Source organism: Ranitomeya imitator, chromosome 4 (assembly GCF_032444005.1).
Source record: "Ranitomeya imitator isolate aRanImi1 chromosome 4, aRanImi1.pri, whole genome shotgun sequence".
In the NCBI taxonomy this organism is placed as follows: domain Eukaryota; kingdom Metazoa; phylum Chordata; class Amphibia; order Anura; family Dendrobatidae; genus Ranitomeya; species Ranitomeya imitator.
This window is the reverse complement of record NC_091285.1, coordinates 286,882,315-286,954,403: the sequence shown is the minus strand read 5'-3', so window position 1 is coordinate 286,954,403 and position 72,089 is coordinate 286,882,315.

Sequence of the window (72,089 nt, the reverse complement as noted above, 5' to 3'; positions counted from 1 at the left end):
CTGCAACCTTGTGTCCTCATTCTTTACTGCGCCTAACACCATCCACCATCTACATACTGGGAAGCCCTGGGGACATACTTCAACTGTGGGAAGGTATACCATCTAGCTGCCATAACATCACCCCAGTGGACCCCTTAAAGCAGCATCGGTCACCCTGACCAAATACCACAGGTGGCATCACGAACATATCCCTTTAAAGACCTTTCCCTTTTACACGGACGTCCCAGGGCCACGGACCGGGTCAGCCACCCGGTACCGAGTACCCCACTGCCCACGGGGGCGTTCCAGAAGCAAGTGAGCAAGGCTTGTTGCAAGCTTCCCCAATCCCCATATTAACCCATTATCTACCAATGTCCTTTTTTGGGATGCCTAATCTTTAGCTTCTAGCAACAAAGATTTTATAATTTTTAGAATTCGGTCCAATTTTTTGTGTTGTGTTTGTAAAATGAATGTTTTCAAAATAGGAAATCATGTCATTGACATTTTTAAATGAATATTGGGACGCCCTTTTCTGAAAAATCCGTACGTGTAAAAATTTTAATTTGGCAAGTAATGGGTTAAAAATATTTCTAGTGTGTGTGCGCATGTATGATGTGAATATCTGTGTATGTCAGTGTTCAAATATGTCTGTATGTCTGTATGTGCATGTATATGTGTGTATGTCTTTTTTGCTATGGGGCCCCATGATTTCTATGTACGCCCCTGGTCTTAAGGGCCCTATAGCAGCCACATCGCCTGCCGCCTTTGTCAATAGTGGATCCAGCAAGAAACCTAAGTCCTATCTTCCCATTTCCCATTTTCTTTAAATATATTCTGTTTTGTCTCTTAAAAGCTGCGTTGATACTGCACCAAAAACTTCATGAGTGACTTCAGTCTAAAACGAATGTTGTTCTAAAATAAAGCTACCTTAAATTAGTAAAGGATTCTGAAAATACCTAAATCCTATAATAAATCACATCTGTTGTTTTGTAATGGTAGCCCCCCTCCCTAATAAGAATTAGGGAATAAAGGGGGGGTCGCATAGCCACCCAGGCTATGAATAATACTATGGCTGAAGTTTCAGTAAAGGGTTAATATTAGGGCGAATTGCCGGTTGATTTTGTGCTATTTTTGGATATTCTGGCTCAGACCAGTTTGTTTGGCGCTCTTTTTAACGGCTGTTCATTGGTGGACAGTGCGTTGCTGGGCCGTTACTATAGTATTTAAGCCAGTTGCTGGCTAATTTCACTCATTCTGAGGTGAAGTACTGAAGAAAGAAGATACCTGCTTCATGGAGAATTTACTTCAGCAGATCCTAGCCAGAGGCGGGGAAGAGGATGGAGCGGAATAGCTGAGGAGCTGCTTCGCTGTAAAACCTATACCGACTGCTCCGGAAGCCTTCCCTCCTCCTGCTGACTGGTGCTCACCGCCGCTTCAGCCGACCCTTTCTTCAGTATCACTGCCGAGATCTCACAGAGGCAGTAGAAGGAGGAAGCCCAGGACCTCATACTCCCCTTCGTCGGTGACATTTCGCTCCAGCCTGCCGCAGCCGGAGCCAAACAGGAAGCCTCGCCCACCTTCAAATCGGAAGTCTCGCAGTCCGGCGCGAGACTTCCCACAGCGAATAGAGGAGGTGCCGGCTCCATCATCAGGAGCCGCCGCCAAGACAGGCATGCACCGCGGCTCTGAAAGCACCGCGGCTGCGGCGCCAGATTTGAATACCCGGGTGGCTCCTTCTTCGGCAGCAAGCGCCCACCACGCAGCGCCTTCAAGACCAGGACACGGACGGGTCAGCGACGAAGAAATCATGCCTTCAACCAGCACGCAGATGCGCTCGCTTAACATGGAGGGCTTGAGCGCAGGCTGCACTTCAGAGGTACCTCCTGAGGACAGCAGACCTGGAAGGGGTGAGAACTTTCCTGTACCGGTATCTTTTTGTGATTCTGATTTAAAACACATGCTAAAGAATGTCCTTTCTGAGGCTTTAGGGGAAGCTTTAAGTCTGCTTCCCATTTAAATCCTGCTATAGATTTAACTAATGATTCTCCATTGGTTTCTTTGCCTCCTAGAAATACTTTTAAGGAGGCCCTCATGTGTGAACTCTCTCCTCTTGGCTTCCATCTGAGTCCTTCTACGAAGGAGATCATATGGAACAATCATTATGTGGACTTATTCTCACTGCACCCTTGCAGAGAACAGCTGGGTAAAATGGATAAGAAGGATGATAAAACAGAGCCTGATGATACTAAGCGCGGTTCTGTCAAATCCTTCAATAATTGGATTCAGGCATTTGCTATATATTCTGCTGTTCTTGGCGAGAAATCTCCACATTTAATTTCTGTAGCAAATTATTTCAGCATGCTGACATTATTCTGGAGGCTTACCAGAATTTTGGCGGATTTGCTTGGCTGAATTATGATGAAGCTTTCCGTCAAAAGCTAGTGGTACATCCTGAGGTACATTGGGGTAGCAAGGATGAGGGATTATGGCTCAATTTGATGCTATCCCAAAGAAACTTTTCTAATAGATCATCATCCACATCTCTCCCTAAAAAAGGCTTCTGCTTTGCTTTCAATGAATCCGCTTGTAAGTGGGGCAGTAGTTGCAGGTTCCGTCATGAGTGTTCCTTTTGTGGAAACTCACACCCCACTTCCAAATGTTTTAAAAAGCAATCAGCCCAGTCCTTATCAAAAGATGCTAACGCAAAGGGCTCAGACCCCGGTGATGGTGGAAAGAATGGCTTCTTGGCTAAAACTTTATCCAGATCAAATGATTAGTGATCTGCTTTTTCATGGATTTTTAAAGGAGTTTTTCATTCCTCCATTCCGGGGGTCTGGCTGCAAGATCGTTAAAAATTTACATTCAGTTCTTATTCACCCTGAGGTAGTTAAGGAAAAAATCTATGGTGAATTGGTGTTAGGTAGGATAGCTGGGCCTTTTACTTCACCTCCCTTCCCTATTTTCAGAATTTCTCCATTGGGCGTAGTCCCTAAAAAAAGGCTGGTTCGTTTCGCCTTATTCACCACATGTCATATTCATTTGGTGCTTCATTGAATGATGTGGTAGATAAAGCCACTTGTTCGGTAACCTACTTGTCACGATCCATGTTTGGATCTGTGGCAGATCTGGTTTCCCTCTGATTTAAACCTTTATCTCTTCCTGGTCATTGGGGGTTAATGCAGTTTCCCCCCCTGGGCGCCGCTGGTGTTATTGCATTGCATTGCTGCTGGGTCAGCTGATGTTTGTGACCACTCCCACTATCCTTTATAAGGTCACCTGGTGCATCAGCTGACTGTTGGTTATACAGGTCCTTTTAGGAGACCAACCTCGCAGTAGCAGCTCCCTGGTGTCAGCCTAGTCTGGTGTTTGGAGCTCAGTCGCTGAACTATCTGTACTGTGGAGTCTGCAGCGGCGTGCACAAGCTAAGTTCTCAGTTTTGTTACTTTGTAGTTTGTGCATTCACTTTTTGGTATCATGTTCCCTTCACTCTCATATTGTTTATTCCTGTTTATTTTCTTTGTGGTGCTGTTTACACTGTTCACCTCCTGGGGTGGGGGTTGGGGGTTTAGTTCAGGGTTTAACAGGAAACAGGGACAGGTCGGTGACTTGGGCCTCCCTACCTTCAAGGGTACCCCCAAGTTAAGGAAAGACAGGGCTTCCCCTAGCCTGAGGGGCAGTTCAGGGGCCCAGATTCCTAATCTCCTGTCTTCCTATTTTTGTCTCGTGACACTACTCATCTTTTGATGTGGCAATTGACATACTAAGAAATTTCGGTCGCGGGGCTTTAATGTCAAAATCTGACATTAAATCCGCTTTTAGGCTTCTTCCAGTGCACCCTGACGGTTTTTCCTCTTTGGGCTTTCATTTTGAGAATAATTTTTTCTTTGATAAGTGTCTTCCCATGGGATTTTCTCTTTCCTGTTTTTATTTCGAAAGTTTCTCATCTTTTTTCCACTGGGTTCTGGACTCGCAATCTTCGGATGTTGGTATATTGCATTATCTCGATGACTTCCTTTTTATAGGTCCCCCTTCCTCTTCAAAGTGTCTGCATATGGTGAATATTTTTATTGGCATGTGCAGGTACTTTGGGTCCCAATCGCTGATGAAAAAACTGTTTTGCCGACTACAGTTATTGAATTTTTGGGGATCACTTTAGATTCCTCTACAATGGAGTGTAGGCTTCCTGAAGAAAAAATTATTAGATTGCGTGCTGCTTTACTTAATTTACTCACTAAAAAAAAAAATTACTCTAAAAGAGTTACAGTCTTTATTAGGTTTATTGAATTTTGCTTTAAAGATTATCCCAATTGGCCGCGCATTTTCCCGTCGCCTTTATGATGCTACAAGAGGTTTTTCTTCCCCAAACTCACACATTAGAATCGGTTTGGATTTAAAGGAGGATGCCAGAATTTGGCTTTCTCTCCTTTCCAATTTTAATGGCAAATCTTGTTGGCAGTCTCCTTTTGTTTTCTCTGATTCTTTTCCATTTGTTTTTTCAATGCAAAGTTTTTCCGGTTTCGGTAATCTTATTTCATCATATTGGATCTATCAACGATGGCCTAATTCTTAGGTTACCGGCGGGGTAACTAAGAATAAGATGGTTTTGGAACTTTTTTCTATTTTTATAACCGTGGCCTTATGGGGGGTCATCTATGCAAAACTTGAGAATAAATATTTTATCAACGGACCAAGGTGTTATTTTTTCAGTTAACACATTATCATCAAAAAACAAATGGGCTGCTAGCATTTTAAGACAACTGGTCTTGAAATGTCTTAATTTTAACATTTGGCTTTTTGGCAAAAGCAAATGGAGCCTTGCAACCGATGCCCTCTGTGAACGTCATTGGTCGATTTTTCGTTTGCAGGTACCCGATGCGGATCCAGAGGAGACGCTGTTCCCCCAGTCTATTTGGGAAGCTATTCTGATTTGATCCCTCATTTTATTCAAAACTCCGTATCCGTAAGATCATGGGTCGGTTATTCGGCTGCATAGAAGTTGTGGCTTAATTTTTGTAACTTAAATATTTTCAATCCCCAAGTAGCTAGCCCCATTTCTGGTTTGAAATTTGCGGAGTCTTTAATTGTTAAAGGCTTATCCTATTCTGCTGTTACCAAATACTTGGCATGCGTTTCGTTTTTTCTTAGGCTTTTCGGTGAAGCGTCTTTGGCTTCTCTTTTTCCGATTAGACAATTTTTGAAAGGCTTCAAGAAAGGTAGTTTTCATCCGGACAACAGACGCCCGATTTCTTTTTCACTTTTGAAAGACCTTTGCTTGGCTTTAAGCCAAGTTTGCTTAAATTTGGATGAGGTTGTATTATTTTATGCGACTTTTTGCTTGGCATTTTTTGGGGCCCTCCGCATAGGAGAATTGGTTTCTTGTAAGAAATCTCAGCCCTCCGGATTGATGATCTCAGATTTAAAGTTCTATGACGATTTTATCATTTTGTCAATTAAAAGATTTAAAACGGATCAATTGGCAAGGGGATCTAGTTTGAAGATTCTTTCTTTTTTCGACCCTATTATCTGTCCAGTTGCAAGCATCAAAAAGTGGTTGCTTGTTAGACCTAATTTGGATGGCCCTTTATTCCTGCATAAAGATGGTTCACCGGCTACAGTTTTTCAGTTTAAGTTTATTTTAAAGGGCTGTTTGAGAGTGTTAGGGAAACAGCATCTTAGAATCACTTCTCTCTCCTTTAGAATTGGAGCTGCTACTGAGGATTTTAGGGCCGGCCTTTGCGATTCTCAAATCAGACAATTAGGAAGATGGGAGTCGGGGAGGTTTAAGTTATATGTTCGGCATGATTTATACTATGATTAATCTCTATTTCATTTTTAGGTCCAGTCATAATTTGGGTCATCGGACACTCTTATTTATTGGGCCCAGAAGAGAGCTTTACAGCGATGCTATTCTGAGAATTTATCCTTCGATCTTGCCAAGGTGCAGATCTTCTGGCATGGAGTTCGTGGTTTAAGATGGTTTAATTTGGTTTCAGAATTTAAGAAATTGTTTTAAACAATTTCCATTCCCGGATCAGGTAGTGTTCCATGCAGGCGGGAATGATCTCGGAAAATTGAAAACCCTGGATCTGTTAGCCATTATGCGTTCTGATATTGTTAATCTTAGACAATCTTTTCCTTATCCGGGTTTTGTCTTTTCTGAGATTGTTTCTCGGCTTATGTGGAATACATCCCAATTCCGATTCCTGGACAAAATTCGTAAGAGGGCCAATAAAAGCATGGAGAAATTCTTACCATTGGTTTTTCTTTAGGCATGATGATCTTGAGGGCTTCTTACCTGGGCTTTATCGCCAGGATATGATTCAATTATCTAACATTGGATTAGATATTTTTAACTTGAATTTACAAACTATTGTGGAAAAATGGCTGTGTGTTTTATGGGGGGCCTCAACTCTTTGAGTGGAGGCTCGTGGGAAAATCACCCAGTTCCTGGGTGGATTGTTTATTGGAGTTATGGAGTGTTTGGACATTTATAATAATCGTTCAATTGGTTTTATGCTGTTTTTATTATAAAGTTACCCTATAATAAACATCATGGCCAATTTTATTCCACAATAATTTGTTGTGTCTTTATTTTGTATGAATGAGCCTTGTGATGCCATGTAGTTTCACTGCTTTTTAGGTTGATCTCTCAAAGATTTACCCAGACTTAAAATCAAAGTAACACTTGACTTATAATCAAAAGCTAGTGTTTTTCCATCAGTTCCTAAAATTGCATTGTTCTTCACTGTTCAAGCCCACATGATCCCCTTCTGCTGTGCATCGACTGTTCCCTTTTGTTTTTTTGCATTAAATTATCACAATCTGTAAAGGGCAAAGTAACGTTCCAGGCTATAAATACTTTATTTGGAACATCATATTTACAAGAGATTAACACGTTGCAGAACATACATACCTGAGACAATGCTCACTGTTTATTATAGCAGCTAAACAAATAGATCGAGGTGTCAGGACCCACACTGTAATCTGCTGATATGGATGGACTAGTTTCCCAATAGCTAGCCATGCACCACTCTCCATCTCATTTGTTACGGTAAGTGTCAGCATCTGTCAGTGAAGCAGCAATTAATCAGATTCTGCAGAGGGCACATAAGTGGACCCTTCCATGCATATGAGCCATAAGTAAGGCTTTGGGTATTGCTGACTGCTCAAGCACTCTGCCTGCCGATGTTTGTAAAATCACTCTTTACAAATAGATTTTTCACTGCATTTTCCAAAATGTGGGAAGCTTTGCTGAAGCTTGTTGCATAGTAACAGCCCAATATAAACATCAAGCTGATAACACTTATTGTTATATGATTATGAAACATCAAAGCAGGATTCTAATGTGCAAAAATGTAATGACAAGAAACAGTACAGAATAGTGTAGAGCTGTATAACTGAGTGCAGATGGCTCTATGCTAACTTGTAAAGAGGTGATGCCTCCAACAATAAAATTATAGCCATGTCTTGAGGCTCCGATGAAAAGCAAAAGTGAAATTAAATTTTCTTTGAACAAGAATTTTAAACAATATAGTGAACATGAATTCCCTTACAATTATTTTAATCATTACATTTCTAAAAAACACCTTCCCAGGGAAAATTTTGGCAAAAAAATTAGCTAAGAAAAAAGTTGACCAAAGGTCTAGCACATACCCTAATATAGACCTGCCTGTATCCTGCCTTGCCGTGGAGGTTGGCACCCTAGATATACGATTTAGGTGCCACCACTCAACGTGGGCTATCCCTCACTGCCCTCACTCACCCTATAATAAAAGTGGGAAAACAATAATGCAAAGAACAGAAATGAAGAAAGAAAAAAAAAATGGTCAAAAAAAAACAAAGCATTAAAGACTATCAAAAGCAAAACAATAAACAACTTCACATGAGCAGTAACCATTGGGTATCACCTTAAGTAGTTGTTTCAATTTTTTGCTGGCACAATATGCGATATATGCATAGCCTTTTTAATCATTTTATCATCCTTCACCTTAGTAATAGTGTGACGCCCAGGAGACCGGGGTACCCAGCACCGGACCAATGGGGTCTGTCTCTTAAGCGGGATGTCACGGGTGGCTTGACCCGGTGCTGTGGCCTCAGGCAATGCACAGTGTAAGGGGTATCGTGAGGGGACAGGCACTTACTTGATCAGCAGCAGGTTCTCTCAGCGGTGACGATCCCGATCCTGGATAGATGGCTATTGTCCAAATGAAAGACTGAGGCGTTGAAACGTTTAACCAGTTTACTTTAACATAAAGGGATTTACAACCAGTCCTGTCACCGGAGTCTGTATGGGAACTCTGAGTTACTTTGACCCTGCCGGGGTCTTCGCCTCTTATTGTACGCAATTTCTGTGTGGCCCTGCTGCTGTATGTGAACTGGCTGCCGGCCCAATCTGTCCCCTCCGGGTCCTGGTTCGACGGGCAACCCGAGTCCTTTTATCGACTTACCCCCTCCGGGAGTACCGCTGAACTCTGTGTCTGTTGCTGCGTCCGGCCCTAGTGAAGCTGATATCACCTCACGTTTTTCCGGTTGCTGTATTATATGTAATGAATACAGCCACGGATCCGGTATCCATCTTTGCGCCTGTTCTGGGTAGTGATTAATGCTACCCGGTTCTCACAATGTCCTTTTTCTCTGTCCCTTTTCTCCTCAGGCCGGTGATTTGGGCCTGAAAACCGTCATAGGGCTGTTAGAAATTCAGCTGTATGACCTCTCACTTTCAGCTCCTTAGCCCAACTGCCAGTTCTTCTCTCAGACCAGAATGGATCAAGGGAAGTCTCTGGAGCTCCCCCTTCTGGCCGGAGGTGGTAGTGCAGTTTTGCTACCTTAGTATTTGTATTTATTGTCAGTAACTATTTTTGTGGCAAATACCCCTAGGGGTGCCACATTCCCCCTTAGTTAAGAACAGTACTCCGGGACTGTGGGACGATAACATTTTGAAATAACAATTAATATGTACAGAGTCTTAAAAATGAAAAGTTACAAAAATCACTCAAGGAAACAAAAATAGAGTTCTGTAAAAAGTCACTTCGAATAGCGTCCATTAATACAGTCTTATCCTTAAAGGTACTAGGAAAGGCACTGCACTTTGTGTCCAGGAATTTAGTTCCATTTTTCCAACGAAGTTGTCAATATAAAGTCTAAAGAAAGTTCAAAAAGAGCAAAAAGCAAAGTTCAAAAAGCAGTCTTTCCGGAGCTTTGATTTAGTGCCTCCGGGCTGATAAAAAGTTCAAGAATATGCAATAAGTTCATACAGACAAGTCTCTGTAGGTACTGGGCTTAAACGTTGCAGAATGATAACAATGACTATAGTTTTATAGTTGGTAATCCGCATACCTGGCTGGTAATTGACCCTGGGTACTACGCTGTGATCTACGTAATAGCGGTGTCTCTTCATGTGGTGTACTACTGTCTACTGCGGATGTAGTATCTGCCCGCTCTGCTAAAGATAATTCCACGACTATGGAGTTGGCAAGTCCACCGTGAATGGGATTACTCTGATCAGGAATCTGTTCTTCCTGGCCTGGAACCTCCTGTAGTACGGGGTCAGCCTCTTCCTGTCTTGGGACTTCTGGTATTGGGTTCGGTTTTGGGTAAAAGGCCACCATGGGAACCACTACTGCACCATGGTATGTTAGTAGGGTTTTGGGAAAGTCTCCTATACAAGTGTGATACATTTCCTCTTCTTTTTCCTTTACTGGTTGAACCTGTATGGGTTGAATAACTTCTGGTTCTGACTGGACAACTTCTGGCTCTTTCAATGCTTCCGGACACAATTTAAGATTGTCTCTTGACACTAGTACAGATGTTAAGCCTCCGTTTTTGCTAATGAGACACATTTTAGGATTATCCATTCTTGTTGGTAAATTGTGTAGGGTACGGCTTCCCACTGATTGTCTAGTTTGTTGGTTCGACGGTTTCTCTTGAGCACTTGGTCACCCGGTCTTAATGGGGTCGCTAGAGCATTCTGGTTGAAAGTTCGCTCTTGTCTTTCTCTAGTTTGCTGAAGGCTTCTTTCCACACTCTCTTGCACTTGGCGATACTGCTTTTGCCGTGTGATATCCCAATTGGAGTCTTGAACTTCTGCGTCTGGTTTCAGAATTCCCATTTCTAGATCGATTGGTAATTGGCCGGGTCTTGCACGCATAAGGTAAGCTGGGGTGCAGTTGGTGGAGCTCACCGGGACATGATTATACAGATCCACCAAGTCAGGCAATTTCTCTGGCCATTGATTCCTTTCTGTTTCAGGTAAAGTCTTTAGTAGGTCTATTACAATATGGTTCATATTCTCGCATAAGCCGTTTGTTTGTGGATGATAGGCCGTCGTCCGGATCTTTTTGCAACCATACATATTACAGAATTCTCTGAAGATCTCTGATTCAAAGGCTGTACCTTGGTCGGTGAGAACCTGTTCCGGATATCCATGGGGTCTACAAAAGTACGTTTGGAACGCTTTGGCTGCTGTTTTTGCTGTCAGATCTTTTACGGGTACTACTACCAAGAAGCGTGAATAATGGTCCACGATGGTCAAGGCATAGACATAGCTGGACCGGCTTGGTATTAACTTCACGTGGTCTATGGCTACAAGTTCAAGTGGTTGTTTGGTGATTATGGGCTGCAGTGGTGCTCTTTGGTTCTTTTGATCGTTTCTTCTGAGGTTGCATGGGCCACAATTTCTGCACCACTGTTCGATTGATTTTCTCATCCCGACCCAATAAAATCTTTCTCTTAGAAGTACTTCTAACTTTTTCCAACCGAAGTGACCAGCACCATTATGGTAAGCTTCGAGGACCATCTTGACATCTTGTTTAGGCACGATAATCTGCCAAACCAATTCATGTGTTTTCGGATTGGTGTACCTTCTACAGAGCTTCCCTTGATACAGGAACATTTTGCCTCTCTCTTTCCAGAGTTGATGCGTCTCTTCTGGGGCATCCTCATCGGGATATGCACTTTGCTCAGTTAACAGTTCCTTCACCAACTTCACAGCCGGATTGCTATCTTGGGTGTCAGCCCATCTATGGTGTGCTAACGGATTAAAATTCACCTCTTGTTGTTTCTGATAGGTACTTGACTGATGATGTTTTGCCTTGGGATGATGGAAGGCTGGTAGTTCAATTTCTTCAAGCTCCCCCGTTTCTTCTTCTACATCTCTCAAGTGTGGCATCCGGGATAGGGCATCGGCATTTCCATTCTTGCGACCTGCTCGATACTTGATCTTGAAGTTGTAATTAGATAACCGGCCTATCCATCGCTGTTCTAACGCACCTAATTTGGCTGTGTCCAGGTGGGTCAACGGATTGTTGTCAGTATAGACAATAAATTCTGCAGCGGCCAGATAGTGTTTGAAACGTTCAGTCACAGCCCAAACTACTGCCAGTAGTTCCAATTTGAAGGAGCTATAATTTTCTGGATTTCTTTCAGTAGGCCGGAGCTTTCTACTTGCAAAGGCGATGACTTTCTCCCGACCTTCTTGCTTTTGTGACAGCACCGCTCCTATTCCCACATTACTGGCATCGGTGTAGAGGATGAAAGGTTGATGGTAATCTGGGTATGCCAGAACCTCTTCACCGGTTAGTGCCTTCTTTAGCTGTTCAAAGGAGTCTTCCCTTTCGTCGTTCCACTGGAAAGGAGGGTTTCGGCTTGAAGGTTTCTTCGTCTGCCCTACCAAGGCGTCTTGCAAGGGTGCTGCCAACTTGGTAAATCCTTTTATAAATCTGCGATAGTAACCCACCAATCCCAGGAATTGCCTCACTTCTTTTGCGTTGGTAGGTCTTGGCCAATCCCTTATGGCGCTTATTTTCTCGGGATCCGGTGCTACTCCTTCCGAACTCACGATGTGTCTCAGGTACTGTACCTTTGGCTTGAGAAGGTGACATTTGGATGGCTTGATTTTCATGCCATACCTGGATAAGGCTTCGAACACTTCTGCCAGGTCTTTTAAGTGTTGTTCGTAAGTCTTTGAGTAGACGATCACATCATCTAGGTACAGGAGGACGGTCTCGAAGTTCTAGTGTCCAAGGCAGCATTCCATCAGCCGCTGGAAGGTACCGGATGCATTGCAGAGTCCGAACGGCATGCGATTAAATTCACTTAGACCCATTGGTGTAGTGAATGCCGTCTTTTCCTTATCTCTCTCAGCCACAGGGACTTGCCAATACCCGCTTGTTAAGTCTAAGGTGGAAAAATAATTAGCAGATTTCAAAGCGGTCAAGGACTCTTCTATCCTAGGCAAGGGGTAGGCGTCTTTATGGGTGATGTTATTAATCTGCCGGTAGTCTACGCACATTCTCATGGTTCCATCTTTTTTTTTGACAATCACTAGAGGGGCCGCCCAGGGGCTACAGCTGTCTCTTATTACCCCGGCCTGTTTCATATCCCTCAGCATATCTTTTGCACATTGATAGTGAGCGGGCGGTATGGGTCTATATCTTTCTTTTATTGGGGGATGGTCACCGGTGGGGATTGTGTGTTCTACCCCTTCTATCCGTCCGAAGTCCAATGGGTGTTTACTGAAGACTTGTTCATATTCCGTCACTAGCCTATACACCCCTTGTTTTTGATGGGTAGGTGTTGAATTTATGCCCACGTGTAGCTGTTGGCACCAATCCTCCAATTCTCCATCTGAGCCGTTGACTTCCACCTGACAGGTTGGTTCTAAGGGCTCAATGGTTGTGATGGCATTGTTGTCAACAGTATATAGCTTTGCCACTGTAGCATACCTTGGCAAAGTGACCTCTTCCTCTCCACAGTTCAAAAGTCGTACCGGCACTCGTCCCCGGTGTACCTCGACTACCCCTCGTGCTGTGAGTATAGTGGGCCTGCTGTCGGTGTACACTGGTTCTATTAAGGCTTGATAATCTCGTCCCTTAGTACCAATGGCTGCTCTACACCATACCAGCATTTCTGTTTTTGGTGGGATTACAATAGACGTTGGATCACTTACCCTCACACTGCCGATTTCTCCACCTGCAACTTCTACCTGTTGCCTTAACATCAATACTTTTATTTCCCTCCGGAGAACTCTCTGTTGGCAGGATTGGGCAGTTTCAGCAATTTGCTGTAAGACAGAAATAACTTCGGAAAAGCAGTTCTCTAACACATTCATTCCTATCAATACAGTTGGTTCACAGTTCCGCCGGTCAACATCAACAACAATTATACCCTGTTTCTTCATTTCTACTTTACCAATCTTTATGGTCATCTCTCTGAATCCTAGTCTCGGTACCAACTTACCATTACTGGCCCATATATCTAGTTCAACATCAGAGGGCCCTTTATCAATATCTGCATCAGCCCAGTACCTCTTATAAAGGATATACGGTATAGATGAAATCTGGGAACCTGTGTCCAGCAAAGCGTTGAGGGGAATTCCGTCCAGCACGATAGGGATAATGGGTTGTCCTCCGATGTACCTGTCGTGCCAGGGTGTTGGGCCTTGAAAGTTCATTCCTGCGAAGCGGCCTGCATTCCCAGGGGATTCCCGTTTAAATCACAATCTCGTGCAAAATGGCCTGACTGCTGGCAACGGTGGCAAATGGGCTGTCCATCCGGTTGGTAGCGGTCGCGGGGTCGTCCTCTCCATGTCGGGTATCTCCGGGGTCTCATCCATGGAACATCTTCTCTATGGTTTACCAACTCCATCTTGGGTCCTCTCATCTCCTGCATGGTTTTAGCCATTGAAGCAACAATATCAGTTAAAGAGTCAAGCTTTTGTTGAAGAGCCTCATTAGTACTGGGCCCCAGGGGCTTAGCAATGGCCCCGGACATAGCTGATGTCACTGGCACTCCCTGTTGTTGAGGAGCCTCTGCCATGGGTTGCGCAGGATCCTGATCCCGAGGTGCCTCTGCCAGCTGGAGACGTATAGCGCTCTCCTTTAATTGGGCAAATGTCAATTCAGGGTTCTTAAAAACAAGCATGCTCACATGCCCCCGGTGAGAAGGGGTGTAGAGTCCCTCAATAAATTGATCTCTTAGCAGTTTATCCGCTCCGGTGTTAAAAATGGGTTCAGCCAGTGTAAGTGATTTAAGGGCTTCCTGCAGGTTTAAGGCAAAGTCTCTCACGCCCTCATTAACTTTTTGTTTGCAATTAAAGAATCGTACTTTAGCTTTGCTGCCGGCAGTGGTTTCAAATGTAGCTTTTAATCCAGCAAATATGCGTTCAACAGTGCCTTTTAGATCAGCTGCCCATGCTGTGACTTCTCGCTTAGCATGGCCACTTAACTGCATCATCAGGAGACTAACACGCTGAACTTCACCCACGGGGAACATGTCAAAATGGGCCAGCATCTTTTCTCTGAAATCGTCAAGGGTATTAGGCTCATCTTCATACATTGGAAGCCACGGGCCACCCGGGGTATATGGCATCAGCACCGGCATGATGGGCACCACTCCTTGCACCGCTGCGCTACCGGACTCTCTATCGACACTCTGTCTTTCAGCTGCATTAGCGTCGCCGGGTGCTGCGGCGTCTCCGTGCTGCGACATACTCTGCCCCCTTAGTTAATCTGGACCCTTCCGGTCCTCCGCTTCCGTCGGGATAGTGTAGATTCGTTCCGCTGTGCAGCAGGATTGGTTTTCCCCTTGCTCTGACGTCAGAGCGCTCAGCTTGGTGCCGCCCACAATGACACGCCCCCTGCTGCTCCCGCCCGCCGCGCGCTCTGTAATGGCGGATTCTGAAGTTTTTCAGTCAGATTGGGGCTCAGGTAATGGCGTAGCTCAATTAACAGTCTCGTGCCTAACGGTTATGAGGTGATGGCGGCCATCTTTACTCCATTATAACCAATGGGGAAAAGTCACTTTCAATAGTTTTTAATGGGAAATGGAATTTTCTTTAATAAAGTCAATTTTCAAGATTTTTCATCCAAGTTTTCACAGTTTTGGGCTCCAATCACGGCACACAATACCCGGTATACGGGCTGGCTGGATCCTGTTCGTGACGCCAATTGTGACGCCCAGGAGACCGGGGTACCCAGCACCGGACCAATGGGGTCTGTCTCTTAAGCGGGATGTCACGGGTGGCTTGACCCGGTGCTGTGGCCTCAGGCAATGCACAGTGTAAGGGGTATCGTGAGGGGACAGGCACTTACTTGATCAGCAGCAGGTTCTCTCAGCGGTGACGATCCCGATCCTGGATAGATGGCTATTGTCCAAATGAAAGACTGAGGCGTTGAAACGTTTAACCAGTTTACTTTAACATAAAGGGATTTACAACCAGTCCTGTCACCGGAGTCTGTATGGGAACTCTGAGTTACTTTGACCCTGCCGGGGTCTTCGCCTCTTATTGTACGCAATTTCTGTGTGGCCCTGCTGCTGTATGTGAACTGGCTGCCGGCCCAATCTGTCCCCTCCGGGTCCTGGTTCGACGGGCAACCCGAGTCCTTTTATCGACTTACCCCCTCCGGGAGTACCGCTGAACTCTGTGTCTGTTGCTGCGTCCGGCCCTAGTGAAGCTGATATCACCTCACGTTTTTCCGGTTGCTGTATTATACGTAATGAATACAGCCACGGATCCGGTATCCGTCTTTGCGCCTGTTCTGGGTAGTGATTAATGCTACCCGGTTCTCACAATGTCCTTTTTCTCTGTCCCTTTTCTCCTCAGGCCGGTGATTTGGGCCTGGAAACCGTCATAGGGCTGTTAGAAATTCAGCTGTATGACCTCTCACTTTCAGCTCCTTAGCCCAACTGCCAGTTCTTCTCTCAGACCAGAATGGATCAAGGGAAGTCTCTGGAGCTCCCCCTTCTGGCCGGAGGTGGTAGTGCAGTTTTGCTACCTTAGTATTTGTATTTATTGTCAGTAACAATATTTGTCAGTATTTGCCACAATAGCATAGCCTATTGACTCAATAGATCCATTGGGTATGACCTAGACCCCTAGATATATATACAAAAAATAAAAAATATATAAAAAACGTCCTATATCATAACCAATCAATATAATAGTCAATGAAAAGATCACTTATCAAAATCTTTTCATTGACTATTATATTGATTGGTTATGATATAGGATGTTTTTGATGTATTTTTGATTTTTTGTATGTATATGTAGGGGTCATACCCAGTGGATGTAATGAGCCAATAGGCTATGCGATTACTAAGGTGAAGGATGATAAAAAGGTTATAGAGGCTATGTATATATCATATATTGTGCCAGCAAAAAATTGAAAGAACTACTTAGGGTGATACCCAATGGTTACTGTTTGTGTGAGGTTGTTTATTGTTTTGCTTTTGATTGTTTTTTAGGTTTTGCTTTTTTCACTTTTTTGCTTTCTTCATTTCTGTTCTTTGCATTGTTTTCCCACCTTTAATATAGGGCGAGTGAGGGTGGTGAGGGATAGCCCACGTTGAGTGGGGGCACCAAAATCGTATATCTAGGGTTCCAACCTCCTTGGCAAGGCAGGATACAGGCAGGTCTATATTAGAGTATGTGCTAGACCTTTGGTCAACGTTTTATCTTGGCTAATTTTTCTGATGAAAAGCATCCAGAAATGCTGTGTTTAGCATGCATATTTTAGGTCCATTTTCCTCTCTCTCCATTATGTATGTACTGTTAATGTTCATTTCATCTCTCTATGGCCGCGAAGTTGGCTCTCTCGTCCTTGTATAGTGTCACAACTCTTTTCTATGGTCTGATCTGATTTGCCAAATCTAGAGATGAGTGAATCGACTTGATACAAATTAATTTTTTGTTCAATTTCAAGGAAATTTGATCCACCTGGCGAATGCAAACATATAATTCAATACGCACGAATCGCCAAATAAAATGTCCGCCGCCATTTTACACAAAGTAGAAGATTGCCAGAAAGTACTGACATGAACACAGGTACAGTGGCATGGGATTCCCCATGTCTTGCAACTACGGCATCACATTGTGATCTGTCCTCGCTACACATTTCCCTGAGGTGTGTGCGTAGTCTGACAGGCTGCTAAACCGATCTACCGTAGTCCAATAAGACTGTATCTTGAAGTCTGTGCAGATTATTGAATATTAGTAAATACATTTGTTGAAACTAGGAGCCATGAAATGAAACAAAAAGCTAGTGCCGATAAGTAAATTCAGCCAATAGATGGAGAATGTGTACTTCAAACAAACTCAGCAATGAAACTTAATGCTGAAGGCATGACACATTGAATTACACAGCCAATCAAAAGGGACTAGCATTGCCTGTATAAAAGCCAAGGCGAGGAATGCAGTAGCCATTTTTGGTTGATTCTAGATAGTGAGAGGATGCCAGAGCTATCAGCTCTGGAATAGACCCAAGGAGAGAAAGCCATTAACTATTAGACAAATACTCCAGAATGTGTGTGTAGCACAACTGCAACATTAAAGATGAGTGTAGTAGTCAGCCAATACCAATACACTCACGCATATTTTTCCTGTCTATTGTGTTTTGTTGCTTAACTGAACTATTACTGCCAGGGCTTCCAGTACTGGCCCTACAGAGCCGGACATTTTGCCAGTCCCAGCATAGATCATGCTTTGTGGCTACTGTTGCTGTTTATGCCAGTGCCGATAGACAGTCTCAGGCTGCCGTCACACTAGCAGTATTTGGTCAGTATTTTACATCAGTATTTGTAAGCCAAAACCAGGAGTGGGTGATAAATGCAGAAGTGGTGCATATGTTTCTATTATACTTTTCCTCTATTTGTTCCACTCCTGGTTTTATATTAGGGCGAATTTGTTCCACTCCTGGTTTTGGCTACAAATACTGATGTAAAATACTGACCAAATACTGATAGTGTGACGGCAGCCTCACATCTCTTGCCTGTCAATTGTGTGCTTACACAGCCTACACAGCTAGACATCTTCTTGCCTGTCCCATCAAATTCTATAGAGTGCAGTTGTTACCGCTTCCACTGCTACTGCCAAAAGATAGCCAGACATCTCCTGAGTGTCCATTTTGTATTTTAGCTATGCTGTACTACTCCTGGAATCCCTGCCCTGTACGGGGGTAAAGAAGGTTTAAACTGCTCCCAAAAATGGGATAACACTTGCACAGCTTTGTAATAAACCATTGCTTTTTCACTTTCAAAAAAACAAAACTATTGCTTCTCCCAAATGAGGAACAATTTTTGAAAAGCTATAGCTTCATCATTTTAAAAAAATCACACTTGTTGCTATGCTCTAAAAAGGGATAATTTTTAGACCATTGCTTCCCAAAAGCCATAGTTTTTTCCATTTACACCACCAGTGCATACATACCAGCGAGACAGGAATCTGCTGAAAAAGGGACACTTTTTTTAACCATTTTTACATTTTAAAAAGTGTTTTAGTTGTTAGCACAGTGTAGTGTTAAGAATAAAACAGTTTATCAATGGTTCCCAACCATTTACCCATAACCATATCTGTTAATGTCATTTTGACATTTCTAAGGCTATGTTTGTGTTATAGAACTTGAAAGTGGTTCAATACACTCTTGGAGACCTCAGAGTTTTCTGGGCAATTTAGGGCTTTCTGATTCACTATTAATTTCCTACAAATTGAATTTTTGGGAAAATTCTGCAGAGCTGGCTAATTTGAATTTTAAAGGATTCACTGAATTCTGCTGCTCCCCTCTTTAATTTTAACATATGCAGTAGGAAAGATACTGCAGCTGCATCTCCCTCTTCAACCCTCCTGACTGTTTTCTATGCCCATCACCACTCTAAAGAAACCAATAGGATACTAATGAGATACATTTCAGATTCGTGCATTCACCTGTACTGCAAATAAAAGGTCTAACATTAGGTATGCTTCTGCAGAATCATCGACAGCAACAATTCTGCACTAAATCATGTGGGTTTTGATGCAGATTGGGCAGCAGACTTGCTGCTGATGATTGTGTAGAAAAGTATAAAATTCCGCTAAACCATTTTGAAATTGCTGCGCTCAGGATATTTTAATAAGGGTTTTATAACAAAGAGTAGTCACCCATGATAACGCTTGAGTAACAAAATAATTTGCTGGTAAATAAAATTACAACCTTCCGTTATTTTGTTAGAAAGGAGAGACTGGTGACCACCCAACACAGGCAGGCAGAGAGACAGCAAGAACTACTCTATAGTGCAAAGACTTAAAGGGTTTGCCTGGCCTTAGGGTACATGTCTGCAATCACTCTAGTAGACTGCATATGGGTGTCCGCCTCCAGTAGGCCTATACACCCAAACATGATGCACGGCAGAGCACACATTCGCTCTACCGGTACCATTATATTGTATGGCTCTGATTGTGCAATCATCCAAATCCTGGTTTGCGGGGCCACTGAATGGGTGTCAGAATGCAGTGTGAAAGCACCATAACAAAAAATTGGGAATGATTTTGTTTGGCATCACAATCTTTATTAAACAAATAAAATGAGTAATCTTGCAATTTTCACACTAGCCAATGGGTCTTTTTCCTACTTCCCATGTCCTTTCACAAAGCATTTACAGAAAGACACCATATTATCAGAGGCAGGATTATAATGACAGGTAACACCCCTATACACACAGCTAATAACACTGGATCCACCCATCACAATAGATGTCATCACACTTGACCCTGCTCCCCCTCCCTTCATAATGACCTTTGCACAGGCTCATTAGACAATTCAATAGAAAAGACAGGGTCAGGATCTGACCATTGTGGCTGTGTACATGTGTTATTTGCTGAAGCAGCAAGTTAAGTTTTAACAAGCCCCAGTGATCAGTGTGAAAATTGCAAGATTTCTATTTTGTATTTTTAATACAGATTGTGATATGAAAAAAAGGAAAAAAACAGTCAAATTGTTTAACAAATACATTCAACACTAAAACCTGATTTAAACAATAGGTCATTTTCTGATGATAGCTTCCATTTCATTTGATGGGAGAAGTATAGTGTGGTTTTCAATGAGACTCACCTTATTAAAGACCCTGACTCTTTGAACTACAGTGTTATAATTGAGTTATGTCTTTGCTTTCCTTGGGTACAGGTTATGCTTGGCTGCTTGATCATCAATTACCTGATCTGTAGGAACTAAATCAATATATTATTATTCTCGCTATTGATATCATGTCATCTTTTAACTGCTGTGTGTCAGGGAATTTTGTTCTTCACTGTCTTGTCTCAGCTGCTTGACTCAATCAATCTTTAATTAGTCTCCAGATAATGTGCTCCTATGCCTTCAATGATTCTTCTGTGCTTATTGCTTAGTGTTATTGTAAAATGCCATTACTTATTACTGTGTCTACAGTGTTATTTTGCTGTTTTGCTATTCTGCCAAAAATGAAAATTCAATATGTAAATTCAGTCCATGTCTTGACACTTAGTGTCCTCAGCCATCATGCTTGCATGTTGCCACAAGGTTGCTGAGAACAGTAATTAGCTTTATCGTATGCCTTGTCAGCATGCCATCCCAGAGGAACTGTTAACAATAGCTGTCTACAAATATCTGAAGGGATGTCACTGTGTAGAGGGATCATCCTTATTCTCATTTGTACATGAAAACACAAGAAGAAATGAAAAGAAATTGAAAGGGAGAAGATACAGATAAGATATTAGAAAAAAGTATTTGACAGTTAGGGTGGTCAATGAGTGGAACAGGTTGGCACGAGAGGTGGTGAGTTCTCCTTCAATGCAAGTCTTCAAATGAAGGCTGGACAGACATCTGTCTGAGATGGAATAGTAAATCCCGCATTGAGCAGGGGGATAAGCACGATGACCCTGAAGGTCCCATCCAACCCTAACATTCTATGATTCTATGAACAAAGACTGGAGGGACAACCAAAGCTGTTGTGCTGGATTGGTGGGGGATTTACTTCATGGGTACTCCATATATCTCTGAACTAATCTCTCGATATCTTCCCTCACGTGATCTCCGGTCCTCCCAAGACCTCCTTCTCTCCTCCACACTTATTCGCTCCTCATCCAATCACCTCCAAGACTTCTCCCGAATATCCCCCATCCTCTGGAACTCTCTGTCCCAACACGTCCGACTATCAACCACAGTCGGATCCTTCAGACGGAACCTGAAAACTCATCTCTTCAGGAAAGCCTACAGCCTGCACTGACACCGCTGCTGCCTCACCAACACCGGAGCTACCGCCTCACCAACACCGGAGCTACCGCCTCACCAACACCGGAGCTACCGCCTCACCAACACCGGAGCTACCGCCTCACCAACACCGGAGCTCCTGCAACCCTCAACCTACTGTCTCCTTCCCCATAATCCTGTAGAATGTAAGCCCGCAAGGGCAGGGTCCTCGCCCCTCTGTATCAGTCCGTCATTGTTAGTTTGTTTACTGTATGTGATATTTGTAACTTGTATGTAACCCCTTCTCATGTACAGCACCATGGAATCAATGGTGCTATATAAATAAATAATAATAATAATAATAATAATGGGTATAATATACAGTGGGTACGGAAAGTATTCAAACACCTCTAAATTTTTCACTCTGTTTCATTGCAGCCATTTGGTAAATTCAAAAAAGTTCATTTTTTTTTCTCATTAATGTACACTCTGCACCCCATCTTGAAAAATGAAAAACTGAAATATTACAAGGTCATTAGTATTGTGACCCTTTGCGCAGTATTGAGTAGAAGCACCTTTTGAGCTAGTACAGCCATGAATCTTCTTGGGAATGATGCAACAAGTTTTTCACTCCTGGATTTGGGGATCCTCTGCCATTCTTCCTTGCAGATCCTCTCCTGTTCCGTCAGGTTGGATGGTGAATGTTGGTGGACAGCCATTTTCAGGTCTCTCCAGAGATGCTCAATTGGGTTTAGGTCTGGACTCTGGCTGGGCCAGTAAAGAATGGTCACAGAGTTGTTCTGAAGCCACTCCTTTGTTATTTTAGCTGTGTGTTTAGGTCATTGTCTTGTAGGACGGTGAACCTTCTGCCAAGTCTGAGGTCCAGAGCACTCTGGAAGAGGTTTTCATCCAGGATATCTCTGTACTTGGCCACATTCATATTTCCTTCAATGACAACCAGTCATCCTGTCCCTGCAGCTGAAAAACACCCCCATAGCATGATGCTGCCACCACCATGTTTCACTTTTGAGATTGTATTGGGCAGGTGATGAGCAATGCCTTGCTTTCTCCACACTACCGCTTAGAATTATTACCAAAAACGTCTATCTTCATCTCATCAGACCAGAAAATCTTATTTCTCATAGTCTGGGAGTCCTTCATGTGTTTTTTTTAGCAAACTCTATGCTGGCCTTCATATGTCTTGCACTAACGAGAGGCTTCCGTCGGGCCACTCTGCCATAAAGGCCTGACTGGTAGTCACAAGACTTTCAAACACCAATCCAGTGCTTTTTTTATTTCAGCTCTGGAGCTTTGCTACCAATCAAAGGTAACAGAAGGAACTAATGAAAGGTTGTAGCATATTAAGGGTGTCAGTATGTACATGTGTACCTAAAATATAATAAAAATTCTGCTGGCATAAATATTAGATTTTTATTATTTTAGTATTTTACTTACCTTGTGCGGATCATGGGTCTGGGTACTTTGTTCCCACCAACTAGATTGGATGAAGGACCCCGGACCACTGAAGATTGATGGGCATTGGTTTTATTGAAGCTACACATCTTTACTGATTGAAGACTATGCAGGACACAAAAACAATTTGGCATCGTTATATTTTTTATAAAATTCCTCTGTCATTGATTCTCAGCATATTTTTTTGTTTAGGATTAATTATCCCTTAAAATTTTTTACTTCTTATTATTAATTTATTTATATATAAATTTTCTCTGTGCACTACTATATGTACTGTAAATAGGTGATATGTATATATGCGTATATGGCGTATTGTGCGCAATTTTTGCATAATTCCCTTATTCTATTTATTGAATGTAGAATTCATTTTCATATTAATTGAACTTTTTACGCAAGTTTGCATCTATATATGGGATAAACTATAGTGATATATGTAGTTTCTTTCTTTTTATATATTAGTACTGCTGAGCATATACATATATATGGATATGTGTATATTCATATACTTTTTCCTTCCCCTTATTTTATTGATCTGGGGGTATTAGTATTTGCATGACATTTATAGTTATTTACCGTATATACTCGAGTATAAGCCGACCCGAGTATAAGCCGACCCCCCTAATTTTGCCACAAAAAACTGGGAAAACTTATTGACTTGAGTATAAGCCTAGGGTGGAAATGCAGCATTTACCGGTGAATTTCAAAAATAAAAATAGATCATTATTTCCCCATAGCTGTGCCATATAGTGCTCTGCACCGTTCATATTTCCCCATAGCTGTGCCCCATACAGTGCTCTGCACCGTTCATTTTGTCCCATAGCTGTGCCCCATATAGTGCTCTGCACCGTTCATTTTGTCCCATAGCTGTGCCCCATACTGTGCTCTGCACCGTTCATTTTGTCCCATAGCTGTGCCCCATACTGTGCTCGGCACCGTTCATATTTCCCCATAGCTGTGCCCCATACAGTGCTCTGCACCGTTCATTTTGTCCCATAGCTGTGCCCCATACTGTGCTCTGCACCGTTCATTTTGTCCCATAGCTGTGCCCCATACTGTGCTCTGCACCGTTCATATTTCCCCATAGCTGTGCCCCATACAGTGCTCTGCACCGTTCATTATTGCCCCATATCTGTGCCCCATATACAATGCTCTGCACCGTTCATTTTGTCCCATAGCTGTGCCCCATACTGTGCTCGGCACCGTTCATTATTGCCCCATATCTGTGCCCCATATACAATGCTCTGCACCGTTCATTTTGTCCCATAGCTGTGCCCCATACTGTGCTCGGCACCGTTCATTATTGTCCCATATCTGTGCCCCATATATGCTCTGCACCGTTCATTTTGTCCCATAGCTCTGCCCCATACAGTGCTCTGCACCGCTCCGTTCATTTTGTCCCATAGCTGTGCCCCATATAGTGCTCTGCTCTGCACCGTTCATTTTATCCCATAGCTGTGCCCCATACAGTGCTCTGCACCGTTCATTTTGTCCAATAGATGCTCCACATAAATGTGCCGCCGCTGCTGCTGCAATAAAAAAAAACAAAAAACACATACCTTTCTTGCTTGCAGCTCCCGGCGTCCGGTCCCGGCGTCTCTCTCCACTCTGACTGATCAGGCAGAGGGCGCCGCGCACACTATATGCGTCATCGCGCCCTCTGACCTGAATAGTCAGAGCGCAGACGCCGGGAAGATGGAGGCGCCGGGAAGATGGAGCGGCGCCCGGCGGCTGGAACGCGGACAGGTGAATATTACATACTTACCTAGTCCCAGCGATCCTGACGCTCACTCTGCCTGTCACAGCTGGTCTTCGGTGCCGCAGCTTCTTCCTCTGTCAGCAGTCACCGTTACCGCTGATTAGAGAAATGAATATGCGGCTCCACCCCTATGGGAGGTGGAGCCGCCTATTCATTTTTCTAATGAGTGGTCCCATGTGACCGCTGAAGAGGGGAAGAACTGCAGCACCGAAGACCATGGGACGGCAGGGACAGCGCCAGGATCGCTGGGACTAGGTAAGTATGCCTCAGCGCACTCACACCCTCACCCGCCGACCCTGCCACCCACCTTGACTCGAGTATAAGCCGAGAGGGACACTTTCAGCCCAAAAATTTGGGCTGAAAATCTCGGCTTATACTCGAGTATATACGGTAGCTTAATTTGCTCAAATGATGCCCAGCATGTACGTTTGCCTAGTCTTTTTCTTTGTTCAGCATGAGGCCGGCCTCACACAGCGTTGAAAAATACGGTCCGTATTTTACGGCCGTAATACAGCTCAAAATTAGAAATACGGTGAACCGTAAGAACTCCGTAGGCAAGGTGTGGTCGCGTATTTTGCGCATGTAATGTTGCGTATGTAATCCGTATGCCCACCGTAATGCATATTTTTCATGCAACCTGACAAAATGGACATTTAACGGTTTTGGCGGCTGAAATTGATTTAAATTACCCTCATCAACCCTATTTAAGGCCTGTACAACAGGTGGCTCACTCCCATATGGTCATTTTGTGGTTTGTCAACTGTTGGAGTGTTGTGGTAACATTTGTACCATGTCTGACCACCTGCATTTCACCCCAACGCAGCGGGTTTTGTTCAACTGGCTATTGTCTCATCGGTTTGGGCACCCATACCCTGTGATTGTGGATCCGCGAAGGAGGAGCAGAAGAATGTGGGTGCATCCTCTTCTGACTAAACGCCTCACTAATGGCCATTTTCATCGGCTATATACAGCTCTGCGGGAACATCCTGAAAAGTTTTATCTCTACTGTCGCATGACAATCCAAACATTTGACAGATTGTTGGAGATATTACGCCCAGGAATAACATTTCAGGACACAAGGCTGCGCAAAGCTATCTCCGCCGAGGAGTGTCTTCTCCTCACGTTACGGTATGTATTCTACATCCTCACATACTGTATGTTGATGATCTTTTTTTTTTTCCTTTTTTTGGTTTTAATCTTTTTTTTTGCCGGAATATGTGTACATTATGTCCCAAGCAGATGTGACAAAGTGACGTAACTGTTATAGTTAAGCCCCTTAAGGACATTTTTTCCCTTTCCAGCGTTAATCTAGTATCAGACAAATGCAAATATGATTGTGCTTATTCATGTTTTGTGTTCACTCTTGAAACAGACCTGATTTTTTTTTCTTTTTCACTTACAGATTTCTGTCCACTGGATTGTCCTTTGCGGGTCTCCACCTTGAATTTTTGATTGGCCGCTCCACCATTTCTGGCATTGTGCGGTTAACCTGTCGCCAAATATGGGATAGACTTAAGGACCTTGTGATGCCTGAGCCAAAACAGGCTGATTGGCTCAAAATAGCCCGTGGTTTCCAGGTCAATTGTGACTTCCCAAACTGCATTGGAGCGGTGGATGGGAAACATATTAGGGTACGTAAGCCGCCGAACTCTGGCTCCCAATTCTACAACTATAAGCAGTTTTTCTCTGTAGTTCTGTTAGCTGTAGTTGACAGTAACTACAGGTTTATAATTGTAGACATTGGGGCCTATGTCCGAACTGGAGACTCTAGGGTCTTCAATTCGTCTATAATGGGTCGGCGACTACGTGACAACCATTTAGACCTCCCACCACCACAACAACTCCCAGGCTCCACTGCAGAAGCACTGCCTTTTTTTTTGGTTGGAGATGAGGCCTTCCAACTCACCAGACACGTCATGAGGCCTTATCCCCGGCGCAACCTGGACCACCGTTGGAGGATATTTAATTTGCGCCTTTCTAGGGCGCGCAAACTGGTGGAGTGCGCCTTTGGTATTCTGGTGGCCAAATGGCGTGTCCTACAGACTGCCATACAGCTCAGTGAGGCTACAGTAAATGAAGTAATCAAAGCATCAGTAATTTTGCACAACTATACCCGCATACATGATTGCTTCTCAGATGGTAATGATGAACACATGTTGCGTAGTGTAATTAGGCCAACACAACATGGCCCTCCTCCGTGCCGTCCCCTTTCTGGCATAAAAGTTAGGGATGTATTGACCAATTATTTTGTTTCTCCTCAGGGTTCTACTCCCCGGCAAGATTATGCTGTTTCTCAGTTGTGATTTAATTTTTTTAAAGATATGTTTGGGAAATATACTATTTTCATCCACTGAAACCGTACTGTGTGTGTTTTGTTTCCTTACTGACCATATGTTTATGTTTTCTGAATATGTGTGTGATGCAAAAATGATTAATCCACAAACATCAATTGGCTTTGTTGATAACTTTTTACTAACATAGGAACCCTTTTGTTTTGTTCTTAACACCATATTTTTGGCATATGGTTTGTATAACCCTTTTTTATGGGTTGCTTTCTAACAAGGCTCCACGACAAAGTGGAAATGGTGAGCAAACACAACATTAACATGGTAGCCAGCTACCAAAATAAAAACAAAATAAACCAGCAAAAAAACAAAACTATTACAGATCCCTGTTAGTTGGTGGGGGAGATGTTGACAGCTCTGGGTCCTGGTCAGGGGGCCTTTGTTGGGCCGATGGCAGTTCATCCTGTGAGGATGCAGTGGCTTGTGGCCCAGAATACTGGCCTTGTCCATTTTGGCCAGATCTGTGGTGACCATAAGCCAATTGGCTCTGTGCATCATGCTGACGTACAGATTGCCTTGCATCATACCCCAACCCAAAATGGCCATGTTGTCCAAACCCAGGTTGGGACCAGCCAACATCACTGGGTCTGGAGAAGTGGCCATATTGGGATTGGGGGTTGTAGCCTGCCATTTGGTAGTCTGCTGGCCTTTGTAGATTTTGGGGTGGGAGGGGTTGAAGTGGAGGCATACGTGGAGTAGGTGCTGCAAATCCTGATTGATTGTGCTCCTGTTGAGGGAATTGAAGGCGCAAGAGGTTGGTTTGGCCAAGCTGCCTTCGCTCCAGATATTCAAAAACCTCATAGGGGTTATTTGGAGGGGTGCTTAAATCAATCAGGATTTGCATACACCCTCTCACACGTAGCCTCACCTCACGGGGAAGGGGTCTAAGGTAACCGGCAAGGCTGCGGGCAAAGGCCTCCTCACCAACATCCGTGGCTACCCTGGCCAAATAATTGAGGACCCCAGCATCAACATCACTTCTTCTGGCTTCCAGCTCTCTCCTTCGCCGGGATCTCCGTAAAGGCCCAGCTGCCTGTGGGGATGACACCAATGGGCCTGTAGGGCTGCTGCTGTGGCCATGTTCCTCAAGCCTTTCCGCATCATGTGCTGCTGAGGGTGGTGGTGCAGCATCTTCCTCACTTGCTGCTGCCTGCAGTGATGATGATGCTGATGGGTCCTCAAGGATGGATGCTGATGAAGCCAAAGATGGTCCTGCAATCTCTTCCTCCACACTTACAGGATCTATGATAGGGTCAGATTCTGATCCGGTTTCCCTCTCTGTGAGGTTAGACTGTGTTCTGTTAATAAAACAATAAAAGGTAATTATTTTGTGGACATTGTTTAATTACACATCTGTGTGCAATATTACCACAAAAAAAACACAACCTCAGATCAGCACAACATCTCGTTCTCTACTCCCCTCTTATCTCATATTCACACAAGAATCTACAAGATTTGTCTTGTGGATCCCCAAAAATGTACCAAACACTATCACAACTAGTGTTGAGCATTCCGATACCGCAAGTATCGGGTATCGGCCGATACTTGCGGTATCGGAATTCCGATACCGAGATCCGATATTTTTGTGATATCGGGTATCGGTATCGGAAGTGTAAAATAAAGAATTAAAATAAAAAATATTGTTATATTCACCTCTCCGGCGGCCCCTGGACATCAGCGGGAGGATCCGGCGTCCGGCACGGCTTCTTTCTTCAAAATGCGCGCCTTTAGGACCTGTGGTATGACGTCCCGGCTTCTGATTGGTCGCGTGCCGCCCATGTGACCGCCACGCGACCAATCAGAAGCCGCGACGTCATTCCTCAGCTAAAGTCCTAGAATGAGCGCCTTCTAGGACCTGAGGAATGACGTCGCGGCTTCTGATTGGTCGCGTGGCGGTCACATGGGCGGCACGCGACCAATCAGAAGCCGGGACGTCATTCCACAGGTCCTAAAGGCGCGCATTTTGAAGAAAGAAGCCGTGCCGGACGCCGGATCCTCCCGCTGATGTCCAGGGGCCGCCGGAGAGGTGAATATAACAATATTTTTTATTTTAATTCTTTATTTTACACTTTAATATGGATCCCAGGGCCTGAAGGAGAGTTTCCTCTCCTTCAGACCCTGGGATCCATGAGGATACATTCCGATACTTGATGTCCCATTGACTTGTATTGGTATCGGATATCGGTATCGGCGATATCCGATATTTTTTGGGTATCGGCCGATACTATCCGATACCGATACTTTCAAGTATCGGACGGTATCGCTCAACACTAATCACAACACATCATAATGTGGCATACCATTTCAAGCTAGACCAAAACCATGAAGACCCACCTCTTCAAACAATCAGATAACATGCAGTAACAGCCCATCCCACAAAACACTGCCTGAACATCTCTAAACTCACATACTATATTCTCACCCATCCCTTGTTGAATCTTGGGATGCTTTGCGGCCAGGGTCCTCTCTCCTCCAGGACACTTTTGGAATTTATGCTTGTTTACATTATTGTTTGCACTATATTGACACATCCTTACATGGAATTTGCAAAGTAATAACCCTAATCCACAAAACAGACTAAGATTTAGTTTCATTACAAATGTGTTGAGTGGTTTTTACTTACTGCCTAAGATCCATACTGACATCCAAAAAGGAAAGACGGTCATAGTATACATATTTCCGCTTCTTCAGTGGGGCTGCTGACCCACTTCTAGCCCGCTGCTGTCTTTCCCGCCGGTATTGGTCCCGGATGCTGCGCCATCGTGTCATAACATCATCCACTGCAATTACATGGTCAGAAATATTGTTCAATATCATTCTGAACATAGCTTATTCCAGTTGTCAGTCATATTTTTTTTTTGTGTGTAAATAGTTGGTATAGCACTATAATTTCCATGGTGAGACAGATGATAAAGGGGTTACATGCAGAGGTCTATATATCGCCCACAGTTAATAACTTGACTGTATCAGACTGGTAGAGAGGGGAGAGAACCCGGTTCTTGCAAACATACATTAGGTAAGATAGGATAGGATAGGAAAGGAAAATGCCTTGTGCAATAATGAGACTAATGTGCGAAATTATGTCAAAATAAGACAAGGGACAACAACCCTCTGGACGGGGTATGAGGCCAAGAAAATATTTAGCAGGGCAAGATCAAGATGAACTATGTCCAGAAACACTTTGGCATGTTACTCAGCTTTACAAAATGCCAAAAAAGGCCATAAATGACATATAAAGATAAAAATGATTGCTCAAGTAATCATGTAGGGAAAGCATCTTTTAAAAGTTAAATCTTGTGAATACATGAGTGTACTTACATAGACTTGTCTGCTCCGCACGTGGCCGTTGGGCATAATTGGGGAATAGTAGCCCACAGATGGTCCTCCAAGCTGCCTCTTTCCTGGCCCGGTTGGAGTAGTTGGGATCCCGCTGGTCCCATATTTCTGGCCTTTCTTGGACCAGGATGAGGAGCATATCCATGTTAATGATGGATGCCATGCTGCTTGGAACTCTGTGGAGGCGAGCACCAGACTTCCGGGATGTCTGTGTGGCTTTTTGAGCTAATTAGCATGTCTGGGATTCATGATTGAGGGCTTGGCTCAATTCCTTGCACCTGGCGATGTCTGGAGATGTCTGGCGTATTTCACGCAAGTCACACTGTTGGTCCGTGTGTAATCCGTATATTTCTCGCCCCCCATAGACTTTCATTGGCGATTTTTTTTGCGCAATACGGTGACAAACGCAGCATGCTGCGATTTTCTACGGCCGTAGAAGGCCGTATAATACGGATCCCTAAAATACGGCAGGTAGAAGCTTGGCCATAGAGATGCATTGTACTGTGTGCAATCCGTATTTTCTGCACCTCTCTTACATCCGTAAAACTAGTGTGAGGCCGGCCTTATGTGCAGTGTAGTCTGTGGTTATTCCACATGACTGCAATACATTATACACCCCGCTCTTCTCCCACGCCGTGCCCCTGGCTGTGCGCATGCTCAGTCCGTGTCCTGGAGTCCTGGCCTTCTGCGTCCATGTATCTTTGGTTACGCCAGGTACTCCGCTCCTGTGTGGCCGATCATGTGACTCGGTGACAGGAACTTCCGGGTCCTCTCGACTGCGCATGCGCCGATCATACCCGGGCCACGGCTGTTGGAATATACACACTATATAAACCTCTCCTACATCCGTAATAGCCACCCCCTGACGAAGGATTTTTCCGAAACGCACGTCGGGGTGCGCAGAGACTAGACCCAGCTTATTCCCCAGGTATAGGACATATGCTTCACTGTGCCATTATATATTTTTGTGTGCACTTTTTGGAGATTGTGCACTTTGTTTTGGCCCTAGATGTGTGGCCATTTGCACTTTTTTGCTCTTTAGTGTTTATCCCAGGTATAGAATATATATCTCACTTATTAGTACGGTAGATGTATGCATATTTTTGCACATGGTTGGCCCTTAAATGTGTGATTTTCATGCATGGATGCACGTTAGTCTCTATTTTTCTTAATTGATTGATTTTTGTATGTATTTATTTTATTTGGTCCATTTTATGTACTTATTTTCACTTTATTATGGTAAAATCACTTTTTTACTTTACCAAATTGTTTTCTATATAATAATGTGTATACACAGTTGAGCAATATATTACCATCTTTATACTGTGTTCTTTCTGGGGTTGCTGTAAATGATTACATTAATTAGTCCTGGTCTTGCGCACGTTCTGATTTTAATCTTTATATATTTTTTATTGTAACTATTCGCCACTTTGTTATAAATAAAGGCATATTTTTAATCTGAATTTAGCCTGTATACTTTCTGGTAGTCTCATGTTCGGTGTTACTTTGGCTTTGGTGCATAAATATTAGAGAAAAATGCAGACTAGTCGTCATACATAGATAGAGAGAGGGTAGGGGGAGTTCAAAGATTACCATAAACAACCAGAAAGTCAGTTGCAGGTGAAAGTTTAACAACTTTATTTAGAAAATGTGTATTTAACAAGCATGGGCAAGCAGTGTACAATGACACATGAAACTAAATGCACAAATGCAAACATAGGCGCAGGGAAGCCAATGAATTCCACAACATGGACATATATATATATCAATCATCGTTATATTTGTGCAGCGCCCCAGAGTCCTGGTCGTTGCAGTAATGTCGCTCTGCCACTAAGGGGAGTGATGTTATGTCTGATTGCACTAAAGGAGTTCACCTGACCAGGTATCACAGTCACACATTACACTTCACACTCCGGCCACCAGGGGGAGCAAAAGGCTCTATGTATTAGGCCACTCCTCACACTGGTAAAACTGGGGGTCGGATAGGAAGTTAGAACAGAACGCAGCCTGGGAGAGCTCCAGAGAGGACCTGTCAGGGGTGGGTTCCTGGCAGGTACCTAGCAGAAAGAGTAGAAAGTGACAGAGCCTCGCCTGCACTACCTTGCGGCGGCATCCTAAGAAAGGACGCAAAGAGAAGGATATTGTGGAGAAGTGAGAAACGAGATCAAAGCACAGAGGAGAGCCAGTAGGAGTCGTGCCCCGAGAACGGCAACATCCTACTGAGGCGCGTAGCCGGTGGCCGGAACACCGAGGAAGTAACTGACTCCAAGCATTACTTCAAATAACGACAGGACAGTTGATTATAGGTTGGCTGTCTACCATACATCACCTAAGAAGACATAGGGGCAAGCGTGGAGAGGGGCGTCTCCAGGGTCCCAGAATAGCTCCGAGCCTTCCCGTCAAACGGGTGCGTCCTATCCAGATAAACTTGGGGGACGGAGAAAGAAAGAGAAAGAGCAAACACGAAAGTTGTGAGGACTATCCCAAATGCTCAGCAGGGAAGAACTACAATACACAGGAGCTAGTGGTAGGCACTGATTTCCACCTGCAAAGGAAACTCTGGATGTGCCTTCGGACCGTCCGGTCTCAGTCAGCCCTGTTAGCAGTGCTCTGGATTGCGGATCCCGAAGCCTTCAGTAAAAGGTAAAGAGACTGCAACCCTGTGTCCTTGTTATTGCCCGCGCCTCACATCATCACCACCTACACTACTGGGAAGCCCTGGGGATACACTTCGCCTGTGGGAAGGTATACCATCTAGCTGCCAAAACATCACCCCAGTGGATCCCCAAGCAGCGTCGTTCGTCCTGACCGAATACCACAGGTGGCGTCACGAAACCTTGGCTGACTTTCATCACCTTTCATTGGACGCCCCTCAGCAGGGACACGGACCGGGTCCAGCCACCGTGACAACCTTTGAACCGAGACAGAGAGGACCGGCACCGAGTAACCCGCGGCCCTGTGTCTGGGGGCGCTCCATTAGTATTAATAATTATTGATGAGCGAGTATGCTCGTTACTCGAGTTTCTCAGAGAATGCTCGGGTGTTCTCCGAGTATTTTAGGCGTGCTTCTGGATTGTTTGTGTCACCGCAGCTGCATGATTTGCGGCTGTTAGACAGCCTGAATACATGTGGGGGTTGCCTGTTTTTTAGGAAATCCCCACATGTATTCAGGCTGTCTAGTAGCCGCAAATCATGCAGCTGCGGTGACACAAACTAAATCTCCGAGCATGCCCAAAATACTCGGAGAACACCCGAGCATGCTCGGAAATCTTGAGTAAGGAGCACACTCACTCATCACTATTAATAATAGGTATAGGTTTATGTGCGACAGACTGCTCTGTGCCAGTACATGTGGGTCTAGTTAGAATGTATGTTTTGTACTGAACACATGATACAAAAGGGTAGGTGACCTACCCTTCAGCAGCTCTTCTGAACCTTGTAGATAAATTAAATTACTTACGCTTTTTTTCAATGCGTTTTTGAGTGTAGTTTTGACACTGTGGTTTTTGTCTCTTGTTGGTATGTCATTTTTAAAAAAAAATCTGCTTTGTTTCTAATACTTCCTGGTATTTGGCTTAGACAAGTCTTTAGTTGCACAGTCATATGTGAATTATATGTGTTTTCAGTGCATTTGCATAGAGGAGATGCAGTAAAAATTCATATGTATATTTTAGCTGCGGATTTTCCACATATATTGCAATCCTGAGTAAAAGCATAATGCCAACAAGAAAAATTGACAATTTGAAGCATGCACTGCTTGTCAGTTTACACAGCTTTATAAAAAGCTCAATGGATATGACACTTCTATAAATCTCATCAACTTTGCTGGAACTGGAAACAAAAATTTAGAGACTCAAAGATGCACCAAATATTTATTGTGGGAACTTAATCTAACCCGCATGATCTCTGGACTTCCGATACAAGATAGACAAGACACCCAGAAAAGCAGTAAAGGTACCGTCACACTGGACGATATCGCTAGCGATCCGTGACGTTGCAGCGTCCTCGCTAGCGATATCGTCCAGTGTGACAGGCAGCAGCGATCAGGCCCCTGCTGTGCTGTCGCTGGTCGGGGAAGAAAGTCCAGAACTTTGTTTCGTCGCTGGACTCCCCGTAGACATCGCTGAATCGGCATGTGTGACACCGATTCAGCGATGTCTTCGCTGGTAACCAGGGTAAACATCGGGTTACTAAGCGCACGGCCGCGCTTAGTAACCCGATGTTTACCCTGGTTACCATCGTTAAAGTAAAAAAAACAACCGCTACATACTTACCTACCGCTGTCTGTCCCTCGGCACTCTGCTTCTGTGGTCTGGCTGTGAGCACAGCGGCCGGAAAGCAGAGCGGTGACGTCACCGCTCTGCTTTCCGGCTGCCCGGCGCTCACAGCCAGACCAGAGAAGCAGAGCGCCGAGGACAGACAGCGGTAGGTAAGTATGTAGCGTTTGTTTTTTTACTTTTAGGATGGTAACCAGGGTAAACATCGGGTTACTAAGCGCGGCCCTGCGCTTAGTAACCCGATGTTTACCCTGGTTACCGGCATCGTTGGTCGCTGGAGAGCTGTCTGTGTGACAGCTCTCCAGCGACCAAACAGCGACGCTGCAGCGATCCGGATCGTTGTCGGTATCGCTGCAGCGTCGCTTAGTGTGACGGTACCTTTAGAAATATAATTAAAACAATCTCTGTTAGTTTGAAAGTTGCTTCTCTACAATGCATAATGGAAAAACATCCATAAAATTAATTGACAGAGTGTTTGCCAGGATACAAGCTGGCTTTGGCCAGTATGCATTTAGCATATCAAAGTTTTGCAATATATCCATGCTACATTGCACCATAATGAAAGTAAATGTAGTCTCATTGCTACTATCAAGTTGGCACAAGCTCAACTCAAAGGCTGATCACATGAAGTCCATATCTGTTGGACCTTTTAGAACCTGCTTGTCTTGGCCACCAAAACTTGGTGTTGAAATGTGACTGCATTCACTTTCCTGTTTCATCACTGCAGCGTGACCTTTGGGCATACAATCATAACAACTGATATCATAGCCAAAGTCACTCTATAGTCTCAGTCTTAGGGCTCGCTCACACAAGCGCATAGCTCAGAAAACTGCAAAACGTTATTCAATGTGGCAATGCAGATCTGCGTATTTTTCTCAGCCATATTCAACATGAGAAAAAAATTGCAGCATGCTGTGATTTCACTCTGAAATCTGATGGGTGTAAGAAAAACATTGGAAGCGGACAATCAAAGTGGCATCCAATTTTTTTCAGATACATTGCAATTCTGTAACATATGAAAATATACATGGTTCTGTACAGGATTAGATCAGGCACTCACAGCTGTTGATTCCCTCGAACCAGGCCGAATATGCTATTGAAACTAGGCTAAAACTGTCAGAAACCAAATGCAATATTCAGGGAGCAAAACGATCAAGAATGTGATAAAATACATACGTCTTATTAAATATTTATGATAAAAAAATTAATTGAACATACATACAAAAATGAAACAAATAATAATATAATAAAGACAGGGGTAGTGTCACACATGGAAATGTAAACAGTGACAGAGCAAAAGAGCATCAGACCATTATATCCTGATTTACTAAATACCTAAATGGTAGTATGGACCCAGAAAACAGCATGAAAACATGAAGCAATAAATAACAAAAATAAATGCTGATATAGGTGTTTATATGTAAGTGGATAGACTCATAGTAAACACTGCATGTGCACAGGTATCTGGAATACTGGTGATAAAATAATCACAAACTGACACATACAGACAAAGTACAATATGAAGAACATACAAAGGATAGAGTGAGTAGACTATACAAATATACCCATAAATATATGCATTATAACAGAAGTTATATTAGCAGTGATCACAGAATAACAGATACATATTAATCTGTTGGATGATGCCCAACCATCAGCCGACATTGCGCTTACCTAACTCCTGATGAAACTGCAGAGGTGGTGAAACGCGCGTTGAGGTGCGGTCACAGACCACATATCCTTCACAATATGGCCGCAGGTTATTTCCTGTTCATCTAAATATTGCACTGTGTCTGTATGTGTTGGTTTATTGTGATTATTTTATCACCGGTATTCCAGATGCCTGTACACATGCAGTGTTTACTGTGAGTGTAGCCACTTACCTATGAGCACCTATATCAGGATTTATATTTGTTATTTGTTGCTCCATGTTTACATGCTGTTATCTGGGTTCATAGTACCATGCATTTATTAAATCAGGATTTGATGGTCTGATGCTCTTTTGTTCTGTCACTGTTTACATTTCCATGTGTGACATGGAATCCAGTACCCCTGTCTTTATTATAATATAATTTTTTCATTTTTGTATTTATGTTCAATTAATTTTTAATAAAACATATATTTTAATATATTCTTGATCGTGTTGCTCTTTTGATGCCGCATTTGGTTTATGATATTAGGTTTGAAGGGATCCTTATATTTTTGTAAGAGGATTAGTATTGGTGTCATTCTTTCACATGAGAGAATCGCATCACAGGTATGGAGAAGACAGAGAAAGTGATTTCTTTATTTTCTGCATTGTCCATGTGCTCGTACATCAGATTGCACCTGCATGACATCATAGTGCAGTCCAATGTTTTACACTCACCCACAGACTTGAAAAGTCTACAAGAGAAAAATAATCTCATATGTGCTTTGCCCCATATTATAACATTGGTTCGAGTGCTATATGATAGAAGATGGCATAGCACTCGGCCGTGTTACATTTTGTGTGAGCCCTAACTGATGAGTATAAAAGCAGATTGCACACAAATGACAAGTCATGAAAAATTTTCTCAGTTTTCTGGTTGAAAATCAGACCAATTGTTTATATGCTCGTGTAACCACAGCCTAAATCGTAATGTTGGGAGGTTTACAGATTTCCTTTGACATATTGGTATACTATGAATAACTTCTAAACAAAATGTGCTGCAGAATTATTCTTTGATCACTCTGCAGCATGTATAACCTGATGTAGGGGGATCTTGAGTACTGTGATGCAATGACGCCTGTTACAGCTAGGAGGCGCTGTAGGTGCTCCTCGGGATGCGCATGGAGGCGTATCTGTGATTATGATGGTGAAACAGTGACCGGCAGGATTGTAAATGGCTGGTATGTGTCACAGAGGGAGTCTGCGCTGTAAGCCTGAAGTAATGTTGTTGTTCTGGGACCTGTAGTCCCACAAGTATTTGTATAGTTAGAAGGGAGGCTTTCAGGGTTAGCTGGAGAGCTGGGCGGGTCTGGCTAACCACACAAACCACCCATCTATGGGAGTGGTTACAACTACATAATGTGACCATGGTGTGGTTACATGGTCTCTGTTATGGAGAGTGTGTAGAACCTGGAAGGCATGTGTGTTGGGAGGTCCTGTGTGTGGACCGGATCCCTGAATAGAGCATTGAGAGGCCATGGGTCTGAAGACTTGTGTGTTGGGAGATCCTGGTAGTAGGATCGGATCCCTGAATAGCACACTGAGAGACTTGTGTGTTGGACGGTCCCAGGTGGGGATGGACGTCCTGAACAGCACACACAGTGGTTGTGTGTTGGACGGTCCCAGGTGGGGAAGGATGTCCTGAAGAGCGCACGGAAAGGTCATGTATGCAGAGTCTGCAGTGGCACTGCATGGGGGAGCTACAGCCCATCTGAGGATCAGGACTGTCAGGTGGCCTGGTGAGCAAGGCATTGTCTGGGACGGTGATCCCAGTTCGGCAGCTTCCCAGGAGAAAGGACTGACAGGAGGTCACCATGTGGAGCAGGAGCTCCAGAAAGGTAACACTCGGGAGGAGGGCTATCATACCTGTAGATAAGTATCTGCAGTGGAACGGACTGTTGGTGCTTGTTGTGTTCCATGGACATTGATGAACTGTTCGGCGTATGGTCACCCATGGTAACTGGATGAAGTGAGAAGTCCGGTGTGTTTAGTGACTGTGATTTGAAACCATACAAAATGTATATAATGAACTACTGTATGCATGACCCGGTTTATGCTGCATAAAATAAACCGGATAGACTGTTTAAGTGGAATCCCATGCCTGCGTAACTGAATCCCGTTGCTAAGCGAGTGTCCCCCAACACATGCGGTAAGCGCTATCTTACATATGGTGCTAGACTGCGGGCAACGGTCCAGAAAGCATGTGTTGAGGAGATTGCTGTAACTTGGCGGGGTTATGAAGTTTGCTGTGGATCAGTGGATCCACGAAGCTTACAAGCATCTGGCTGTAACTCGGCGGAGTTACAAAGTTTTGCTGCGGATTGGCGGGTCTACGAAGTCTGCGGTGCAGAGCCGTGCAGAGCCTTGTGGAGAGGAGCTGCAGTTACAGCAAGAGGTTCCGTAGCAGCTGGAGCTGCAGTTGTAGCAGCAGCGGCTTGTGATCGGCAGCTGGAGGTATTGGCGGTTTGTGACTGCAGCAGGAGCTGTGGCAGTACCAGCAGGAGATGGTGAGGTGTCATAAAAACATTGGTGGTCCAGATCATTCAGACTCTTAAAGGGCCAGTGTCAACCCAAAGAGATGCTTCATTTTACTGGGCGAACTGGTGCCTAAGAGTACCGTGGGGAGTCCACGGAGTGTACCCCAGGGAAGGGGTGGTGTCCGTAAAGAGGGATGGTTGCCCAAAAAGGGGTGGAGTCCCAAAAGGTGGCAGTAACCCAAACAAGGATGGTTGCCCAAAAAGGGTGGAGTCCCAAAAGGGGGGTAACCTGAACAAGGATAGTTGCCTAAAAAGGGGTGGAATCCCAAAAGGGGTGGTAACTCAAACAGGGATAGTTGCCCAAAAGGGGGTGGAGTCACGGGGAATGGTAGTTTCTCAAAAGGAGGTGGAGCATCCCGAAGGGGTGCCGCAGACGAACTATTGCCCAGGACAAGTGCATTATGTGTGTCCAGTCTGCTATGTCAACTATTCACCCGGCGAGAGTTTGCGGATGCACGAGAATGAAATGTGCGGACTGGTCGATTCCGGGAGCCCAATGACTCTAGTGAGGATTGCACCCAAGGGATTTGAAACACCCAATAGGAGGGTCAGGGTCACCTGCATCCATGGGCACACTAAGGACTATCCAGTGGCCAGGGTGGTCCTCGAGATGGCTAGGAATAGTGCAATCCATGATGTCGCTATAGTTTCAATCTTAACCTGTCCGGTGGTAATAGGCCGGGACTCTTGGCTGTTTGCAGACTTGTGGGAGAGGGTTGCTTCTCTACAGCAGGAGGATGGAGGGCTCTCTCCTGATGGGGTTGCGTACTTAAAAGCATTAATACTTTCCAAAATTGATGAGTCAGATGTTGGGTTGACCAGTGGGAAGAGTGCGTCTGCCCATGACATGATGTCACCTGACGTGTACCACCAGATGACGGTGGTAGTCATACCAGAATGTATGACTGGATGGAAGCGTGGGTTTGACCAGTTCTGGGATTTGGCAGAGGTGACCGATGAAGACGGGGAAGCTCCAGGAATGGGGTTCGACACCGTTAGAAAAGGGGACTGCTGGTACCAGGATGACCGATTACGTGGTGGTGACTCCCATTCAGATTATAATGTGGTAGTTAAAAAGAGTGGAGCTGACACCCGGTTAGAGAGTGACTTGAGGGTTCACCATACTGTGGAATGTGACACAGACTTCGGGGGTGACTGTGGCTCTGAGAAAGTAAGGGAGTACAGAAAAGAAGAGCCCCACAAGGAGGGCAAGACCTCCCGTCGCCGGAGGAGCAAGGGCCACATAGAAGTTGTCAGCGTCGGACTGGAGCACCTTGGGCCCACCAGAGAAAATCATTCTTGGGGCCCACTATGTAGCTACATAGAAATAGATACAAGACCACCAATTGTGCAGTGAAAAAGCGCTAATATCAGGGTATAATATAAGGTAGTTCACATCTTAATTATGTACCAGGGGTTGGGGTAGCCGCCTCATAGAATATAATTTAGCCCCCTCATAAAATATAACGCAGTCCCCTCTCATAGAGTATAATGCAGCACCCCACAAAATATAATGCAACCCCCTCAGGTATAATGCAGTCCCCACCATAGAATATAATGTAGCACCCTCATAGGGTATAATGCAGCCCCCCTCATATAGTTTAATTCAGCCACCACAGAATATAATGTAGTCAACTGAGAGAATGCAGCCCCACCACAGAATATAATGCAGCCCCCCACAGACTATACTGTAGCCCCCTCACCCAGTATGATGTAGCCTCCCATAATATAATGTAGTCCCCTGAGAATAATGCAGTCCCCCCACAGAATATAATGTAGCCCCCTCATAAAGTATAATGCAGCCCCTCTCCACCCCATCATTGTCCTCATCACCACCTCCATCATTGCCTTCTCCCCCACCACCTCCATCACTGCCCATTCCACCACCTGCATCATTGCCTCCTCCCCACATCATTGTCCATTTCATCACCTCCATCATTGCCCATCACCTCCATCATCGCCTCCCCCACCACCATTGCCTCCCACCTCCATCATTGCCTCCCCCACCACCATCATTGCCCACCACCTCCATCATTGCCTCCCCACCATCATTGCCCATCACCTCTATCATTCCCTCCCTCACCATGATTGCCCATCACCTCCATCATTGTCTCCCCACCATCATTGCCCATCACTTCCATCATTGCCTCCCCACCACCACCATCATTGCCCATCACCTCCATCATTGTCTCCCCCACCACCCCCACCACCATTGCCTCCCACCTCCATCATTGCCTCCCCCACCACCATCATTGCCCACCACCTCCATCATTGCCTCCCCACCATCATTGCCCATCACCTCCATCATTCCCTCCCTCACCATGATTGCCCATCACCTCCATCATTGTCTACCCACCATCATTGCCCATCACTTCCATCATTGCCTCCCCACCACCACCATCATTGCCCATCATCTCCATCATTGTCTCCCCCACCACCATCATTGCCCATCATCTCCATTATTGCCTCCCCCACCACCATTGCCCATCACCTCCATCATTGCCTATCACCTCCATCATTGCCTCCCATACCATCATCATTGCCCATCACCTCTATCATTGCCTCCCCACCATCATTGCCCATCACCTCCATCATTCCCTCCCTCACCATCATTGCCTATCACTTCCATCATTCCCTCTCTCACCATAATTGCCCATTCACTTCCATCATTGCCTGCCCATCACCTCCATCCAGAGGAGTAACTACAAAGTTATGGGCCCCGATGCGAATTCATTTCACACACTATAGTTTTGTTGCAATTTTGTTACAGCAGTGCAATATATGAACTAGTCTGATTGCCGTGTGTGGAGTCGGGAAGGAATTTTTTTCCCCAATGTGGAGCTTACTCTTTGCCACATGTTTTTTTTTTGCCTTCCTCTGGATCAACATGTTAGGGCATGTTAGGTTAGGCTATGGGTTGAACTAGATGGACTTAAAGTCTTCCTTCAACCTTAAAGACTGTGTTACTGTGTTACTAATATTTAATAAGTATAGGCTCCTATGTTTAATTTCTTAGAAATAAAAAATTACAGTACAAAAAATGCGTATATATATATATATATATATATATATATATACTGTGGGGCAAAAAAGTATTTAGTCAGTCAGCAATAGTGCAAGTTCCACCACTTAAAAAGATGAGAGGCGTCTGTAATTTACATCATAGGTAGACCTCAAATATGGGAGACAAACTGAGAAAAAAAAATCCAGAAAATCACATTGTCTGTTTTTTATCATTTTTTTTGCATATTATGGTGGAAAATAAGTATTTGGTCAGAAACAAAAAATCAAGATTTCTGGCTCTCACAGACCTGTAACTTCTTCTTTAAGAGTCTCCTCTTTCCTCCACTCATTACCTGTAGTAATGGCACCTGTTTAAACTTGTTATCAGTATAAAAAGACACCTGTGCACACCCTCAAACAGTCTGACTCCAAACTCCACTATGGTGAAGACCAAAGAGCTGTCAAAGGACACCAGAAACAAAATTGTAACCCTGCACCAGGCTGGGAAGACTGAATCTGCAATAGCCAACCAGCTTGGAGTGAAGAAATCAACAGTGGGAGCAATAATTAGAAAATGGAAGACATACAAGACCACTGATAATCTCCCTCGATCTGGGGCTCCACGCAAAATCCCACCCCGTGGGGTCAGAATGATCACAAGAACGGTGAGCAAAAATCCCAGAACCACGCGGGGGGACCTAGTGAATGAACTGCAGAGAGCTGGGACCAATGTAACAAGGCCTACCATAAGTAACACACTACGCCACTATGGACTCAGATCCTGCAGTGCCAGACGTGTCCCACTGCTTAAGCCAGTACATGTCCGGGCCCGTCTGAAGTTTGCTAGAGAGCATTTGGATGATCCAGAGGAGTTTTGGGAGAATGTCCTATGGTCTGATGAAACCAAACTGGAACTGTTTGGTAGAAACACAACTTGTCGTGTTTGGAGGAAAAAGAATACTGAGTTGCATCCATCAAACACCATACCTACTGTAAAGCATGGTGGTGGAAACATCATGCTTTGGGGCTGTTTCTCTGCAAAGGGGCCAGGACGACTGATCCGGGTACATGAAAGAATGAATGGGGCCATGTATCGTGAGATTTTGAGTGCAAACCTCCTTCCATCAGCAAGGGCATTGAAGATGAAACGTGGCTGGGTCTTTCAACATGACAATGATCCAAAGCACACCGCCAGGGCAACGAAGGAGTGGCTTCGTAAGAAGCATTTCAAGGTCCTGGAGTGGCCTAGCCAGTCTCCAGATCTCAACCCTATAGAAAACCTTTGGAGGGAGTTGAAAGTCCGTGTTGCCCAGCGAAAAGCCAAAAACATCACTGCTCTAGAGGAGATCTGCATGGAGGAATGGGCCAACATACCAACAACAGTGTGTGGCAACCTTGTGAAGACTTACAGAAAACGTTTGACCTCTGTCATTGCCAACAAAGGATATATTACAAAGTATTGAGATGAAATTTTGTTTCTGACCAAATACTTATTTTCCACCATAATATGCAAATAAATTGTTAAAAAAACAGACAAAGTGATTTTCTGGATTTTTTTTTCTCAGTTTGTCCCCCATAGTTGAGGTCTACCTATGATGTAAATTACAGACGCCTCTCATCTTTTTAAGTGGTGGAACTTGCACTATTGCTGACTGACTAAATACTTTTTTGCCCCACTGTATATCTGAAAAATGCAACATGAATTGACATGCTCTTTTTTTGTGAGGATCAGTTTTCTACCAAAAAATATGGATTCTCACAAAAGGTCATATTGACTTTGTTGGGATGTTGGGAGGTCAGTGCAGTGCATTGCAAAAAAATGATCCGTAAAAAACGCCTAAGGCTACGTTCACACACAGCATTTTGACTGCATCCTCACAAAATGCAGTCTTGTGTGTGTGAATGCTGCTATGCTAATTACTCACCTTCCTCGCACCCCCACGGTGATGTACAGTGATGTCCCCTCGTCTCGGAGGCTGCAGCATTCTGTGCCAATAGGTCCCTGCTCAGTCACGTAGTGTTGTGCCAGGTCATCTCAAAGGTCCTGCAGCCTCCGGACCTGCGAGATCACCGTGGGAGCGCAGGGAAGGTGAGTAAAAGCACATCCAAAAAGCACAAAAAGAATTTAAATGCTCATTCTTTTTACGGATCCGTTCTTGAGCGCACGAACAAATCTGTAAAAAGCACAGTGTGTGATTGCAGAATTGTGAAATGCACTGACTTGGCTGTCACAGCCAACGTCACTGCATGCCACTGCAAAGCGGATCCGTACAAAAAGGGACACTGCCACACACACACAGTACAACACTTCCACACAGTACAACACTGCCACACACACAGTACAACACTGCCACACACACAGTACAACACTGCCACACACACAGTACAACACTGCCACACACAGTACAACCCTGCCACACCCACAGTACAACACTGCCACACACAGTACAACACTTCCACACACAGTACAACACTGCCACACACAGTACAACACTGCCACACACACACACACACACACACACACACACACAGTACAACACTGCCACACACACATACACACACAGTACAACACTGCCACACACACAGTACAACACTGCCACACACAGTACAACACTGCCACACACACAGTACAACACTGCCACACACAGTACAACACTTCCACACACAGTACAACACTGCCACACACAGTACAACACTGCCACACACACACACACACACACACACACACAGTACAACACTGCCACACACACATACACACACAGTACAACACTGCCACACACACAGTACAACACTGCCACACACAGTACAACACTGCCACACACACAGTACAACACTGCCACACACAGTACAACACTTCCACACACAGTACAACACTGCCACACACAGTACAACACTGCCACACACACACACACACACACACACACACACACACACACACACACACACAGTACAACACTGCCACACACACATACACACACAGTACAACACTGCCACACACACACAGAGTACAACACTGCCACACACTATAAAAGGCTCACTCACACAAGTGTATAACATTGCCGAGTGCTATGTGGTATTTTAATGTTACACTATGGGGAATTATAAATCTGCAACTCTTTTTTCATGCATAATGCAAATTGCTGCCCAAATCGGATGGCACACACCGACTCATTCAAGTGTATGGGTGCGTGTATAAAATTGATCTGCACTTGGATGACATTTGAGTGCAGTCAGATTTTCGCAGACTGACAAAATGGAGACATTTGCATTTGCTTTTCCATCTTCTCTGAGAGAAGTGTGATTGGAGTATTTCCATAACTGAGCCGATTCTCATAGAAGAGACAATATGCACAGGTGTTGCCCCGACCTAAGAGGAGACAGACTGCTGCGCTAGGACACATCTCCTGATGTGATGAACGGGGCAAGAATCTGGAGTCACTGAAGTCCAGGCTGGATGATTCCACTATCACTGATCTACAGTGACACAGAACATTGGGGCACAGAGGAACATGATGGCTGCCAATGTTTATAAGAGCACTATGGACTGGTGCAAACTATGGGGGCAGTCACTATCGGGTACTATGTATGGTGGCATTTTTTTCTAGTTCACATGGTGCATAGGGGCGTTTGGTATAAGGGGAACTCCTCACTGGCGCACACTAAATGTGAGGCTCTGTAGCTGGTATTACTTACAGGGGGCTCCTCTCTGCCTCGCACCGCACATGCAGGGGGCACCCTTCTTTGCCCCGCCACCACACACGCAGGGGGCGCCCCTCTCTGCCCACGTCTCAATACCACACAGGGGACGCCTCTCTCTGCTTTGCCACCTCACAGAGGGTGTGCCCTTCTCTGCCCACATCTTAGCACCACACAGGGGGCCCCTCTCTGCCCCGCCACCTCACACAGGGGGCCCCTCTCTGCCCCAACACCTCACACAAGGGGCCCCTCTATGCACACGTCTCCAGGATCTATATCACGACACCAGGGGGGGATGATGAGCCAGCACCCACACACACAGGCACACAGCACAGCTCACCTCCCTGCAGCACACACACACACACACACACACACACACACACACACACACACACAGCACAGCTCACCTCCCTGTAGCAGCACACACACACACACACACACACCACACACACACAGTCACACAGCACAGCTCACCTCCCTGCAGCAGCACACACACACACACCACACACACAGGCACACAGCACAGCTCACCTACCTGCAGCAGCAGCAGCAGCAGCAACACACACACACAGCACAGCTCACCTCCCTGCAGCAGCAGCACACACACACACCACACACACACACAGGTACACAGCACAGCTCACCTCCATGCAGCAGCAGCAGCAGCAACACACACACACACACACACACACACACACACACCACAGCACAGCACAGCTCACCTCCCTGCAGCAGCCGCTCACCCCAACAGCCTCTTCATTCCAGGAAGCTTTCTGACTGAGACAGCAGCACGCTGGATGATGACGTCATCCAGCTGGGCTGCCTCAGACAGGAAGCAGGACGCTGGGAGCCGGTGAGCTGCACTGTGTGAGTCTGTGTGCCTGCCTGCGTGTGTATGTGTGCGGTGCTGTGCTGTGTGTGTGTTACTTTGTGAGTGTGTGTATGGTGGGGCTTTACATGCAGGCAGTGCTAGCAGCACACTGCGGCTAATGCTGCCTGCTATTAAAGAGAAATGGAATTCACTCCTCTCCACGCCCATAGGGCTGTGGGGAAGGGTGAATATTCATTCTGCTTTAGCAGCGGGGACACGATCCTGTCTCCGGCTGCTGCTACTGGCACAGGGCGGGCCCCCTTGACCCAGGGGCCCTATAGCCACTGGCAAGGGGCCCCTGGTGCAGTGGGGGCCCTAGGCAGCTGCTGGTCAGTATGCCAGCAAGTGTCAGTGCCAGGGCCCACCGGAGAATCCTCCGGTTCTCTGGTGGGCCAGTCCGAGCCTGGAAGTTGTTCAAGTGACTCTGGCTGATAATAGAAGGTCAAGTACTTCTACCTCTCATGTGAGTTCTCTTTCAGACGCTGAAGAGATCTGGCAGGAAGATGACGTGTCGTTGCCCGTAGCAACCGCTGGGTTGGAGTCGGATGACTGGTCAGTTGGTGGTGCTGATCGAAAGGAAAACCTAGAGAGCGCTGATGGAGTGTGAATCCACGACGGTCACAGAGAACAGTCCTGTCATAGGTCCGCGACTGCGGAGACAGGAAAAGGTGAGATGACGCAAGATGGTGAAGGCTCCAGAAGACCTGATGCCGAGGAGTTGGAGTGTGTGAAGTATTCTGAAGTCCCCGAGAATCTGGACGAGGCTAAGGTTGTCACTACTGAAATCCAAGAGAGGGCTAAAGCTGACACTGTTGAGACCCAATAGAGGGCTGAAGATGATGACAGTGCTGAGTCCGAGGATGCAGAAGTGGAGGAGGCCACCAAAGGAGTGGGGCCTGAAGCAGATACCTCCTCGAGTGATGGAAGCTCAACCAATCCAGAGGTTGGAAGAAGTGAGTTAAGAAGAATCCCGGAGACAGTAGAAGCCTGTATGAAGCAAGAGGAGCTTCGGAGACAGGCTGCTGAGTGCCGAGTGGGTTCCTTGGAGAAAGAGGTGTCTGAGCTCAGAGGTCACCTGTCAATGTGGCAAACCATGACCAAGGCCCTAAGGGAAGATGTGGAAGTGCTCAGAGAAGCATTAAGAGGTCCTCTACAAGAGAAAGAGGTGGTGGTCGCAGACTTACTGTGGCAGTGCCAGAGTGGTAACGAGGTGAAGCTGCTAATGCCCATCTTGGCCAGGGGTCTGGAAGAGTGTAAAGCAGAGAAAAAGTAGGCACTAAAAGCAGAACAAGACAGTCACCCGGTCATGGCAGATGTCTTGATGGAAATGTCCGAGGCAAAACGGGAGTCGTCCGTCCCTGAAGAGAGTGAGACCCCGCTCTTCAAGTGCTTGAGAGAAGTACACGAAAACATGCGAGAAGCATGTATAAGGGAGGATGTGCATGAGGCTTTTAAAGAGGCAGTAGAAGCATATAATGTGAACTGGGCACCAGAGACAAAAGAGTTGGTGATACTGTCAACTAGGGAAGGCACAGTGAAGCATGTGGCTATCCTGAAGGATATGCACCTACAGTGCCTCCGCACAAAACAGATGTTCCTGTTAAGAAATAAGGAAGCCACTCGACGTTTGGAGCAAGCCAGGAAAGCTCAAAGTCAGCTTGACTTTGTGGAAGAGATCGTTCTGGTACCCAGAAATTTGGTGAGGAAGGTCAATGGAAGATTTGGGAAAATGATGCAGGAGATTCTGAATAGATCCAGTGTGAAGAGACTGAGGATTCCAGCTGATGACGAGGCCCAGGTTGTGGGTGAAGATGGGATGGTTCCATTCCTTATTGTCGGGTCCATGGAGAGTCTTGGTAATATCCGGATGCTCCTGAGGTATCGCATGGCGTACCTGAAAGAAATAGAGCAGCTAAGACTGGACCGACTGTAGGTTAATAAACAGCTGCAGAACATAAGTTGGCGGCTGCCTTCAACCCAAGGAAGAGGGAACAAAGGGGACCCTCCAAATAATGGAATGGCTGACTGCCAAAGACGTTCAGAGAGACAAGGAGGTTGAGTATCTGAAGGTGGCAGTTCTACTCCCAGTACAAAGCTAAGGGACATGGACAGTAGCGGATGTAGTAACGAAGGGTCAGATTCAGATCAGTCACTAGGCTCGACTGGACAATTAACTCTTGACCGCAACAACCGTGGGTGGCGGCCATGAAAAGAAAGGTCACGTGAAGGGGTGCACTTGGAAAGTGTGGTGACTAAAGGTCTGGTGAAAGATAGTCTGTGACTTAAGGGCCAAAGCTCAAGGCCTACATGTTGACTGCTGGGGGTGGGGAAAACCTAACAAGGGTATGATGATGTATGACATTTTTTCGTACGTCGGGTCCGCCATTTCCTACCGCGCATGCGTGGCCGGAACTCCGCCCCCTCCTCCCCGGGACTGTATAATGGGCAGCGGATGCGTTTAAAAACTGCATCCGCTGCCCACGTTGTGCCAAATTTTCACAACGTGCGACTCTTAGCGACGGACCCGTACCGACGCAAGTGTGAAAGAAGCCTAAGATGACAGCTATGCGGACATTGCCTGTGTCTGCATGTTATAGGACAAGGTGAGCTTCTGAGCTTTCTCTATTTACCCCACTCGCGACCTGTGACAAAGTTAGACCTTAGAGGTCATTAACCCCTTTACCATCAAGCCGGTTTTCACCTTCATGATCAGGCCAAATTTTACAATTCTGATCACTGTCACTTTATGTGGTAATAACTTCAACTTATGTGGAAAAATTGGAAATTTGACAAAAATTTCGCAATTACGCAATTTTCAAACTTTAAATTTTTAAGCCCTTAAACCAGAGAGATATGTCACACAAATTAGTCAATAAATAACTTTTCCCACATGTCTACTTTACATCAGCACCATTTTTGAAGCATATTTTATTTTGTTAGGAAGTTAGAAGGGTTAAAAGTTGACCAGCGATTTCACATTTTTCTAACAAAATTTAAACAACCATTTCTTTTAGAGACCACATCACATTTGAAGTGATTTTGAGGGACCTATATGACAGAAAATACCCCAAATTCTCACCATTCTAAAAACTGCACCCCTCAAGGTTGTTAAAACCAAGTTTACAAAGTTTATTATCCCTTCAGGCGCTTCACAGGAACTGAAGCAAGGTGAAAGGAAAAAAATAAAGATTTAACTTTTTTTCACAAAAAAATTATTTTAGATCTTTTTTTATTTTCACAAGGATAACTAGAGAAATGGACCCCAAAATTTGTTATGCAATTTCTCCTGAGCACGCCGATATCCCATATGTGCAGGAAAAGTACTGTTTGGGCACGTGGCAGGGCTCGGAATGGAAGGAGTACCGTTTGACTTTTTGAATGCAAAATTGACTGGAATCATTGTCATGTCACGTTTGGAGATCCCTTATGTGCCTAAACAGTGGAAACCCCCTAGAAGTTACTCCATTTTGGAGACTAGATGCCTCAAGGAATATACAGTATTTAGATGTGCTGAGCACCTTGAACCCCTAGGTGCTACAGAGAAATTTATAACGTTGAGCTGTCCAAATAAAAATCACATTTTTCCTAGAAAAATGTTCCTTTAGCCTCATATTTTGCATTTTCACATGGGTAATAGGAAAATATGCCAGTACATTTTGTTGTGCAATTTCTCTTGAGTATGCCTATACCCAATTTGTGGAGGAAAACTACTGCTTCAGTGTACAACAGGACTCAGAAGGGAAGGAGCACCATTTGGCTTTTTGAACTCAAAATTAGCTGGAATCGTTAGTTGCCATGTCGGGTTTGAAGAGCCCCTGTTGTGTCACCATTTTGGAAACTAGATCCTCAATGAATTTATATAGATGTTTGGTGAGCACTTTGAACCCCCAGGTGCTTCACAAATGTTTATTATGTTGAACAGTGAAAATGAAAAAATAATTTCTTCTCTCAAAAATGTTTGTTTTGCACCAAATTTTTCATTTTCACAAGGGTAACAGGAGCAAGATGAACTACAATTTGTTGTGCAATTTCTCCTGAGTTCAGTGATATCCCATACGTGCTCAAAAACTACTGTTGAGGTTGCAGTGAGCATGTTGACACCACATGTGCCTTACAGACGTTTATACCGTTGGTCGGTGAAGAAAGAATACCGTATATACTCGAGTATAAGCCGAGATTTTCAGCCCAAATTTTTGGGCTGAAAGTGCCCCTCTCGGCTTATACTCGAGTCAAGGTGGGTGGCAGGGTCGGCGGGTGAGGGGGTGAGGGCGCTGAGGCATACTTACCTGCTTCCAGCGATCCTGACGCTCCCCGCCTGTCCCACGGTCTTCGGTGCTGCAGTTCTTCCACTGCTCAGCGGTCACGTGGGACCGCTGATTAGAGAAATGAATATGCGGCTCCACCTCCCATAGGGGTGGAGCCACATAGTCATTTCTCTAATCAGCCGTAACGGTGACCGCTGATAGAGGAAGGAGCTGCGGCACCGAAGACCAGCTGTGCGGGGGAAGGAGCCGGACGCCGGGAGCAGGTAAGTATCGCATATTTACCTGTCCCCGTTCCAGCCGCCGGGCGTCGCTCCATCTTCCCGGCGTCTATCCGCTCTGACTGTGCAGGTCAGAGGGCGCGATGACGCATATAGTGTGCGCGGCACCCTCTGCCTGATCAGTCAGTGCGGAGAGACGCCGGGACCGGACGCTGGGAGCTGCAAGCAAGAAAGGTGAGTATGGCTTTTTTTTTTTTTACTGCAGCAGCAGCAGCGGCACAGAATTATGTGGAGCATCTATGGGGAAATATGAACGGTGCAGAGCACTATATGGGGCACAGCTATGGGGAAATATGAACGGTGCAGAGCACTATATGGCACAGCTATGGGGAAATAATGAACGGTGCAGAGCACTATATGGCACAGCTATGGGGCAATAATGAACGGTGCAGAGCACTATATGGCACAGCTATGGGGCAATAATGAACGGTGCAGAGCACTATATGGCACAGCTATGGGGAAATATGAACGGTGCAGAGCACTATATGGCACAGCTATGGGGAAATATGAACGGTGCAGAGCACTATATGGCACAGCTATGGGGCAAGAATGAACATGCAGAGCACTATATGGCACAGCTATGGGGAAATATGAACGGTGCAGAGCACTATATGACACAGCTATGGGGCAATAATGAACGGTGCAGAGCACTATATGGCACAGCTATGGGGCAATAATGAACGGTGCAGAGCACTATATGGCACAGCTATGGGGAAATATGAACGGTGCAGAGCACTATATGGCACAGCTATGGGGCAATAATGAACGGTGCAGAGCACTATATGGCACAGCTATGGGGCAATAATGAACGGTGCAGAGCATTATATGGGGCACAGCTATGGGGCAAGAATGAACATGCAGAGCACTATATGGCACAGCTATGGGGCAATAATGAACGATGCAGAGCACTATATGGCACAGCTATGGGGCAAGAATGAACGGTGCAGAGCACTATATGGCACAGCTATGGGGAAATATGAACGGTGCAGAGCACTATATGGCACAGCTATGGGACAATAATGAACGGTGCAGAGCACTATATGGCACAGCTATGGGGCAAGAATGAACTGTGCAGAGCACTATATGGCACAGCTATGGGGCAATAATGAACGGTGCAGAGCACTATATGGCACAGCTATGGGGAAATAATGAACGGTGCAGAGCACTATATGGCACAGCTATGGAGAAATAATGAACGGTGCAGAGCACTATATGGCACAGCTATGGGGAAATAATGATCTATTTTAATTTTTGAAATTCACCGGTAAATGCTGCATTTCCACCCTAGGCTTATACTCGAGTCAATAAGTTTTCCCAGTTTTTTGTGGCAAAATTAGGGGGGTCGGCTTATACTCGGGTCGGCTTATACTCGAGTATATACGGTAATTACATTTTTACCTCTAAAATGTTGTTTTAGCCCCAAATTTTACATTTTTATACGGGCTAATAGAAAAAATGGATCTCTCAGTTTGTTCTGCAATTTCTCCTGAGCATGCCAATACCCATACTTATAATCGGGAACTACTTTTGTGGCACAGTGCAAAGGAGCGCCATAATTTAGCGCAGATTTTACCGTTATGGTTTGTGGTTGCCATGACCCACTGGGAAAGACCCTGAGGTTCCAAAACCTCCATAAGTGACCCCATTTTACATACTACACCTCTTCTCTCTCAATGAGTTCATCTAAGGATGCATTGATCGTATTGACACCATGGATGAGTAACAGAATTTTATACCATTGGGCAGTGAACAAAAATAATTACATTTTTTTTAAATTTTGTTCTAGTACCAGATTTTACATTTTCACAAGAGGAAATGGGTAAAAATGCCATCAAAATTTGTACACAATTTTTGCTGAACGTGGCAATATCCCATATGTGGCTGTACAGCAGTACATAGCAACACGGTGAGACTCTGGAGGGACGGAGCGTTATTTGCCTCCTGGAGCGCAGAGTTTCCTAGAATAGTTTCCTGTCTCCATATACAGAGCTGCTAAGTGCTAGAAGGACCGAATACTCCCCCTCAAGTGACACCATTTTGGAAATTATACCCCCCTGGGAAAAATCTACAGGTGTAGTGATGATTTGACTCCATGTGTGTTTTCCAGAAACAAGCAGCATTGGACGTTGTTGTGCCCAGTATGTTCTGTTCAGCTCATGTTTCTGGAGACATGCACCCATAAAGTAAGCCAGCTCTTATCACTACACAAGTGCCAAATATGTGGATGCTAACTGTGGTGTAGTCACACTGTAGGCCTTAGAAGGAAGGGGGGCATTTGGATTTGGGAATTCAGATGAGAAGCCGTAGTTCTTTTCCAGAGCCTTTGTACTACTAGTAACATGGAAGCCCCCTATATTTCCATTAACAAATGATAAATATGAGTGGGGACTTGCTTTCTTGTGTAGATTGAGTTGGAAACATTTTACAAAATGTTTGGGATCACATTTATTCTGTGCTCTACGTTGAGCACTTATATTGGTGTTTCCATCTAAATGTTCAAATGACGTGATTCAGATGAAACCCCTTACAGATCCATTCACTATAATGAGGCAGCAGAGTTACTTTGGACTCCATCTAGCCTCTGTTTAGTGTTGTCTTTCTTTTCAGAGGTGCGCAAAACTGTGGTAGACAGCACTTTTATGCACGAGTACAAAGTCGGACTCCACCGACAACGTGCAAAGTGTCTCCATCTTCCTCATCATAGGGAATCTTCTGTTGGGGGTTCCATCTGAATCACGTATTCCAGAGATTTACATAGAAACCCTTGTGTGACAGCTCAGCATAGAGCGCAGGATAAATGTGAGCAGAGCATTACTGAGATCTTTGGGAGGCAGAATAAACAAATCAACAGCAGGGCAATAATTGGCTTTGTTTGTTTTTTATACTGTTCCTCCTGTGGTATAAGTGATTAGATGACTTTATTCTTGGGGTCAGTGCGATTACAGTGATACCAGATTTATATAGTTTTTTTTTTGTTTGGCTGCTGTCACACACTGAAAGATGCTTTTTTCCGAAAAAAATAGTTTTTGCATCGCCATATTTTGATAGCTATAATTTTTCCAGATGATGACAGAGTCATGTGAGGGCTTGTTTTATGAGGGACTAACTGACCTTTTTATTGGTACCATTTTCAGGCACATGACTTTTTTGGTCGCTTTCTATTCTGATTTTTGGGAGGCAGAATGAACAAAAACCAGCAATTCAGGATTTTATTTTTATGCCTTTTCATATGTGGCAAAATTTGATAAGGCAGCTTTATTTTTCGGATCAGTACGATTACAGCAATACCACATTTAGGTTTTTTTATGCGTTGACGTTTTTACACAATAAAAACTGTTTGACAGAAAAATAATAATAATAATAATAATCTTTATATAGCGCTAACATATTCCGCAGCGCTTTACAGTTTGCACACATTATCATCACTGTCCCCGATTGGGCTCACAATCTAGAATTCCTATCAGTATGTCTTTGGAATGTGGGAGGAAACCGGAGTGCCCGGAGGAAACCCACGCAAACACGGAGAGAACATACAAACTCTTTGCAGATGTTGTCCTGGGTGGGATTAGAACCCAGGACCCCAGCGCTGCAAGGCTGTAGTGCTAACCACTGCGCCACCGTGCTGCCCAATTATTATTTTTGCATCACTTTATTCTAAGAGCTATAACTTTTTAATTTTCTACTGATGCATCTGTATTGGAGATTGTTTTTTGCGGAACAAGATGACGTTTTCCGTTATACCATTTCTATTTACATTCGCCTTCATGATCACGCTTTCTTCCACTTTTTGTTCGGCGATATGAGGAAAAAGCACACTTTTTGCCTTGTTTTTATTCTTTTTTTACGTTGTTCACTGAAGGGGTTATCTAGCGTGACAGTATTATAATTTGAGTCGTTTGAGACGCAGCCATACCGACAACGTGTAATTTTTTTTGTTGATTTTTTAAAAATAAATATACTTATTTATGGGTACTATATATATATATATATATATATATATATATATATATATATTATTTTGTGATTTTTTTTTACTTTCTTTTTACTGGTTTCCTTAGTCCCTCTATGGAACTATGAAGCATTGCAGTGCTTTGTAAATTGTTAGTGCTGCATTGACAAATCCTTGTTAGACCATGCACTGCGTGTAATCTAACAAGCTTGCTAGCCCTGGTGACACAGATATTGGACGATGTCGGGTCACCATGGCAATTATTGACCCCTCTCTATGACATTGCAAGGGTGCTCCCTTTGCCCACCTCCTTTTTACTGTGGTAGATATCCAGGGGCGGATTATCAGAGGGTCAATATGGGCCTGTAGCCCAGGGCCCAGTGGTCTGGGGGGGCCCTGGGCTACCGCACAGATTGACCCTCCGCTAATCGTCTGTGAATGCCCGCCGGCATTTATGTGACCCCGGACCCGGTGGGCAGAGAGAGGGGGCCCGCATCGGGCCCCGTCTCGTCTGCTCACCGGGCCCCTTCCGGCGCTGCGGTGGTTTCCTATTGACGTGCGGGCACGCGCCTGCACATCAATAGTTAACAACAACAGCCGCCAGCCAATTGGAGGCTGGCAGCTGAAGTCGGCCACAGCCCACACGTCGCCGGCATCTGACGTCATTGTCAGTCGCCGGGGAGTGTGTGCTGCTGGAGGGAGCTCGCCGCCTGGAGCGCGGACAGGTGAGGAGACTGTTGCTGGAGGACACACTGGGGCAATGCTGGAGACACTGGGGGCAATGCTGGAGACACTGGGGGCAGCGCTGGAGACACTGAGGCAGATTGCTGGAGGACACACTGGGGGCAATGCTGGAGACACTGGGACAGATTGCTGGAGACACTGGGGCAATGCTGGAGACACTGGGGCAATGCTGGAGACACTGGGGCAATGCTGGAGACACTGGGGCAGATTGCTGGACACACTTAGGCAATGCTGTACACACTGGGACAGATTGCTGGACACACTGGGGCAATGCTGGAGACACTGGGGCAGATTGCTGGACACACTGGGGCAGATTGCTAGAGACACTGGGGCAATGCTGGAGACACTGGGGCAATGCTGGAGACACTGGGGCAATGCTGGAGACACTGGGGCAGATTGCTGGACACACTGGGACAATGCTGGACACACTGGGGCAGATGATTGCTGGAGACACTGGGGCAGATTGCTGGAGGACACACTGGGGCAATGCTGGAGACACTGGGGCAATGCTGGAGACACTGGGGCAATGCTGGAGACACTGGGGCAAGGCTGGAGACACTGGGGCAGACTGCTGGACACACTGGGGCAATGCTGGAGGACACACTGGGGCAGATGATTGCTGGAGACACTGGGGCAATGCTGGAGACACTGGGGCAATGCTGGAGACACTGAAGCAATGCTGGAGACACTGGGGCAGATTGCTGGACACACTGGGGCAATGCTGGAGGACACACTGGGGCAGATGATTTCTGGAGACACTGGGGCAATGCTGGAGACACTGGGGCAATGCTGGAGACACTAGAGCAATGCTGGAGACACTGGGCCAGATTGCTGGACACACTGGTGGTAATATGCAGGACACACTGGGGCAGATTGCTGGACACACTTTCTGGGGGCAATGCTGGACACACTGGGGCAATATGCTGGACATACTGGGGCAGATTGCTGTTATGATCCGGTGACCTTGGAGCTGCATGAGAACTTTCACTGGAGAGAGTGGCCACTATACTGACCGCAATCCTGAACTTAACACCGCAACTAGAAATAGCCGTGGAGTGTACCTAACACACCTAGACACCTCGTCACAGCCGGAGGACTAAATACCCCTAAAGATGGAAATCGGAATACTATCTTGCCTCAGAGAAAATCCCCAAAGGATAGACAGCCCCCCACAAATATTGGCGGTGAGTCGGAGAGGAAAAAACATACACAGGCAGAAAAAACAGGGTTTAGCACAGGAGGCCACTCTAGCTAGATAGGACAGGATAGGACAGAGTTCTGTGCGGTCAGTATTAAAACCCTTCAAAAAATCCAAAGCAGAATATACAAAAAACCTCTTACATCTAACTAAAGATGTAGGAGTGTATATCTGCAACTCCAGTGAATCCTACAAACAGAGCAGGAATAAAACTGAAACAAGCACACAGCAGTGTGCCACAGACACAAAAAACCAAACACTTATCTTTGCTGAATTTGGCAGCCAGCAGAAGCCAGAAAGTGATCCAATACTTCACGAGTAACATTGACAAGTGGCAAGGGCTAAAGGATCCTGCACACCTAAATATCCCAGTCAGAATTGTAATCATCCGATACACCTGGCCAGGACTGCGAGTCAGAGACAACTGCATTCCCACTTACAACCACTGGAGGGAACCCAAGAGCAGAATTCACAACAGTACCCCCCCTTGAGGAGGGGTCACCGAACCCTCACCAGGACCCCCAGGATGATCAGGACGAGCCAGATGAAAGGCGTGGACCAAATCAGCAGCATGGACATCAGAGGCAAAAACCCAAGAATTATCCTCCTGGCCATAACCCTTCCATATTTGACCAGGTACTGAAGCTTCTGCCTCAAAAAACGGGAATCCAAAATCTTCTCAACAACATATTCCAACTCCCCATCAACCAACACAGGGGCCAGAGGATCAACAGAGGGAACAACGGGCTCCACATATTTCCGCAACAAAGATCTATGGAAGACATTATGGATAGCAAAAGAGGCCGGAAGCGCCAGACGAAAAGACACCGGATTAATAATCTCAGAAATCCTGTAAGGACCAATAAACCGAGGCTTAAACTTAGGAGAAGAAACCTTCATAGGAACATGACGGGAAGACAACCAGACCAGATACCCAACCCAAAGCCGGGAACCAACACACCGATGATGATTAGCAAAACGTTGAGCCTCCTCTTGAGACAACACCAACTTGTCCACCACCTGAGCCCAAATCTGCTGCAACCTGTCCACCACAGAATCCACACCAGGACAGTCAGAAGGCTCAACCTGCCCAGAAGAAAAACGAGGATGAAAACCAAAATTACAAAAGGCGAAACCAAGGAGCAGAACTAGCCCGATTATTAAGGGCAAACTCGGCCAATGGCAAGAAGGCCACCCAATCATCCTGATCAGCAGACACAAAGCATCTCAAATAAGTCTCCAAGGTCTGATTAGTTCGCTCGGTCTGGCCATTTGTCTGAGGATGAAATGCAGAAGAAAAAGACAAATCAATGCCCAGCCTAGCACAAAAGGCCCGCCAAAACCTAGAAACAAACTGGGAACCTCTGTCGGACACAATATTCTCCGGAATACCATGCAAACGAACCACATGCTGAAAGAACAACGGAACCAAATCTGAAGAGGAAGGCAATTTAGGTAAGGGCACCAAATGAACCATCTTAGAGAACCGGTCACAAACAACCCAGATAACAGACATCTTCTGGGAGACCGGAAGATCAGAAATAAAATCCATCGAAATATGCGTCCAGGGCCTCTCAGGGACTGGCAATGGCAAAAGCAACCCACTAGCACGGGAACAACAAGGCTTGGCCCACGCACAAGTCTCACAGGACTGCACAAACGAACGCACATCACGTGACAATGAAGGCCACCAAAAGGACCTACCAACCAAATCTCTGGTACCAAAAATGCCAGGATGACCGGCCAACACGGAACAGTGAACCTCAGAAATCACTCTACTAGTCCATCTGTCAGGAACAAACAATTTCCCCACAGGACAGCAGTCAGGTTTGTCAGCCTGAAATTCCTGAAGAACCCGTCGTAAATCAGGGGAAATGGCAGAAAGGACCACCCCCTCTTTCAGAATACCGACCGGCTCTAAGACCTCAGGAGAATCAGGCAAAAAACTCCTAGAGAGGGCAACAGCCTTAATATTCTTAGAACCCGGAAGGTACGAGACCACAAAATCAAAACGGGAAAAAAACAAGGACCATCGAGCCTGTCTAGGATTCAGCCATTTAGCAGACTCGAGGTAAATCAAATTCTTATGATCAGTCAAGACCACAATACGGTGCTTAGCTCCCTCAAGACAATGTCGCCACTCCTCAAACGCCCACTTCATAGCCACCAACTCCCGATTGCCGACATCATAATTGCGTTCAGCAGGCGAAAACTTATGGGAAAAGAAGGCACACGGTTTCATTAAGGAACCAACAGGATCCCTCTGAGACAAAACGGCCCCTGCCCCAATCTCAGAAGCGTCAACCTCGACCTGAAACGGAAGAGAAACATCCGGTTGGCGCAACACTGGAGCAGGAGTAAATCGACGTTTAAGCTCCTGAAAGGCAGAGACAGCCGCAGAAGACCAATTAGCCACATCAGCGCCTTTCTTCGTCAAATCGGTCAAGGGTTTAACCACGCTGGAAAAATTAGCAATGAAACGGTGATAAAAATTTGCAAAACCCAAAAATTTATGAAGGCTCTTCATGGATGTGGGCTGAATCCAATCATGAATGGCCTGAACCTTAACCGGATCCATCTCTATAGACGAAGGAGAAAAAATGAAGCCCAAAAAAGAGACTTTCTGCACCCCAAAGAGACACTTAGACCATTTCACAAACAGGGCATTGTCACGAAGGATCTGAAATACCATCCTGACCTGTTGCACATGAGACTCCCAATCATCGAAAAAAATCGAAATATCGTCCAAATATACAATCAAGAATTTATCAAGATAAGTCCGGAAGATATCATGCATGAAGGACTGAAAAGCAGATGGAGCATTAGAGAGTCCGAATGGCATCACAAGGTATTCAAAATGGCCTTCGGGCGTGTTAAACTCAGTTTTCCATTCATCACCCTGCTTAATACGAACCAGATTATATGTTCCTCGAAGGTCAATCTTGGTAAACCAACTAGCTCCCTTAATCCTAGCAAACAAATCGGAAAGCAAAGGTAAAGGGTATTGAAACTTGACCGTGATTTTATTCAAGAGGCGATAATCTATACAGGGTCTCAAGGAACCATCTTTTTTAGCAACAAAAAAGAACCCCGCTCGCAACGGTGAAGAAGATGGCCGAATATGCCCTTTCTCCAAAGACTCCTTAATATAGCTCCGCATGGCGGTATGTTCAGGCACAGACAGGTTGAAAAGTCGACCCTTAGGAAACTTACAGCCTGGAATCAAGTCAATAGCACAATCGCAGTCCCTGTGCGGTGGAAGGAAACTGGACTTGGGCTCATCTAATACATCCTGAAAATCAGACAAAAACTCTGGAATCTCAGAAGGTGAAGAAGAGGAGATTGACATCAAAGGAACGTCATCATGAACCCCCTGACAACCCCAACTAGTCACAGACATGGACTTCCAGTCCAACACAGGATTATGTACCAGCAACCATGGAAAACCCAGCACGATAACATCATGCAAGTTATGCAACACCAGAAATCGACAATCTTCCTGATGGGCTGGCGCCATGCGCATGGTCACCTGTGTCCAAAACTGGGGCTTATTTTTAGCCAAGGGTGTAGCATCAATGCCCCTTAAAGGAATAGGGTTCTGCTAAGGCTGCAAGGGAAAACCACAACGCTTGGCAAACTCAAAATCCATTAAATTCAAGGCGGCGCCTGAATCCACAAACGCCATGACAGAAAATGATGACAATGAGCAGATCAAGGACACAGATAACAGAAATTTAGGTTGTACAGTACTGATGGTAATTGAACTGGCGATCCTCTTTGTCCGCTTAGGGCAGACAGAAATGACATGAGAAGCGTCGCCACAATAATAACACAACCTATTTTGACGTCTGAAACCTTGTCGTTCCATTCTAGACAGAATTCTATCACATTGCATAGGCTCAGAAATTTGCTCTGAGGATAACGCCACAGCGTTCACAGTTCTGCGCTCCCGCAGGCATCGGTCAATCTGAATGGCCAGAGACATAGAATCACTCAGACCGGAAGGCATGGGAAACCCCACCATAACATCTTTAACGGATTCAGAAAGCCCCCTTCTGAAAATTGCCGCCAAAGCATCATTATTCCATTTAGTCAACACAGACCATTTTCTGAATTTCTGACAATACAATTCTGCCGCCTCTTGACCCTGAGACAGGGCCAACAAGGTCTTCTCAGCTTGATCCACAGAATTAGGTTCATCATATAATAGTCCTAAAGCCTGAAAAAAGGAATCAATATTAAGCAAAGCCGGATTCCCAGATTCCAGGGAAAACGCCCAATCCTGTGGGTCGCCACGCAGCAGGGAGATTACGATTTTTACCTTTTTTGAGTCACCAGAGGATTGACGTCTCAGGTCAAAAAACAGTTTACAGTTGTTTTTAAAACTCAAAAATTTAGACCTATCACCAGAAAACAAATCAGTTTACAGTTGTTTTTAAAACTCAAAAATTTAGACCTATCACCAGAAAACAAATCAGGAGTAGGAATCTTCAGTTCTAAATCAGGAATCTGAACAATATAATCAGAAATACCTTGCAGCAAGCAAGCTGGTCTACACGAGAAGCTAATTCCTGAACATTCATGCTTGCACCAGGCTCCTCAGCCACCCAGATATTAAGAGAGAAGAGAACACAAAACAGACTGGAGAAAAAAAAATGGAGAAAAAACAGGGTTTAGCACAGGAGGCCACTCTAGCTAGATAGGACAGGATAGGACAGAGTTCTGTGCGGTCAGTATTAAAACCCTTCAAAAAATCCACAGCAGAATATACAAAAAACCTCCTACATCTAACTAAAGATGTAGGAGCGTATATCTGCAACTCCAGTGAATCCTACAAACAGAGCAGGAATAAAACTGAAACAAGCACACAGCAGTGTGCCACAGACACAAAAAACCAAACACTTATCTTTGCTGAATTTGGCAGCCAGCAGGAGAAGCCAGAAAGTGATCCAATACTTCACAAGTAACATTGACAACTGGCAAGGGCTAAAGGATCCTGTACTCCTAAATATCCCAGTCAGAATTGTAATCATCCGATACACCTGGCCAGGACTGCGAGTCAGAGACAACTGCATTCCCACTTACAACCACTGGAGGGAACCCAAGAGCAGAATTCACAACAGATTGCTGGACATACTGGGAGTAATATGCTGGACACACTGGGGCAGATTTCTGGACACACTGGGGGTAATATGCTGGACACACTTGGGCAGATTGCTGGACACACTGGGTCAGATTGCTGGACACACTGTCTGGGGGCAATGCTGGACATACTGGGGCAGATTGCTGGACACACTGGGGGTAATATGCTGGACACACTGGGGCAGATTGCTGGACACACTGGGGCAAAATGCTGGACACACTGTCTGGGAGCAATGCTGGACACACTGGGGCAGATTGCTGGACACACGGGGGGCAATGTGCTGGAGTCAGACACTGGGACAGATTGCTGGACACACTGTCTGGAGGCAATGCTGGACACACTGGGGCAATATGCTGGACATACTGGGGCAGATTGCTGGACATACTGGGGGTAATATGCTGGACACACTGGGGGTAATATGCTGGACACACTGGGGCAGATTGCTGGACACACTGGGGCAGGACTGGAGGCATGGGCAGAATGTAGACACGGGGCATGATTGGAGACACAGGGCAGAATGAAAGACATGGAGCAGGATTGGATCATGGGGCAGGATGGATACGATGGAGACAGATGGGGCAGGATGGGGAGATCATATGGTGTAGAATGGATACTCATGAGTGCAGGATGGGAGAACATATGGCTGGAGCCAGGAATGAGACACATGGGGCCAGGGTGGGGAATATTATTACCATACGGGCTAATTAAGGGATATTATTACTGCAGTGATGTATTTATTTTATTTTTGGAGTATACTGTTTTAAATGGGGGGGGGGCGGTCCTGTTACTGTGCAGAGTGACACTATATTGCCTTTTTTTCTTCATGTGTTGTAATGTAGAAGTTGTGAAAAATTAAGTAATGTGTTCTGCAAGTGGAGCTCGAGATAACTGTGTTATTTCCTGCAGAAACGAGTCCTGGCTGGAAGAAATGATGGCGGTCTGTGCTGGATGAAAGATGAAGGACTTCACCTAGAGACGTCACTCGTGAGTCGGTGTTACCTATACACTGACACTATACACTGTATACTATATACAGAGGTCCTGTGTACAATGTCACCAGTGATCACTGTATTACCTATACATTATATACAGAGCTCCTGTGTATAATGTCACCAGTGATCTCTGCATTACCTCTACACAGACACTGCATACTAAATACAGATCTCCTGTGAATACTGGCACTTATGGTGATAGTATTGTGTTTTTTGTTTTTTTTTATTACTGATCAGTATTGTAGTATTCAGACACTATGTGGTGGTAATATGTGGTCTGGAAATGGTGTTGTGGTATTTGTCCCTTGTATGTGCTATTTGGTCACCAAGTGGTAATATGTGGTCTTGACATGGTGCGGTGGTATTTGTTCCTTGTATGTGATATTATTCGATCACTGTGGTTGTAATTTGTGGTCTGGTCATGGTGTGGTGGTATTTGTTCCTTGTATGTGATATTATTCGATCACTGTGGTTGTAATTTGTGGTCTGGTCATGGTGCGGTGGTATTTGTTCCTTGTATGTGATATTATTGGTCAAAATATACCTAAATTGTATTGCAGATTTTAACAAATATTTAATAGGTTACAGTAGAGTAGGGCCCGGCCATTTGTCTGGAATAATCTGGTTCGGCTATATCATGACCCCCGTCACATGACCCCCGTCACATGACCCCCGTCACATGACCGGGGGGGCCCACAGTGTCTGAACAGCCCGGGGCCCTGGCTACCCTTAATCCACCCCTGTAGATACAGTGGGGCAAAAAGGTATTTAGTCAGTCAGCAATAGTGCAAGTTCCACCACTTAAAAAGATGAGAGGCGTCTGTAATTTACATCATAGGTAGACCTCAACTATGGGAGACAAACTGAGAAAAAAAAATCCAGAAAATCACATTGTCTGTTTTTTTAACATTTTATTTGCATATTATGGTGGAAAATAAGTATTTGGTCAGAAACAAACAATCAAGATTTCTGGCTCTCACAGACCTGTAACTTCTTCTTTAAGAGTCTCCTCTTTCCTCCACTCATTACCTGTAGTAATGGCACCTGTTTAAACTTGTTATCAGTATAAAAAGACACCTGTGCACACCCTCAAACAGTCTGACTCCAAACTCCACTATGGTGAAGACCAAAGAGCTGTCAAAGGACACCAGAAACAAAATTGTAGCCCTGCACCAGGCTGGGAAGACTGAATCTGCAATAGCCAACCAGCTTGGAGTGAAGAAATCAACAGTGGGAGCAATAATTAGAAAATGGAAGACATACAAGACCACTGATAATCTCCCTCGATCTTGGGCTCCATGCAAAATCCCACCCCGTGGGGTCAGAATGATCACAAGAACGGTGAGCAAAAATCCCAGAACCACGCGGGGGGACCTAGTGAATGAACTGCAGAGAGCTGGGACCAATGTAACAAGGCCTACCATAAGTAACACACTACGCCACCATAGACTCAGATCCTGCAGTGCCAGACGTGTCCCACTGTTTAAGCCAGTACATGTCCGGGCCCATCTGAAGTTTGCTAGAGAGCATTTGGATGATCCAGAGGAGTTTTGGGAGAATGTCCTATGGTCTGATGAAACCAAACTGGAACTGTTTGGTAGAAACACAACTTGTCGTGTTTGGAGGAAAAAGAATACTGAGTTGCATCCATCAAACACCATACCTACTGTAAAGCATGGTGGTGGAAACATCATGCTTTGGGGCTGTTTCTCTGCAAAGGAGCCAGGACGACTGATCCGGGTACATGAAAGAATGAATGGGGCCATGTATTGTGAGATTTTGAGTGCAAACCTCCTTCCATCAGCAAGGGCATTGAAGATGAAACATGGCTGGGTCTTTCAACATGACAACGATCCAAAGCACACCGCCAGGGCAACGAAGGAGTGGCTTCGTAAGAAGCATTTCAAGGTCCTGGAGTGGCCTAGCCAGTCTCCAGATCTCAACCCTATAGAAAACCTTTGGAGGGAGTTGAAAGTCCGTGTTGCCAAGCGAAAAGCCAAAAACATCACTGCTCTAGAGGAGATCTGCATGGAGGAATGGGCCAACATACCAACAACAGTGTGTGGCAACCTTGTGAAGACTTGCAGAAAACGTTTGACCTCTGTCATTGCCAACAAAGGATATATTACAAAGTATTGAGATGAAATTTTGTTTCTGACCAAATACTTATTTTCCACCATAATATGCAAATAAAATGTTAAAAAAACAGACAATGTGATTTTCTGGATTTTTTTTCTCAGTTTGTCTCCCATAGTTGAGGTCTACCTATGATGTAAATTACAGACGCCTCTCATCTTTTTAAGTGGTGGAACTTGCACTATTGCTGACTGACTAAATACTTTTTTGCCCCACTGTATCAATTTTAGCATTTAGGGGGTTAGTGCTTGGCAGTGAGATCCGGGTGTCAGCTATCATATTCACTGAACTCCCAGCGGCGATTGTGCGCACAGAGCTTGTGCACGTCCTAGCCACCCTAATCTTAGTGATTGGATGAACCTGCTTCATTTAAAGCTTCTGGTTGCAACATCTTTTCTATCACCTGCGCCGCCGGCCGAATTAATACAGCAGCAGCTGGGGACAGAAGCAGATGTCATAGGAGAAGGTCATGGTGGAGATGTGAAATTCTCTCTTTGAAGTTCTTGATGATTCCGATAAATGGTTTATTTATCGACAATATTCTAGCAGTAATGTCCTTGCCTGTAAAACACTTTTGATGCTCAGTCAGTAAGACCTGTGCAGAGGAGAAGAATGAAATCTGTGATCTGAGCATGCATGCTCATACAGCTGTCACTCATTAAACGTTATCCCCGTCCCTATCATACTGGTCTTATTTTGTTTGGATGTCCTGATTGGAAATAACAGGAAGCAGTGGATGAATGACAACAGAGGTTTATATGAGATACGCTCATAGAAGCAGCATAGCTTATAAAATTATAGTAGAAAACTCATTATTAGGATGAGTTAGGACATATGAAATGGAGTCAATTAGTAGTGGAAGAACCCTTAAATAATGTATGAAGCATGTACTGTGAAATCTAGTGATGGATTCTCTTTAAAAGGGATCTCCAAGAATGTAATAAAATGGCCTTCATCACATAACTCATATAATAAAAAGTTTTCAGTCAGTAGGTCCATGTGTCAGGATGGGCTGCATTTTGAAGAAACACAACTCCAATGCCTGTGTCTCAATGACAGAGGAGTTGTTTAGTAAGCACAAATACCTCAGTAAGCCTAGGAGATTGGCAGTGGCATTGGAAAAAATAAATCTACTGCGCGACTGACTGAACACACTTTTTTTTCTCCAGCCTTTGTCTCCCAGTGAGCAGTCAGTTTGCTGAGAATTAAATTTTTTTCTTCTCCTATCACAGTCCCTCTCTGGCAGCTCTGGTATGTGTGATTACTATACAGCTTCTATGTCAGTTGAGACACAGGTCTCGGGAACTGTTTTTATTCACACTTCAGCTTATCCTGCTACAAGACTAGGACAGGCTGCCATTTAAATTTCATGACAGGGGCCATTTTATTACATCCTTTACCCCTTCATGACCATAGCTTTTTTTGGTTTTGCATTTTCGTTTTTCGCTCCCCTTTTTTCCAGAGCCATAACTTTTTTATTTTTCTGTCAATATGGCCAAGCAAGGGCTTATTATTTGCAGGACGAGTTGTACTTTTGAACAATACCATTGGTTTTACCATGTCGTGTAACAGAAAACAGGAAAAATATTCCAAGTGCGGTGAGATTGTAAAAAATTGCAATCCCACACTTCTTTTTTGTTTGGCTTTTTTGCTAGGTTCACAAAATGCTAAAACTGACCTGTCATTAAGATGTTCCTGGTCATTACGAGATCATAGACACCAAACATGTCTAGGTTCTTTTTTATCTAAGTGGTAACAAAAAGTTTCCAACGTTTTATAAAAAAAAAAATTGCGCCATTTTCCGAGACCTGTAGCGTCTCCATTTTTCGTGAACTCGGGTTGGTGGCTTTTTTGTGTGCCGAGCTGATGTTTTTAATGATACCATTTTTGTGCCGATATGATCTTTTTGGACGTCCGTTATTGCATTTTAATGCAATGTCGTGGCGACCAAAAAAGTAATTCTGGCGTTTTGATTTTTTTCTCCATACGCCGTTTAGCGATCAGGTTAATCCTTTTTTCCATTCATAGATCGGGAGATTCTGAATGCAGTGATACCAAATATGTCTATGTTTGATTTCATTTTTATTGTTTTATTTTGAATGGGGCGAAAGGGCGGTGATTTGAACTTTTACATAAATATTTTTTTTCAAATTTTTAAAACATTTTTTTTTTTACTTTTGACATGCTTCAATATCCTCCATGGGAGGCTAGAAGCTGCCACAACTTTATTGGCTCTGCTACATAGAGGCCATGCTCAGATCGCCTCTGTGTAGATGAATTGCAGACTTGCTATGAGCGCTGACCACAGGGTGGCGCTCACAGAAATCCGACATCAACAACCATACAGGTCTCAAGGAGACCTCTGGTTGTCTTGCCCACACTCTGGTGACCCGAGATCACGTGACGCAGGCCACCGGTGTGCGCATTTCTGGCCCGACGGCCGGAGGCACTTGTTAAATTCCACTGTCAGAGTTTGACAGTGTCATTTAACTAGTTAATAGCCATGGGCGGATCGCAATTCCACTAGTGGCTATTGCAGGCACATGTCAGCTGTTAAAAACAGCTGACATGTCCCGGCTTTGAGGTGGACTCACTGCCAGAGCCCGCATCAAAGTGGGGGATATATGCCATTGGTGCAATAGTACGTCCGATGGCAGTAAGGAGGATAAAGCATCTTGCAAAGCAGTGGGACTCTTTCCTAAGTTTCCTCAAAGCGAGTTTGACATCAATGGAATACAGATATACTGCATAATGGTCTAGTGTCTTTTCACATATCTAATTATTACTTCTGAAACCTTTCAATATGTGTTATCAATCAATGCCGGATCCCAGTTCAAACATTATATTTCTGTCATACACACAACATGTCTATGGAAAAACAGCAGCACACTCAAAGCTTGAAGGTTTTACGTGAAAATGATACTTTTTATTAGTACAAGCATCACTGAGTGCTCATTAGCGTTAGAAATAATGACGGATACTTTAAAGGGACTCTGTCACCTGAATCTGGAGGGAACAATTTTCCGCCATAGGGGCGGGGTTTTCGGGTGTTTGATTCACCCTTTCCTTACCTGCTGGCTGCATGCTGGCTGCAATATTGGATTGAAGTTCATTCTCTGTCCTCCGTAGCACACGCCTGCACAAGGCAATCTATGGCTGAAAATTGTTCCCTCCAAATTCAGGTGACAGAGTCCCTTTAAGTTAGGGTTAACGTTTCGACCAAGGCTGGTCTTTGTCAAAACCACCCTGAAAAATAAACATACAACGTAAGTACATAATATAGATGTGCTGTACATGCATATGTAACATAATAAACAATGTATTTACATCCTAATATTAACCTAAAACAGGAATCTAGTACATACATTAATTTACAATCTAATATATACAAGATAGTGCTAACTAGAACACTTTAGTAGAGGGGTCATGTAGGGAGTCACCAGAGATGCGGACGCTATAGAGCTAGGGGACGCAAAAGGAGCATGAGAAAGGCTGCCTTACATGCCCTATACGTAAAGAATATATATATATGTATACGCATGCTTTAAACCCAAGAATCGAATTCCAATCAATATATTTATCCTCTAGTCATTTATCCAATCCATTGAAAAAAGGGGGGGGGGAAACCACAGCAGCTCTATTATATACCCTAGGCTCAGCCTGAACTCCATCTATGCAAAGTATACATAAGAAGACAGCGAAAAAGTCTGATATCTGCCGGATATTGATATGCATGTGTTCAATATCCAAAGTCTCTACAACAAATTATATGACCTGAGGCACTGACCTTTTAGTGAGGGGTAGAGTGCGCCAAGTAAAGAAGCAGTCCGGAGTGGGCTGTGAGGGATAAAAGAGTCTTATAAGTATACAAATGAAGTGGTAGGGAAGATTAGAGATCAGTATGAGCCCAAGAAATTACCGGAATCCGCAGGGGTCCAAAAGCGCTGTGTCCGTTGTTATGAAAGGCAATTCAGTATCACAATGGACATGGAGGTCAGAGCACACAAAACAAATAGACAAGCTGGACAGAAAAAATAGCAACAAATAGCAAAGAAGCACTTAGCTATGCAGCGCAGCAGGCCACAGGAATGATCCAGAGAAACACAAGTCCAACACTGGAACATTGACAGGAAGCAAGAATCAAAGAATTAGGTGGGGTTAAGTAGAGAAGCACCTAACGACCTCACCAGATCACCTGAGGGAGGAAACTCAGAAGCAGCAGTACCAGTTTCCTCCACAAACGGAAGCTCCCAGAGAGAATCAGCCGAAGTACCACTTGTGACCACAGGAGGGAGCTCTGCCACAGAATTCACAACAGTACCCCCCCCTTGAGGGGTCACCGAACCCTCACCAGAGCCCCCAGGCCGACCAGGATGAGCCACATGAAAGGCACGAACAAGATCGGGAGCATGGACATCAGAGGCAAAAACCCAGGAATTATCCTCCTGAGCATAACCCTTCCATTTAACCAGATACTGGAGTTTCCGTCTTGAAACACGAGAATCCAAAATCTTCTCCACAATATACTCCAATTCCCCCTCCACCAAAACCGGGGCAGGAGGGTCAACAGATGGAACCATAGGTGCCACGTATCTCCGCAACAATGACCTATGGAAGACGTTATGTATGAAAAAAGAATCTGGGAGGGTCAGACGAAAAGACACAGGATTAATAACCTCAGAAATCCTATAAGGACCAATGAAACGAGGTTTAAACTTCGGAGAGGAAACCTTCATAGGAATATGACGAGAAGATAACCAAACCAGATCCCCAACACGAAGTCGGGGACCCACACGGCGTCTGCGATTAGTGAAACGTTGAGCCTTCTCCTGGGACAAGGTCAAATTGTCCACTACCTGAGTCCAAATCTGCTGCAACCTGTCCACCACAGTATCCACACCAGGACAGTCCGAAGACTCAACCTGTCCTGAAGAGAAACGAGGATGGAACCCAGAATTGCAGAAAAATGGCGAAACCAAGGTAGCCGAGCTGGCCCGATTATTAAGGGCGAACTCAGCCAAAGGCAAAAAGGACACCCAGTCATCCTGATCGGCAGAAACAAAGCATCTCAGATAGGTTTCCAAGGTCTGATTGGTTCGTTCGGTCTGGCCATTAGTCTGAGGATGAAAAGCCGAGGAAAAAGACAAGTCAATGCCCATCCTACCACAAAAGGCTCGCCAAAACCTCGAAACAAACTGGGAACCTCTGTCAGAAACGATATTCTCTGGAATGCCATGCAAACGAACCACATGCTGGAAGAACAATGGCACCAAATCAGAGGAGGAAGGCAACTTGGACAAGGGTACCAGATGGACCATCTTAGAAAAGCGATCACAGACCACCCAAATGACTGACATCTTTTGAGAGACGGGAAGATCTGAAATAAAATCCATAGAGATATGTGTCCAAGGTCTCTTCGGGACCGGCAAGGGCAAAAGCAACCCACTGGCACGAGAACAGCAGGGCTTAGCCCGAGCACAAATCCCACAGGACTGCACAAAAGTACGCACATCCCGCGACAGAGACGGCCACCAAAAGGATCTAGCCACTAACTCTCTGGTACCAAAGATTCCAGGATGACCAGCCGACACCGAACAATGAACCTCAGAGATCACTTTATTTGTCCGCCTATCCGGGACAAACAGTTTCTCCGCTGGACAACGATCAGGTTTATTAGCCTGAAATTTTTGCAGCACCCGCCGCAAATCAGGGGAGATGGCAGACACAATTACTCCTTCCTTGAGGATACCCGCCGGCTCAGACAAACCCAGAGAGTCGGGCACAAAACTCCTAGACAGAGCATCCGCCTTCACATTTTTAGAGCCCGGAAGGTACGAAATCACAAAGTCAAAACGGGCAAAAAACAGCGACCAACGAGCCTGTCTAGGATTCAACCGCTTGGCAGACTCGAGATAAGTCAAGTTCTTATGATCAGTCAATACCACCACGCGATACTTAGCTCCTTCAAGCCAATGACGCCACTCCTCGAATGCCCACTTCATGGCCAGCAACTCTCGGTTGCCCACATCATAATTTCGCTCAGCAGGCGAAAACTTCCTGGAAAAGATAGCGCATGGTTTCATCACTGAGCAATCAGAACCTCTCTGCGACAAAACAGCCCCTGCTCCAATCTCAGAAGCATCAACCTCGACCTGGAACGGAAGAGAAACATCTGGTTGACACAACACAGGGGCAGAAGAAAAACGACGCTTCAACTCTTGAAAAGCTTCCACAGCAGCAGAAGACCAATTGACCACATCAGCACCCTTCTTGGTCAAATCGGTCAATGGTTTAGCAATACTAGAAAAATTGCAGATGAAGCGACGATAAAAATTGGCAAAGCCCAGGAACTTTTGCAGACTTTTCAGAGATGTCGGCTGAGTCCAATCATGGATGGCTTGGACCTTAACAGGATCCATCTTGATAGTAGAAGGGGAAAAGATGAACCCCAAAAATGAAACCTTCTGCACACCAAAGAGACACTTTGATCCCTTCACAAACAAAGAATTAGCACGCAGGACCTGAAAAACCGTTCTGACCTGCTTCACATGAGACTCCCAATCATCCGAGAAGATCAAAATGTCATCCAAGTACACAATCAGGAATTTATCCCGGTACTCTTGGAAGATGTCATGCATAAAGGACTGAAACACAGATGGAGCATTGGCAAGTCCGAACAGCATCACTAGATACTCAAAATGACCCTCGGGCGTATTAAATGCAGTTTTCCATTCATTGCCTTGCTTAATTCGCACCAGATTATACGCACCACGAAGATCTATCTTTGTGAACCAACTAGCCCCCTTAATCCGAGCAAACAGATCAGATAACAATGGCAAGGGGTACTGAAATTTAACCGTGATCTTATTAAGAAGGCGGTAATCTATACAAGGTCTCAGCGAACCATCCTTCTTGGCTACAAAAAAGAACCCTGCTCCTAATGGCGACGATGACGGGCGAATATGCCCCTTCTCCAGGGATTCCTTCACATAACTGCGCATAGCGGTGTGCTCAGGTACAGATAAATTAAACAATCGACCTTTTGGGAATTTATTACCAGGAATCAAATTGATAGCACAATCACAATCCCTATGCGGAGGTAGGGTATCGGACTTGGGCTCATCAAATACATCCCGGTAATCAGACAAGAACTCTGGGACCTCAGAAGGGGTGGATGACGAAATTGACAGAAATGGAACATCACCATGTACCCCCTGACAACCCCAGCTGGACACCGACATGGATTTCCAATCTAATACTGGATTATGGACTTGTAGCCATGGCAACCCCAACACGACCACATCATGCAGATTATGCAACACCAGAAAGCGAATATCCTCCTGATGTGCAGGAGCCATGCACATGGTCAGCTGGGTCCAGTACTGAGGCTTATTCTTGGCCAAAGGTGTAGCATCAATTCCTCTCAATGGAATAGGACACTGCAAGGGC